At 46.8% G+C, this 70,979-nt stretch overlaps 2 protein-coding genes across 2 annotated transcripts; both read left to right on the top strand.

Moving 5' to 3' along the window:
- The first annotated feature begins 17,982 nt into the window (after positions 1–17,982).
- Positions 17,983–31,683, top strand: LOC130473467 (E3 ubiquitin-protein ligase TRIM39-like). The gene is made up of 6 exons (XM_056844996.1): positions 17,983–18,393; positions 22,915–22,998; positions 24,482–24,712; positions 26,689–26,711; positions 27,638–27,753; positions 31,145–31,683. Exons 1-6 carry the CDS (start codon positions 17,983–17,985, stop codon positions 31,681–31,683), a joined length of 1,404 nt encoding a protein of 467 aa, XP_056700974.1.
- A 3,377-nt stretch (positions 31,684–35,060) lies between these two features.
- LOC130486992 (zinc finger protein RFP-like) lies at positions 35,061–51,955 on the top strand. Its single transcript, XM_056860317.1, has 7 exons — positions 35,061–35,474; positions 37,546–37,641; positions 44,948–45,178; positions 45,339–45,361; positions 47,649–47,764; positions 48,831–48,857; positions 51,414–51,955. The coding sequence occupies exons 1-7, from the start codon at positions 35,061–35,063 to the stop codon at positions 51,953–51,955; spliced, it is 1,449 nt and encodes a 482-aa protein (XP_056716295.1).
- Positions 51,956–70,979: the final 19,024 nt, after the last annotated feature.

Below are 70,979 nucleotides of genomic sequence, written 5' to 3'. Positions count from 1 at the left end.
ATAGAGTCCAAACAGATGGCTTTTACTGATCAAATAGGCATACAGTGCAAACGAATAAAATGACAGCTATGAAAGGCTCACTAGCTGGGAGATATTATAAGGCAGGAAAGGCGGGAGATTACACGCAGGAATACAGTTTCCCAGGAGCTGAGTTCCCAGGCTTAGGCATGCGACCTTGGGGGGCAGACAATACAGCACAGAGACAGAGGCAATAACGAAACCGAGATAGCAGCCTGACACCAAGGCTGTTTTTCTTGATTGATTGTGTTTTCTTTACCATTCAGGGGATGTCGCTGTATCGGGGGATCAAGACGCCTTGCCCGAAGGACACGCGGTGTGGCCCTCCACTCCCACTCCTGAAGAGCAAGGTGTAGTGCATGCTAGGTGTCCTTGTCATGATGTGCTGGGAAATCTGAGGGGCTCCCTTTTCAATTAACATCTTGGTATCTGTAATTCAGCCCAGTGTACCCAGGTTTCCGGGTACCCTCTGGTCAGCAGAGAGGGTACTGCTTTTTGGAGCTCTTTTGGAGAGCCAGCGTGGTGCAGTGGTTAAGAGCGGTGGTTTGGAGCGTTGGAGTCTGATCTGGTGAACTGGGTTTGTTTCCCCACTCCTACACACGAAGCCAGCTGGGTGACCTTGGGCAAGTTACAGCTCTCTTAGAGTTCTCTCGGCCCCACCTAACTTACAGGGTGTCTGTTGTGGGGAGGGGAAGGGAAGGTGACTGTAAGCCGGTTTGATTCTCCCTTCAGTGGCAAAGAAAGTCGGCATATAAAAACCAACTCTTCTTCTTCTTGTGGGCTTGGAGGTGATGGCAGATGAGGTACCTCATGCTGAGGTAGTGGCCTGCAATGTAAAGATTTCCAGAAGTGGCATATGGCCAACCGTGGCGGTCATCAAACAGGAGACTGTTTTGGGAGTCTCCCACCAGCAATGACATTCACTGCTGCTGTGGGGGAGGGCTTTGTTCCTGTTTCCTGAGTTTCTTAAACAGCTTTCCTCTCAACCAGCCCTACACCAAACAGTGCTTTCTGCAGGACGGAGAAGAAGAAGAGTTGGTTTTTATATTAGCATCTGCCACTCATGTGGAGGAGTGGGGAATCAAACCCGGCTCTCCAGATCAGAGTCTACCACTCCAAACCCTCTCCCATAATACTAAAACACGGGGTCATCTGCTAAAGCTGGAGGGCGAGAGATTCAAAACAGATAAAAGGAAGTATTTTTTCACAGAACGCATAGTTAAATTGTGGAACTCCCTGCCCCAGGATGTGGTGATGGCTGCCAGCTTGGAGGGCTTTAAGAGGCGAGTGGACATATTCATGGAGGAGAGGGGTATTCATGGCTATTAGTTAGAATGGATACTAGTCATGCTGCATACCTATTATCTGTGGAACTCCCTGCCCCAGGATGTGGTGATGGCTGCCAGCTTGGAGGGCTTTAAGAGGGGAGTGGACATATTCATGGAGGAAAGGGGTATTCATGGCTATTAGTTAGAATGGATACTAGTCATGCTGCATACGTATTCTCTCTAGTATCAGAGGAGCATGCCTATTATTTTGGGTGCGGTTGAACACAGGCAGGATGGTGCTGCTGCAGTCGTCTTGTTTGTGGCTTCCTAGAGGCAGCTGGTTGGCCACTGTGTGAACAGACTGCTGGACTTGATGGGCCTTGGTCTGATCCAGCAGGGCCTTTCTTATGTTCTTAAACCACCGCTCTTAACCACTGGCTCACGAAAGCTCATACCCTGCCAGAAACCACTGCTCTTTATCACTACACCAAGCTGGCTTTCTTACTTAAACAACCACTTTTGGCGATTAAACAGGAAACAATATTTTTTTGTTTAGGTGAACCCTCAGACGCCCACTGGGAAAGGCCTAGGGCAGAGTTGTCGCCTGCTACAATGTTGGCCAACGCGAGGAACCGTAAGCGGAAAGTTTCCTCACTGAACAATATGGCTCAGCAGCTTCTGCGCCAGTGCGCGACCGAAGAAGCGAACGCGAAGAAACGCCACGAGGAGATGATGGCCGAAGATAGGCGCCGCCACAACCAGATGGTGGAGGAATCGAGGCTGGACCGCAAGGCGTTCCAGGACGCCATGCGGATGAACATGGACGTCATTCTTTCGGCGGTCAGTGCCCTCAAGACGATTGGCGACGTAATGTTGGCGAGGCGACAAGGAGTTCTAGCGCAAGACAGAGGCCAACGCAGTGATCCACTGAATTCGCACACCAACCAGGCTACACAGACCACCACCCCTGACAACAGCACTGAAACACAGGACAATGTGCCCGGGGCCACTCCAAATAAGCGTGCATGTGCTGGCCTTGAGAGGGCTCCCACGGACCCATAGTTTGCATGTACATGGCTTGTTGCACATGCTCAGAAATGGTTCTATGAGCCTTTCTGGTCAATAAACTCTACTTTCTCCTTTTACAGCTTCCCTAGCATTGTGGAGGGCTTGCATAGGGTTCTGGGGGGAAGTTTCAGAGAACAAAACGGCAGTGTTGTGTTCAGTTTGGGGCACTGCAATTTAAGAAGGATGTAGACAAGCTGGAACGTGTCCAGAGGAGGGCAACAAAGATGGTGAGGGGTCTAGAGACCAAGTCCTATGAGGAAAGGTTGAAGGATCTGGGTATGTTTAGCCTGAAAAGGAGAAGACAGAGAGGATATGATAACCATCTTCAAGTACTTGAAGAGCTGTCATATAGAGGATGGCGCCGAGTTGTTTTCTGTGGTCCCAGAAGGTCAGACCAGAAACAATGGGTTGAAATTAAATCAAAAGAGTTTCCATGTAGCCATTAGGAAGAATTTTCTAACACAACGGTTCCTCAGTGGAACAGGCTTCCTCGGGATGTGGTAAGTGCTCCTTCCCTGGAGGTTTTTAAGCAGAGGCTAGATGGCCATCTGTCAGCAATGCTGATTCTATGGCCTTAGGCAGATCATGAGAGGGAGGGCATCTTGGCCATCTTCTGGGCATGGAGTATGGGTGGGGGGAGGTAATTGTAAAATTCCTGCATTGTGCAGGGGGTTGGACTATGACCCTGGTGGTCCCTTCCAACTCTGTGATTCTATGAGTAGGCAAAGAACGGCATGGTTTATTAATAAATGCATAGTAACTCCAGTGGTACAATCCCTGTCATCCACTTTACAACCCCCTCAGAACCGGCTCCTCTGGTGCCCAGTGATAATTTATGCTGTCCAGTTCAACCTGGCAACCTCCCTTCCAAGCTTCCTGAGCCTCTTGTTAGTGGAGGTCTGGCGTTCCGCGGATTTCACTGTGGTTACGTGAATAGCGGTTAGGTCTGTGTACGGCAAATGTCTTCAGTGCAAAGATGCCTTTTATTTTATTTTTTTGCTCACCTGTATCCTTGCGGTGTTTCTTGAGGGACTGGATTGCTGCCAGGAAAACTGGCTTCCATCCTGATCGCAGGTTCCTTCCTGGCCCTGGGTAGGGATGGTAAAAGGCTCAGATGGTGGGGCTTCTTCTGGTGTGTGTGTGTGGGGGGGGGGGGTTTCCCACTGTTTCCTTAGGCACTGTATGGGGAAAAGACAATGGTGGGTTTTCACAGCAACGGAATGGGTGGGATGGAAGATCAGGGCTTGTGGTGCCTTCTGCCACATTAGCTGTGAGTTTCGTGCCACTCTTTCATTTGGGAGGAGTGCTGGTGCTGCTGTATCTGGTACAGGGGAAAACACGCTTTGGATGGGAGAATATGCCCTAGAACCAGGTGGCATCTCTTCTCTCTGCTGTCCTTCATCCCACTCCACCAGTGGTGCCTCCAGAGCCAGCACAGTTAAGAGCAGCAGACTCTAATCGGGAGAACTGGGTTTGATTCCCCACTCCCTCCACATGAAGCCTGCTCGGTGACCTTGAGCCAGTCAGTTCTCTCCGAACTCTCTCAGCCCCACCTACCTCACAAGGTGTCTGTTGTGGGGAGCGGAAGGGAAGGTGATTGTAAGCCGCTTTGAGAGGGAGGGGCCGTGGCACAGTGGTAGAGCATATGCTTAGCATGCAGAAGGTCCCAGGTTCAATCCCTGGCATCTCCAGTTAATGCAGTGGTTCTCAACCTGTAGGTCGTGACCACCTAGGGGGTCGCGACGTGTTTTCTAGGGGGTCGCCACCACTGTCCTGGGACAGCCCCCATCCCGGCGAGGAACCGGCCGACCGACAGCCGGAAGGAGAGAGGCGAGGAACTGGCCGACCGACAGAGAGGCGAGGCACCGGAGAGAGAGAGAGAGAGGCGAGGAACCAGCCAACCAACAGCCGTAAGGAGCCGGGCTGCAGAGACGCGCCGCCGCACACCAGCTGTAGCCCGCTGCCCAGGGCGGGGGCGGGCCCGCCCGCCTCTCAGCTGGGCGGCGGGGCTACAGCTGGTGTGCGGCGGCGCACCGCCGCGTCTCTGCAGCCCGGCTCCTTCCGGCTGTTGGTCGGCTGGTTCCTCACCTCTCTCCTTGCCTCTCTCTCCGGTTCCTTGCCTCGCCTCTCTGTCGGTCGGATGACGTAGCGGGATGTGTGGGAGGCCGAGGAAGCTCCCCTGGCTCGGCCCGTTCAGGTCTTGGAGGAGAAGAGGGCGGTCCCCCTTGAGGCCGCCTGAGGGTCCCCCCCAGCCCTCCCCGTGTACGTGGGTGTGTGTGCTCGAGATCCCCAGGCCGCTGGCGTGTGTGTGTGGGGGGGAGCCTCCCTCTCTTTCCTTCCTTCCTTTTTTTCCTGCTTCCTTCCTTCCTTTACTTCCTTTCCTGCCTTTCTTTTTCTTCCTTTCTTCTCCTTTCTTCCTTTCTCCTTCCTTTCCTTCTTTCTTTCCTTCTTTCTTCCTTTCTTCCTTTCTCCTTCCTTTCCTTTTTTCCTTTCCTTTCTTCCTCCCTCCCTTCCTTCCTTCCCTTCCTTCCCTCCCTTTCTTCCTTCCTTTCCTTCCTTCCTTTCCTTCTTTCCTTTTTTTCCTTCATTTCTTTCCTTCTTTTCCTTCTTTCCTTCCTTCCTTCCCTTCTTTCCTTCCTTCCTTTCCTTCTCTCCCTCCCCTGCATAGCCTCTGCTAGGTTTGCAAACCTCCAGGTGGTGGCTGGAGGCCTGGCAACCCTAGCCTCTTCCAGGAAAAAGGTTCCCCACCCCTGCCCTAATGTAATCAGGTAAAACCAGCCCAAAGCATAAAAATGTCACCATGCTCGCCTTTCGAGTTTTAATTCCATTTGCCTCTACATATCTCTGCGAGAGTGGATTTTCAACGCTTCTTCATATCAAAACACTCTTCTATACCATCCCTGCCTGCTTCTCTCCTGCTCTGAGCTTGCCTTTTTCTTTCCATACCCTGATCCCTAGGGTTGCCAATTCCAGGTTGAGGAATTCTTGCATATTTTGGGGGGTGGAGCCTAGGGAGGGCAGGGTTTGGGGAGGGGAAGGAGCCCAGTGGGGTATAATACCATAGAGTACACTCTCCAGGGGAGCTGATCTACGGCGTCTGGAAATCCGTTGTAATTCTGGACAATCTCCCCACCAGGAGGTTGGCAATACTACATATTTATTTGCTCAAAGACAAGAAACAGACTAAATGTTGAGGATGACATAAGGTTGGCTTTCACAAACACTCAGCCACGAATTTTGAAGCTGGTTACCCAGATGCAAGCACAACCATCCCATTAAATATTAATTAATTATTTAATGAAATTAGTTAATTAAATATTACGTTGGCATTATATTCTGAAAAATCTATTTGTATCGTGTTTTCTTTATCCTATTGAAAATGTCATTTATGGCTTTATTATGCAAATGTCATTTATGACTTTGTTATGCAAATGTGGCGGGGGTCGCAGGTTACTTGGCAATTGGAAAAGGGGGTCACGACTCGAAAAGGGTTGGGAACCGCTGAGTTAATGGGACTAGGCAGGTAGGTGATGTGAAAGACCTCTGTCCGAGAGCCGCTGCTGGTCTGAGTAGGCAATACTGACTTTGATGGACCAAGGTGTCTGATTCAGTATGAGGCAGCTTCGTGTGGCCACGTGAGACCCTTTAAGATAGAGAAAAGCGGGGTATAGAAACCTGCTCCTCTGCTGGCACTCGGTGGGAAGTTGCTGTGGAGGGAATAAATGAAAGCGTCCTCAATAACTTGGCTCACTCGAGCAAGGTTTCAGTCAAAACCTTCAAACAGAGTTCATTACAGAGTTAGCCACATAACACAAAGTGAAAGGAAACCTGGTTGGGCCACTGGGCCAACAGCCTGCTGGACTTGATGGGCCTGGGTCTGATCCAGCAGGGCCTTTCCCTTATGTTCTGATAATTCACACCTTAAAAGACTTATTTCTGTTAAGTCTTTAAGGTGCTACTGGACCCTTGCTCTTTTCTACTTATGTGCTGATGACAGGGAAAGGTGCTGGGACTGTAAGCCCTTCTAGCCGGGAGCTCCAGGGCCCTGCCGGAGAAACGCTGCACCCACTTTCAACCCGCTCTCGCCCGCCTGCCGGCCGGCCATCAACTATTCTTCAGCCGGAGGGGGAGGGGAAGGAGAGAGGCGCTTCCGTTCCTGCGCGCCGCGCGGCACAACGGTTTAAACCTCTCGCGCCGCTGAGGGCGGGGGGAAGAGGAGGAAAAAGCCAGCCCCTCCCTCCCGGCGGCGGAGCATGCGCGTGGGAGCCGATCAGGTGGAGGACTTTTGTGGACGGTGGTGAAGGCTGAAGCCCGGTCGCAGGGAGCCAGGTGTGTGTGTGAAGGCTTTTCTCTCTTTTCTTCCTTTTTCTGTCACTCTCCTTTCTGTCCTCTTTTTCTGTCTCTTTCTTTCTCCCCCCTCTATTTTTTCTCTCCTTCCCTTTTCTTTCTTTCTTTCTTTCTTTCTTTCTTTCTTTCTTTCTTTCTTTCTTTCTTTCTTTCTTTCTTTCTCTTTCTATCTTTTTCTTTCTTCCCTTCCTTCTTTCCTTCTTCCCTTCCTTCTTTCCTTCTTTCCTTCCTTCTTTCCCTGCTTCCTTCCTTCTTTCCTTCCTTCCATCTTTCCTTCCTTGCTTCTTTTCTTTCTTTGCTTCTTTCCTTGCTTCCTTCCTTTCGTTCCTTCTTTCTTCCCTTCCTTCTTTCTTCCCTTCCTTTCCTTTCTTTCCTTCTTTCTTCCCTTCCTTCTTTCCTTTCTTTCTTTGCTTCTTTCCTTGCTTCCTTCCTTCTTTGTTCCTTCTTTCTTCCCTTCCTTCTTTCCTTTCTTTCCTTCCTTCCTTCCCTGCTTCCTTCCTTCTTTCCCTGCTTCCTTCCTTCTTTCCCTGCTTCCTTCCTTCTTTCCCTGTTTCCTTCCTTCTTTCCCTGCTTCCTTCCTTCTTTCCCTGCTTCCTTCCTTCTTTCCCTGCTTCCTTCCTTCTTTCCTTCCTTCCTTCTTTCCTTCCTTGCTTCTTTTCTTTCTTTGCTTCTTTTCTTTCTTTGCTTCTTTCCTTGCTTCCTTCCTTCTTTCGTTCCTTCTTTCTTTCCTTCCTTCTTTCCCTGCTTCCTTCCTTCTTTCCTTCCTTCCGTCTTTCCTTCCTTGCTTCTTTTCTTTCTTTGCTTCTTTCCTTGCTTCCTTCCTTCTTTTCGTTCCTTCTTTCTTCCCTTCCTTCCTTCTTTTCTTTCCTTCCTTCTTTCCCTTCCTTCTTTTCTTTCCTTCCTTCTTTCCCTGCTTCCTTCCTTCTTTCTGTCCTTCATTCTTTCTTTCCTTCTTTCCTTCCCTGCAGATCGACCGCAATCGCCGAAACAGAAAGATCACCGGGTTTCTGTTGAGAACAACTGTACTACTGAATTACTACTCTCAAGAAGCATATCTGTGGAAGAAAGAGAGGTTGGCACCCCCTTTCATGGACTTACCTATAATGTTGTTATTTGTTTGTAACAAGGCATAGTCCTCTTTTCGGCATTACTTTTAAGGCAATAATTAACAACACATGTTTTTGCCTACACACTATCAGTGGTGGATATGTTATTAAATACCACTACTATATAATCATTGTGTCTAGCTTCGTGAAGTGCTGTTTTTAGTTTGCTGAACCTCCAGGTAGTGGCTGGAGATCTCCTGCTTTTACAACTGATCTCTAGCCAATAGAGATCAGTTCCCCTGGAGAAAATGGCCACTTTGGCCATTGGGCTCTATGGCTATGCAGTCTTCCTCCCCAAACCCTGCCCTCCTCAGGCTCCACCCCCAAAACCTCCCGCCAGTGGTGAAGAGGACCTGGCAACCCTAGTTTCTCCCCCACACACACACCAGGAGATCTACGCCAGGTATGGCCCCCGAACAATGTTATAAATATGCAAATGGCCCTTGGCAGAAAAAAGGTTCCCCACCCCTGCCTTATAGTGTTGTCATCCTTTATAGCCACTTCACAGGTGGGAGGCGTTTGTAGTGGGCCTGGCCAAGAACAATATAGCCCACCAAGTTGTGTTTGGATGGGTGAGGGGACACATCCAGTTAGAAGGCCATGGTGGCTGCTTTGGGAAGCATGGATTTCCCCGCCCAAAAGCTGAACTCTGTTGTGAATGTCAAATCTGGGAGCTCCACGGCACCTCACAGACTGGGCCTAAAACACTTTTTTTCTGTGTGTGAACAAAGCACACTTTCACAGTCCCGTCTTTTCCCCACCTGCAGAGGTTGCTGTGAACACGGGTGCAGCTGTGGTGCATGGAAACAGTATTGGGGTTCCCACTTGGATAGAAAAGGAACTTGTAATGATTGTTGGAAAACACTACAGTGTTGGGCTTGCTTGGAAACTTCAGGAAAAGGCCTTCCCGACCGTTTAATGAGCTCCTAGTCAAAATGCACCTATAGCCGCCCACTTCAGGGTCCCGCACGACCTCCATATAGATGCTCTGGTTTTCAAAGTGGCTGCCAGCCACCTGGCCCATTCAGTCAATGAATTTGATTATGTGTTTTACTTCCTCCCACTACCAAATCATCCATCTTATGTGTTGAAGTAGCGTTTTCCGTGGAATAACTAACCCTGCACATGACCAGGGTCTTATAAAGGAAAGCTGAGAGGTATACGTGTGAACTAGCCTATGATATCCCTTTACCCAAGACGGTTGTTTTTTGATACAAGCCTGCAGAGCTCCAAGGCATGGCAGGAACTGATATTGAAACATGGGCTGTTGCATCAATCTTGAGGTGCTGCAATAATGTGCTATTCAAAGCAAATGTCGAGACCGAAGTCTGTGTTTACAAACATGCAACCCTTCCATGTCTTCTCTGCAGGGCCCGTTGCAGCCCACAGGTGGTGGAGGGTTATGCAGATCATTGCACAAGAGCAGCATTCTTATTTGGTTCCCCCAACCCACCCATAAACCCATCCACGACAATGCAGATGTCCCTGCAAGACCAAAGGGCCTCCCCAACACTCGATTCAAAAAATGTACTACCCCCACTGAAAAAGAGATTGTAATATTGGAGTTGTCTTCCCCTCCACCCTGCACTACGTCTTTAAAAAAAACTGAACTAAAGATCTAGCAATGGGCTCTCCTTTGGTGGTTTTTAAACAAAGGCTTTTTAAACAAAGGTTTTTAAACAAAGGCTTTTATACAAAGATAGCCATCTGACAGCAATGCTGATTCTGTGAATATGGGCAGATCGTGACAGGGAGGGTTGTGCCCTTGTGGCCCTTTCTCACATTCCCAGGGAAATGCCAATCACCACTTTGGGGTCAGGAAGCAAGTTTCCTCCAAGCCAGATTGGCCAGGGATCCTGGAGGGTATTTTTCCCCCCATCTTCTGCACATCGAGTATGGGTCACTGAGGGTGTGGGGGAGTACTTGAGAATTTCCTGCATTATGTGGGGGAAGGGTTGGACTAGATGAGCCTGGTGGTCCCTTCCAACTCTATGACTCTATGTTCCAAGCCACGCTCCATTGCTGGCTGCTCCCTCTACTCCTACTCTATCTCCTTCCCCCTCAAATCCTACAGAACCCTGATTACCATCCCCTACCACCCTTCCCTTGGCGACTGCCCAGGGAGGTCCTATGCAGGTTGAGTTCAAGCCCCTTCCCCCCCACAAACCTGGACAGTTATTAAATGGTCTATAGACTTGGTCTCCCATGGAATGTAAACTTTTTATTTGGGTGAAGTGCAGACGGAAGTCAAAAGACAAAAGATCCACCCCGGCCGAAAGCAGCGCAGGCTTGCAATCCTGAAGTTGGCTATGACCTCTCTTACAGCCTTTCCTTTGGCTAAAAGCTGCCTGTCATTCAGGTCATAACCCACAGCATCCTGAGTGTGTACCACAATTGCTCTAGGGTCGCAGCAGTCTGGCAGGGTAGAGCCCTGCTCAGAGTGCTCCTCCAATAATGCGTGTCTCTTTTTCTCGCAAATAATGTGCAGAATGACACAGGCTGTGACCGTGGATGTCTTCAACTACACCTTGTGCCAGGCACGAAATGTGGTGGAGTGTGCCTTTGAACATAAGAAAGGCCATTCTGGATCAGACCAAGCTCCATCAGGTTCAGCAGTCTGTTCACACAGTGGCCAATCAGGTATCTCTAGGAAGCCCACAAACAAGACAACTGCAGCAGACGACTGAGTAGCCCTCTCCTCCATGAACATGCCCACTTCCCTCTTAAGAACATAAGAAAAGCCATGCTGGATCAGACCAAGGCCCATCAAGTCCAACAGTCTGTTCACACAGTGGCCAACCAGGTGCCTCTAGGAAGCCCACAAACAAGACCACTGCAGCAGCACCATCCTGCCTGTGTCCCATAGCACCTAATAGAATAGGAATGCTCCTCTGAGACTGGAAAGAATAGGTATGCATCATTACTAGTAGCCATTTTGACTAGTAGCCATGGATACCCCTCTCCTCCATGCACATGTCCACTTTGGAGGTCCCTTTGGACGGCTCAAGGCTCGTAAGAGGTGCCTCTTTGTGTGCCTCACCATGTTTGAGCAGAACGGGACATCCAGAGGGTATACCCCTCTCACTCTCGCTGAGCCTCGATGTGTGGGGTGATCAGAGATGCAAGAGGGAATCCAAACATGTGACTGCAAAGCGCGTCTCCCTGAAAATTCCTTTCCAAGGTGGCTGTGCACTTGACCAGCGGATCCCCCGGGACAGCAACGAAGAAAACTAATTTGCGAGGGTTTTTCTATTCTCTTATGCAGTGATCAACAATGTACCTGCTTCTTTTAAAGGCGTTTGAATCAAGTTTGGCAAATGCTGTCCGCACAACATCCCTGTGTGGTAGGCTAGGCTGAAAGAGAATTACTGGTTTGAGGCCACCCAGCATGACAAGGGGGGCATTTGAACCTTGGTCTCCCTAGTCCATTGCTCTAACAACTATACGACACTGGTAAGTAGCTGTGATTGTGTCAGTTTATCCATTCAGCTTTTATATATTTTAAATAATGAAGAACTTGCAGTTTTTGAGAGCTTTAAGTGTTGGTGTGAGGTTTTCACTTTAATCAGACCCCCACCCATCCTGCCCTGATGTCTCTAAAGTTACGTTTATGTAATGAGGGGATTAGGTTGGGTGTATATTTAGATGCTTAGTTTTTATTTGAATGCGAAAATGAAGACTTTATGGGCATTTTACTCTGTTTTTCATTTCATGGAGGTGGGTGCATGTATCTACACATTGGGGGCACCAATAACAAACACAAAGGAAAACCCATTAGAGTTTTTTAAAATGCACAAAGAAGGTTAGGTGGATAATTCAAACTATATACAATAGATCTTATTTTAACATCCCATGCACTCATCCGTTTCTGCAAACACAGGAAGTAGTGACAAACCACAGCAATGTGTGGGGAAAAAGAGGTAGAACCATGGACTTCATTGCAAAAAAAGAAAAATGCTAACTGAGGTGGAATGTCAGCAACCCTGGAATACTTCAAACAACCGTGGTACTCTGCAATAAAGCACTTTTGCTCACATTTTGAATAAACTTCCCCATGTTTCCCTGGAGGAAGGCTACTTGTCTGTATTTATCCATAGTCTACCCTGCTAACCTAACCTGCAAACCTAACCTGCCAAGTTAAAGTTGCCAACTTCCAGGTGGGAACTGACATTCTCCTGGAATTACAACTCATCTCCAGACTACAGAGACAAGAAAATAGCTGTCTTAGAGGGTGGACTATATGGTATACCATAGAGTCTAAGTAAAATCCCTCCCTAGAGTGATCCCTTCACAGACACTGTCACCAAATCTCCAGGAATTTCCTAAGCTGGTAACACTACCCCCAGTACATAACTAGACTAAGCCTTTGCACAAATTAAACTGTCTGAAGATGCAATGCTTTGCATGATTACCTGAGAGGAATCTGCCACTTAATAGCAAACATTAAAAGTGCAAAGAATAGAGCAAATATGGAAAACAAAACAATGGCCCACAGACTGGAAATGGTCAATTTACATTTCAGTTCCCAAAAAAAGAGACATCAAAGATTGCAGCAACTATGGGTCTATTGCATTAATTTCTTATGTGACTAAAGGGACACTCAAAATCTTACGAGAAAGACTGTTACCATATGTGGAACAAGAAATGCCAGATGTTCAAGCTGGATTCAGAAAAGTAGTGTTGAACTCTGAGCGTGGCTTGCTGGGAATGAGGGCGGGCTATAAATATAATAAATAAATAAAACTAGGATCTTGGAGGCCCAGGTTCGAATTCCATTTGTCATGGAACCTTGTCAAGTGACCTTGGGCCAGTCACACACTCTTAGCTTAACCTATCTCAGGATTATTGTGAGGATAAAATGGAGGAGAGGAGAATGATGAAAGCAGCTTTGAGTCCACATTGTGGAGAATGATGGGGTACAATTCAAGTAAATAAATAAAATAAATGTCACCTGATAGTTACTTGTGAGTCAACTTGATATTATAGGGATAACTGGAGGGACCACAGAATCATAGAGTTGGAAGGAGCTATACAGGCCATCTAGTCCAACCTCCTGCTCCATGCAGGAGGTTGGAGCCTAGGACATCCCTGACAAGTGCTTGTCCAGCCTCTGCTTAAAGGCTGCCAGTGAGGGGGAGTTCAACACCTCATAAGAACATAAGAAAGGCCCTACTGGATCAGACCAAGGCCCATCAAGTCCAGCAGTCTGTTCACACAGTGGCCAACCAGGTGCCTCTAGGAAGCCCACAAACACAAGGACTGCAGCAGCACAATCCTGCCTTTGTTCCACAGCACCTAAGATAATAGGCATGCTCCTCTGATCCTGGAGAGAATAGGTATGCATCATGACTAGTATCCATTTTAACTAATAGCCATGAATAACCCTTTTCTCCATGAACATCTCCACTCCCCTCTTAAAGCCTTCCAAGCTGGCAGCCATCACCACATCCTGGGGCAGGAAGTTCCACAATTTAACTATGCGTTGTGTGAAAAAAATACTTCCTTTTATCAGTTTTGAATCTCTCACCCTCCAGCTTCAACAGATGACCTCGAGTTCTAGTATTATGGGAGAGGGAGAAAAGCTTCTCCCTGTCCACTCTCTCCAAACCATGCATAATTTTATAGACCTCTATCATGTCACCCCTTAGCCGCCTTCTTTCCAAGCTAAACAGCCCAGCCTCCCTAGGTAGCTGATTCCACTGTCAAACAACTCTTACTGTAAAAATAAAATAAAATAATCCTATTATCCAGCCTGTATCATTCCCCCCATAATTTAAATCCGCTTTAAAAGCTGGCAATGGTAGCTCAAGCCTTCTCCCGTGAAAGGCTCTTCTTGCTGGTTCTTAAGCCAGCAGAAAAGTCCTTTCACTGGAAGAGGCGTTAAAAATGTGACTCCGCTTACATACACTCTGAAGCGATACATTACCACCACCTCTTGAGGCATCTGTTGACAGGACTTTTTCCTTCAAGTTTTGCTTTATGTGATTGGTGTTTTGGCTAGTTTGTTCAGGAAAACCTGGCATTTCTACAACTGTTGCTGCAAAGGAGTCCAACAGACATCCTTGCCATTTAGAGTTGCCAGGCAGTAACAGAAGTTCACTCTCTTCCTCCACAGCTTAAGGATAAAATGTAGTCCCAAAAAATCGAAACAAAACAGGTTTAGGAAAACCTGGATAAAGACTTCTTTAGCTGAAGGAGGACAGCATTTGATCCTTAAGGTGTGTGAAACTTCAGAATGAATCTGTTTGCCTTCAGAAGCTCATGTGTGTTAAAAAGCACGTATGAAAGTGAGCCTCATGGGGCTGTGGGGATTTGAACCCAGGTCTCTCTTTCCTAGAACACTAAACTACCCCAGATTCATCAGTATCTTTTCTTTTAGGTATCTGTTCTTTTAAGAGCTGGATGGACTGGGAGAAAGAACCTTGTTCAGTACTGATTTAATCTAATAATTACTTACAGTTCTTACACATGGATATGAACAAATGTTTACTCTAGCCTCGCCCTAGCCTAGCCTGACACCAATTTGATGTTATTGGAATTTTACAATTCATACAGCCTTGGGCGTCATACCTTTATAGCTATTCCAGGAAGAAAAGGAAAAAGAATGCCTAGCAGATAAAAGCTTATTGCTGACTAACTTGTTCGCTAACATGCATGTGACTCTGCAGTGATATTCAGAAACAGGACTTTCCAGCTCACCCAACACCCAAAGGAGCTGTGAGGTGCCGGGGGACCTCAAGGCTACTGCAACCCTGTGAATGCACAGTCCTCGAGCAAGGGAGAAAGTGTGTTACGCACCCCACCACCAGAGCCCCTTCTTGATTTCTGCTTTGGAATCCGGGCAGGTAATTCTGGCAGCTTTGGGTGCCCTGGCAGCTGGAGGAGAAAGGCAATTCATAGCAGCCTCCTGTAAGAACTGATTTGGGCAGCTTCAGGATTGCAAAGGTTCAAGGCTATGCTTGAATGGCCCAGAGTCTGGAAAGGAAGGTTAGTGGGACAGGGTCTTAGGAAAAGAGCAAGAAGGGAGAGGTTTAGCACCCCTTCCCTGCCAATCTCAGTAGCTCTTCCTTCCTGTTGAGCCCTGGTCTGTCACAGGAGAGCGGTTTCATGGGCTTGATCTGCAAATAAGAGGGAATGTTTGCATCTCTCCAAAGTTCAGTTCTGGGCAGAGGGAAACAGACCTGTAATGCAGAGCTGAAGAGAACAGATGTTCATCATGTGGTGGTTAAAGCGTAGGACTAGATCTGACGCGCCTTTAAACTTGGCACTTAGTTTTTGTAGTACTTAAGAAATGTGAGAGCTATTTAAAAACCTTTGGTATCCCAAAATATAGGGGAGCCTCGACGTTAACACCTTGTAATGTTTAACCATCAGCAGTTCTCAAGGGTTGTTATAAGCACATCCCTTTAAACCATCCATTATGTCCTTGTGGTGGTGCAGGGATGATACCATCTGCATCCCATTGCGCTGTTCTCTTGCAATTATTATTAAAAAGTTAGAGGGGAATTAATTGCTCTCCTTTTGGCTAATGTACTAGGCTGTTTAGTAGAACAGCAAACCACCCTTCTTGCTGGGGAAAATACCCACATCACTGAAAAAGTGGCACTGCTTTTCACTGTAGTGATTGAGATAAGATCCTAGATGATGAAAGAACTCTGGTAATAAAATCTTAATAATGGCTGCGTTCTGTTTTAATGATTGTATTTTTAAGGTCTGTTGACTGTATAATAAACTTGCTGTTGTGCAGGACTAGCATCTGGGACACCTGAGTTCAAATCCCCCCTCACTTCTGCCACAAAAATGTTCTGGTGACCTTGAACTACCGTAGTAACTCTTGGTCTAACCTGCCTCACAGGGTTGTTGTTTTGAGGGTACAATAGGAAGGGAGAACAGCATTGTAAGGTGCTTGAGTCCCCACTGGGGCAAAAAGCAGGTTATAAATATGGAAATAAATAAGAAAGTGAACGGATAGCTTCCATGGAGTATGGTCGCAGGCAAACTGACCGGAAGTTGGTTTCAGGTAGCCGGCTCAAGGTTGACTCAGCCTTCCATCCTTCCGAGGTCGGTAAAATGCGCACCCAGCTTTCTGGGGGTAAAGGGAAGATGACTGGGGAAGGCACTGGCAAACCACCCAGTAAACAAAGTCTGCCTAGTAAGCGTCGGGATGTGACGTTACCCCCATGATCAGGAATGACCCGGTGCTTGCACAGTGGATGTGGGTTTATTTATAGCATTTGTTAGCTATTTTTTTTCTTTTTCAAGTAGTCCTTGCAGCTTACAACATTATAATCACAACCAACGTAAGAAAGAACATAAGAAAGGCCCAGCTGGATCAGACCAAGGCCCATCAAGTCCAGCAGTCTGTTCACACAGTGGTCAACCAGGTGCCTCTAGGAAGCCACTAACAAGACGAGTGCAGCAGCACCATCCTGCCTGTGACCCACAGCACCCAAAATAATAGGCATGCTCCTCTGATACTAGAGAGAACAGGTATGCAGCATGACCAGTATCCATTCTAACTAATAGCCATAAATACCCCTCTCCTCCATGAATATGTCCACTCCCCTCTTAAAGCCCTCCAAGCTGGCAGCCATCACCACATCCTGGGGCAGGAAGTTCCACAATTTAACTACGGTATGCGTTGTGTGAAAAAATATTTCCTTTTATCTGTTTTGAATCTCTCGCCCTCCAGCTTTAGCAGATGACCCCGTGTTCTAGTATTATGGGAGAGGGAGAAAAACTTCTCCCTGTCCACTCTCTCCAAACCATGCATAATTTTATAGACCTCTATCATGTCTCCCCTTAGCCACCTTCTTTCCAAGTTAAACAGCCCTAAGCGTCCTAACCGCTCCCCAGAGGACAGTTGCTCTAGTCCCCTAATCATTTTGGTTGCTCTTTTCTGCACCTTCTCAAGCTCTGTAATATCCTTTTTTAGGTGTGGTGACCAGAACTGTACACAGTATTCCAAGTGTGGTCTCACCATCGATTTGTACAAGGGCAGTATGATATCAGCAGTTTTATTCTCTATTCCTCGTCTAATTATGGCCAGCATGGAATTTGCCTTTTTTACAGCAGCCGCACACTGGGTTGACATCTTCATTGAGCTATCCACTACCACCCCAAGATCCCTTTCTTGGTCTGTCGCTGCCAGCACAGATCCCATCAGTGTATATGTGAAGTTGGGATTTTTTGCCTCAATATGCATCACTTTACACTTGCTCACATTGAATCTCATTTGCCATTTTAATGCCCATTCTTCCAGTTTGTAGAGATACTTTTGGAGCTCTTCACAGTCCGATTTTGTTTTAACCACCCTAAATAATTTGGTGTCATCTGCAAACTTGGCTACTTCCCTGTTTAACCCCAACTCCAGGTCATTGATGAACAGGTTGAAAAGCACCGGTCCCAACACAGATCCCTGAGGCACCCCACTGCTCACATCCCGCCATTGGGAGAACTGACCATTGATTCCTACTCTCTGCTTCCTATTTTTCAGCCAGCTCTCAATCCATAAGAGGACTTGTCCTCTTATCCCGTGAATATGAAGTTTGCTTAGCAGTCTTTGGTGGGGGACTTAGTCAAAAGCTTTTTGGAAATCCAAATACACAATATCCACAGGCTTATTCCTGTCCACATGCTTATTGACGCTATCAAAAAACTCTAATAGGTTAGTGAGACAGGACCTACCCTTACAGAAGCCATGTTGGGTTTTGCCCAGCAGACCTTGCCCTTCTATATATATCCATAGATTCAATTAAAATAGGACAATACAAATTAAATTGATTAATGTACCATGATGTACTGCAACCACAGAAGAAAAAATATTCTGAAATACCACTATAGCTAACTGCAGCCATTCCTGTTTTCCTACAAAATGTTCCAAGCAATCATCAAACAATACAAAAGTTCTTGCGGTACAGGAAGGTCTTTACTTGCAAATGAAAGTTAGGAAAGTGACTGGGCATTCCGAAAGCGCATTCCTTCCCAAAAAGCAGGTATCACCATATAGAATATAATCCATCAAAATTTCTTTGAAGGCGATCCATTCCCACTGAAGAGATGATGAAATAGTGATTACTCAACAGGCATTTCTTTTTTTCCTGTCTGCTGCCTTCCTGCAGGTCACACAAGCTGCATCATCTAACAGCAAAGCTGCAGAGACACCATAACCCGCCATGGCCTCGGCCATATCATCTGTAGCTATAGAAGAGGAAGCCAGGTGCCCCATCTGCTTGGAGTATCTAGCTGACCCCATGACCCTGGAATGCGGGCACAACTTCTGTCGGGCCTGCATCACTGACTACTGTGAAAAGTGGGAAAAACTGGGGGACTTGGAGTGTCCCTTCTGCAGGTTCCCGATCCAGAAAGGAAAATTCCAGCCAAATTGTCAGTTGGCCAATATAGTTGAAAAGCTCAAACTCCTTCCCATAAAACTCAAAAAAGAAACCCTGTGTGCGAAACATAAGAAGGAGCTCAACCTGTACTGCCAAGAGGATGGAGAATTAGTTTGTGTGGCCTGTGAGAGGTCCCCAGAGCACAGATCACATACTGTGCTTCTCCTGGAAGAGGCCGTCCATGAATACAAGGTAGGAGATCATCTAGATCTTTGGTAGGGGATTCCGTTCCTCCTAATATGTGCAGGGTTTAATTTATAATCTGCCTCTGTGATTTGGTGTAGTGTAGTGGTTAGGAGCGGTGGACTCTAATCTGGAGAACAGGGTTTGATTCCCCACTACTCCACATGAAGCCAGCTGGGTGACCTTAGGCTAGTCACAGTTCTCTCCAAACTCTCTCAGCCCCATTTAGGGTTGCCAGGTCCCTCTTCTCAACCGGCAGGAGATTTGGGGGGGGCGGAGCCTGAAGAGGGCGGGGTTTGGGAGGGGGAGGGACTTCAATGGCATAGAGTTCAATTGCCAAAGCGACCATTTTCCTCCAGGTGATCTGATCTATATCGGCTGGAGATCAGTTGAATTAGCAGGAGATCTCCTGCTACTATCTGGCAGTTGTGCAAAGAAATAGTAACCGGATCTTGCAATATATGCAAATAAGTGATGTTATTATATACAAGTACAAAAACATATACAAGGTTACAATATCACGACGGATGATACACTTATCAATATTCTTAACTGCAAAAAAGAAAAGACATTATAAAGCAACAGGTTTTTGTTATTACCTCTTAAGGTTACTGTCAACTGATATTGACTTCCTTTGGTAGCCTTCAGCTATCATATGTATATACCGTATTTTTCGCTTCATAAGACGCACTTTTTTCCTCCTCAAAAGTGAGGGGAAATGTCGGTGCGTCTTATGAAGCGAATGTGCGGACCCCCGCCCCTCCCCCCAGCCAGCTGGGCGCACCCGAACACAAGCCGGCGTTCCGCCGGGACAGCCAGCTGGGAGGTGGGGTGTTTAAACTGCTCTGCGCTGCCTGCCTAGGCAGCGCAGAGTAGTTTAACCTCCCCCGCTTCCCGTTCCTGAGTAGACCGAGGGGGGGGGGTCTAATTGAGCATAAGGCAACTTAACAAGGAGGGGCCCGTGGCTCAGTGGCAGAGCCTGTGCTTGGCATAGCAGGAGGCCCCCGGTTCAGTCCCCGCGGGGCGCCTACGCTCCCACCCGCCCCCACCCGCCCCCACCCACCCCTGGCCCCCGGCGAGCTCGGCGCTGCCCGGCCTCTGCCTCCCCCCCACCCCCACTCACTGCACGGAGGCCGGGCGGAGAGCGAGGCCGGGTCCCGCCACCGGGACGATCCACGGGCCCTCCCTCCTTCCCTTCCGCTCGCCCGGCCTCCGTGCAGTGGGGATCGCCGAGGGGGAAGTGGGAGAGGGAAGAAAGGAAGGCCGGGGGGTCGGGGCGAGCGGAAAGGAAGGAGGGAGGGCCCACGGATCGTCCCGGCGGCGGGGCCCGGCCTCGCTCTTTGCCCGCCCCGCCTGGTCTCCATGCAGCGAGTGGGGGGGGGGAAGGCAGAGGGCGGGCAGCGCCGAGCTCGCCGGGGCCAGGGGCGGGAGGGAGCGGAGCCGCCCCACGGGGACTGAACCGGGGCTCTCCAGGGTCTCAGGCAGGGGTCTTTCCCATCACCTACTTGCCTGTTCCCTTTAACTGGAGATGCCGCTGGGGATTGAACCTGGGACCTCCTGCATGCCCAGCAGAGGCTCCACCACTGAGCTCACAGCCCCCTCCAAAATACACATGAACACATGAAGCTGCTTTCTAATGAATCAGACCCCCCCAATTCAGTATTGTCTACTCAAACTGGCAGCAGCTCTCCAGGGTCTCAGGCAGGGGCTCTTTCACATCACCTACCTGCCCGGGCTCTTTAACTGGAGATGCCGGAGATTGATCCTGGGGCCTTTCAAGACCCCCCCCCCCCGCCCGGCTTCCAGGGAGTCCCTAGAAGCTGGGCGGGTCCCTGCCCAACAGCTGAGCCTCGGACCAGGAAGGGGGGGGAGGTAAAACTGTTCTGCGCTGCCTAGGCAGGCAGCGCAGAGCAGTTTAAAGACCCCCGCCCGGCTTCTAGGGACTCCCTGGAAACCAGACGGGGGTCTTTATTCGGCAGAATATTTTTTCTTGTTTTCCTACTCTAAAAACTAGGTGCGTCTTATGGTCAGGTGCGTCTTATGGAGCGAAAAATACGGTAAGTGTATCATCCATCGTGATATTGTAACTTTGTATATGTTTTTGTACTTGTGTATAATAACATCACTTATTTGCATATATTGCAAGAGCCGGTTACTATTTCTTTGCAGCTTGACTAGTTAGTTAGGGTGACTTCTTTTTGCTAAGTAAACTACCTGGCAGTTGGTAACCCTACCCACCTACCTCACAAGGTGTCTGTTGTGGGGAGAGGAAGAGAAGGAGATTGTAAACCAGTGTGATTCTCCTTAAAAGCTAGAGAAAGTCGGCATATAAAAACCAGCTCTTCTTCTTCTTCCCCTAATCCTTGATTTCCATATCCTCTTTATTCTGTGGTGAAGAAAGTGAAATACCTCCGACCTCAAGACAATGTTCATCCCTTCATATTTTCCAGGGTTAAATCCTGGCACAATCCTCCCCACATCTACACAGAGTTCTGTAGAGCTCTGTCTAAATATCAACACTTCTGTGCTCTGTATGCCCTGCCTCTCATGTACTGCATCCAGACAGACGCTGCGGATGACAATGGAGGGAATGGCCGTCACTTAAAACAGGGCAACGGGTTAAAAACAAGTATTTATTTATTTATAGTCTTGTCTTTTCCCACTGAGTCCCAAGGCCAGTTGCAAAATATTTTTTTAAAACGATGCAGCAAAAGAGTAATGCGATAAACAATACAAGACTGAATTACAAAAATATTTTAGATGCAAAAAAGCATAAGATGTGACGGAGCATAAAAGCAAAAACTGGATTTAAAAATTAGAAAACAGTGCAGTTAAAAACAAGATAGTATATGGGATAAACTACAACCCTATTCCCTTTGTAACAGCACGCCACTGAACAATTCCATTTTATTGCCCCCCTGTTCCCTTTATAAAAATGCCCTCCTGAGACATTCTAAAAGTTTTACCTGCATCATGGATAGTCCCCAGCCCCAAGACTAAACTCATCTATTCTATGGGGGTGAGAAAGTGAACTACGGGTACTGCATCAAAGTCAGGAGCCTCTGTGGTGCAGCGGCTAGAATGTTGGACTTGCACCTGGGAGATCCGGGTTCAAATTCCTACCTGGCCATGGGTGAACTTGGGCCAGTCTCTCAGCCTAACCTGCCTCATGGGGACATTCTGAGGACAACATGGGAAAGGGGAGAGGGCCATGTCGGTCGCCCTGAGTACCTTGAAAGAAGGGTGGGATAAAAATGAATAAACACGATTACACCTAACAGCACTGAGGCAAAACTTCAGCATATGGGAAGGCCCTGGTTTTTTTTAGGAGTCTGAAGTTGGTTCCCAGTTCATCCCCTATTCCCAGTTCCTTATTCACATTTCCTAGCTCCTGAATGATATTGAGGACAATTTAAAAGCTCTGCACCCCAAAATGGAACCAACTTCCTCCTCCTTTTTTAATAGATTGAAGACCACAGTATTTAGATAGACAGAGACCCTGATTTCTCCCCTTCAAAGGTGCTTGATCTATCTAATATCCCATTTTTTCAATATATCTTGATGACTGAGTACTGTGAAAGGAATACTTCTATAGGAGCCTAATATTATAAAGGCAACTCTGGATGAAATATATATAAACAAATTTTAGACTTTACAATTTACAAATGTCAGCTTACTCAGTCTAAGAATTGCAATTTTCTTATACATTCATGCACTTTCAAAATGGCATAGAATTGTATTATTCGGACCACTGAAGAAGGCTTCACAGCCAAAATGTGTATGGTCTGAGCTGTGATATTGTTTGGGTATATTGTCACACTGTTGTAATTTTGTGTTTTTATGTTTATTTGATTCATGATCAGATCACATATGTGTGTTAAGTGCTGTCAAGTCGCTTCCAACTCATGGTGACCCTGTGAATGAAAGTCCTCCAAAATGTCCTATCTTTGATGGTCTTGCTCAGATCTTGCAAATTGAGAGTTGTGGCTTCCTTTATTGAGTCAGTCCATCTCTTGTTGGGTCTTCCTCTTTTCTTGCTGCCCTCAACTTTTCCTAGCATGACTGTCTTTTCTAGTGGCTCTTGCCTTCTCATAATGCGACCAAAATACGATAGCCTCAGTTTAGTCATTTTAGCTTCTAGGGTCAGTTCAGGCTTGATTTGATCTATAACCCACTGATTTGTTTGTTTTTGGCAGTCCACGGTATCCCTAACACTGTCCTCCTGCACCACGTTTCAAAGGAATCTACTTTCTTCTAGCAGCTTTCTTCATTGTCCAGCTCTCACACCCATACATAGTAATAGGGAATACGATGGCATGAACTAACTTGGTCTTGGTTGCCAGTGTCACATCCTTACACTTAAGAATCTTTTCTAGCTCCTTCATGGCTGCCCTTCCCAATCTCAATCTCCTTCTGATTTCTTGGCTGCAGTCTCTCTCTAGTACAGATCAAGTACAGTTTTCTAATAAATTGTACAGTAGTATCAGATGAACTGAGATTCTTTTCCCAAAGCCTTCGATGTTTGTGCAGGAAAGAATCAAGGCCCACCTGAAGTCTCTGGAGGAAAAGAAAGAAAACCTAGCAGCTGAAGAGCAGGGAAGCCAGGAATGTCTGGTAGGTGTTACCATATTGGGGTTTGATGTTGACTGGAAAACTTACCAAGCTTTCTACGAGCAGGGCAACAGAACTTCTGGATGACTGTACATCAGAACATTAGATGACTGTAGCATCAAGTGGTGGCAGGCACGGTTGAATGTGCTATCCCATATTTAGCTGTCACAACAACAAAGTGAAATTTCATCTCGCCAACCTCACATTCAAATCTTTAAAAGTGTTTTTCCACATGGGGACAGGGTTGTGTGGTTTCCCCTTGCCTGTTGTGGCTGCAGATACAGCACAATGCTAACAGGGCTTCCACATGTCAGGTTTCCCTTTATTTTCCCTGCCCCAGTCCCCTGGGGCAGAAAACCCCCCACTGAAGATTCAGGCTTTCCCATTCACATGGGGGCCCACCCTGGCTTTACCACAGCAAAGCAGATTTGGGAATGAACTCACAATCTGTCACAGATTCAGAACAATGGATCCCCTGGGGCTGCACAGGAACACAGGGTTCTTGTCTCACTATAGATGCTAATTTTCTGCCACTAAGTGTTTCTTTCCTGTTCTGATCAAGCTGATTACATTTTGCATTCTGCCTTTGCATCCTGACTCACTTCTTTGTAACACCCCTCTCACACCTTCTGACTGGGATGCATGGGCTCAAGGATCGCCATACATACTTGTATTTGATGAAGGAAGTTTTGACTCTTGAACACTTATACCCTGACAACTGTAAATTTCTCAAACAGAAGAATAATTTGCACTATAATCCAGTCTGCACATCCCACTCAAAAGAGATGGTTGCACAGGCTTTTGAGGCAAGTACCCTTGTTTAGATCCTACACTATATAAACAAGAATAATGTATAAAAGTTGTACTAGAGATTATTAAAGTTGTACTAGAGATTATTAAGATTACAACAGAGATAATTGAGATTATCATGACCAGAAATCTTTTGTATCAGTTGTTAAGTAACAGATGTTATGGCTTGTCACAGAAACTCATATTATTTTGTGCCTTGCCCCTTCCCCTTCCTTTCCCATTTTATTTTGTACCCTAAAAACCTAATAAAAAAAATGGTTGCTTCATAATTATCTAAAATTAGTAAACTGATGATAGTTTGTGTACATTTAATAAAATAGTTATGTTTAAGGGGAGAAAAATAAAAAAGGGGAAAAAAGAATGATGTATAAAATCCCTTTTACTATTGAGGTAACAACCCCCTAATCGCTTTCTTTTAATCGATCTTCAGTCCTGTGCATATGTTACTGTGAATTTATGCATGTGCGTGAATGTATGTGGGTGCATACATCTGTTTAAAAAGTCAATGTGCACCCACCTTGCTAGTAAAACCAAGGACCAGTTCCTAGAGAAATACAGAGTTTAAAGCATGCATTTCAACAATACCCACCTTGCATTAATACATATTAATTGTAATGTGAATAGGGCTCTCCTGTCTCCCCTCTGATATTCATCCATTTCTGTATGTCTTATCCAGGCACAGTTAGAATTGGAGAAGCAGAAAACCAGATCTGCATTTAAGCAAACGCATAGCTTCCTTGAGCAAAAAGAACACCTTCACCTAGCCCAGTTGGAAGATTTGGAGGAAAAATTCAAGAGCAGGCTGGAAGAAAATGTCACTAGAATTACTGAAGAGATTTCTCGTCTTAGTGACCTGATTGCCAAGGCGGAGGGGAAGTTGGAGCTACCGGACAGTGAATTGCTTCAGGTAAGATTTAAAGATAAATATATGTTAGACCTCAACCTGTTCTTAAATGCAATTCATGTGCATCAGGGTTTTTTTAGGGTTCCTAGGCTGTTACCGCACTTGTATTCCCAGCGATGTATTAAGAGTTTGAAAATGTTATAAAAAATACTGTTCGCACTTTGTTTGGCCCCTTTAGCTGTGAAGACGTCTTCCAACCATTTATAAGCCGTGGTATCCAAAAACCCTTTTAAAGCGATGTTTTTTACAACATTTTCAAACTCTTAATACATCGCTGGGAATACAAAGTGCGGTAACCCCCCTAGTTGTACCAAGACAACCACATGCACGGCTAGTTAGATTTACAAAGCCAATTGGTTTATTAAGCATAATATGTCAACAGTAAAGGTAAAGGTCCCGGTGCAAGCACCGGGTCATTCCTGACCCATGGGGTGACGTCACATCCTGACATTTCCTAGGCAGACTTTGTTTGCGGGGTGGTTGGCCAGTGCCTTCCCCAGTCATCTTCCCTTTACCCCCAGCAAGCAAGCTGGGTACTCATTTCACCGACCTCGGAAGGCTGGAAGGCTGAGTCAACCTTGAGCCAGCTACCTGAAACCAACTTCCATCAGGATTGAACTCAGGTCAGCAGTAGCAAACAGTAAAGGATACATACTTTGCCTCATCCACAATCATGAACATGGCTCTCAGGGTCTACTTAGTGGCCAGTTAATCAGTTGGTGGACCAAGGTTTTGATTCAATATAAGGCAGCTTCATGTGTGTTCATGTGGGTACCCATGGTCATACCTCGTATCTATTCCCACAGCACTAGAGAGAATAGTGTCAGGGACCCAGCTGCGCTTTTACAAGGATTTTCTCTCTCTCTGAGCTTCCTCACTTCTAACTAGTCAGAGATCTGATGGCTGAGGTCTAATGACCTCCATTCTTTACCATAAAAAATTCTGTTGGCTCTGATGTGAGCTAAGTGTTACTTGTAATGGAGATCGAGACTTCTGCCTGTGGACAGTCTGTACCTTTTTCAAGCCGTGAACCACAAACGGTCAGCATAGACCCCACCACAGTTCTGTGGTACCTATTTCCCCTCAGTGTGACCCATTAGCACATCTTGTTAGCACATCTCAGGGTGACTTATTAGGGACAGTCCATATGTAAACTGGCCTCCCTCCCCTTTTTCCTTTACCTCCTTTCTTTCTCTCCTTTCCCCCTTCTCATTCCTCTTTTTTCTTTTTGGACCCACAAACAAACATGGCCCCAGGTCTCCCATCTTTGTCCCTATCTGCAATCTACATTGGACAATATTAGGGGTGCCATACTTTTATGGAAGAAGGAATTCTAGAATTTTCATTGAACTTATTTATTTTAACTAAAAGTGGTTCTATTATTATTGTATTATGGGTTGTTGTATGGTGGAAGCCTCCCTGAGCCTGGCTTTGCTGTGGGAGGGCAGGGTAAAAACTGAATAAAATAAAATAAAATCTTTTGCTCCTATGCAAGTGGCTTAGCCCATAGCAAAACATTGACTTATTTAACAGATTAACCGATACTCACATTTTTAAAACTGTTTATGCAGAGAGTCCCAAAATTAATAATCCTTGGGATCTGACCACTAACTCTCATCCCTGCTCTTACAGACAGGCCAATAACGAGACATGGAAACTCTCCATCCCTAGTATGCCCCTCTTTCAGGGTCTCTTTCAAATCTAATCATCCTTCCACACTTGGGGAGGGAGGATCTCTCTCGGAACTTTGGTTCTGAAGATCCCATCATTGCATGTGGGCGAATATGCATGGATAGAAGTCTACCATGAATACTGTTGATCAAGGGATTCAAGAAGGCATGACCTTGGGAACAGCAGTCTCCCAGATGAGGAAACAGCCGTTCAAATCCCCGTTAGGAAAGGATACACAAACAGAGCATTCCTGGTATATGTTTTCCTTCTGTGTAGCTGAGGCACACTTTTCTCTTTCTCTCTTTCAGGAGATCAGAAGTACCCTCAGCAGGTGAGCGGCTCTTTTGCACACCCATATTGCTTGGCCTTTCATGGAAGGACTTCATTCTGTGCAGAATAGGTTTGGTCACGTCATGAGATGACAAGAGTCACTGGAAAAGACAGTCATGCTAGGAAAAGTTGAGGGCAGCAGGAAAAGAGGAAGGCCCAACAGGAGATGGGTTGACTCAATAAAGGAAGCCACAGCCTTCAATTTGCAAGATCTGAGCAAGGCTGTCAAGGATAGGACATTTTGGAGGACTTTCATTCATAGGGTCGCCATGAGTCGGAGGCGACTTGACAGCACTTAACACACACACACAGAGAATAGGTTCACAAATTCTAATGGGCACAATCAGACATTTAAAACAGCCTTCCGGGGGGGGGGACAGTGGGTTGAATCCAGCAATCTGATAGCAGAAGGCACTGACATTCATGGATGCCCCCTGCTTTCCCCTCCCTTCATCAGCCATTTCCAGGACCATGAAAGGGGATTTCTGGAATCACAGGGCCTGTGAGCAGTAATTGCCCCAGAGCTTGGTGGGCTCCAGTGAGGAGGGGGAAGGGAACAAAGTCACCATGCCTGCCCATCTCCCACTTCCATCAGCAGAGCTGCTCCAATGAAAGAGGGAACAATTTTTACCCTCTTCCCTATCCTCATTGCTGCTATGGTTGCAATCTCTGGGTTCCTGGAAATTTGGGGATGGAGCCTGGGGAGGGTTGGGTTTGGCGAGAAAAGTGCCTTCGGTGGGGTGTAATACCACAGAGTCCAGACTTTCAAAGGAGCTGTTTTCCACATACAGTAGAGGAGAGGAGGTTTGTGTGGGATCCTGGGGTGTTTAATCCCCCCTTAGAGCAGATTCCCCCCCTCCACTAAACGCTCAACCAGTCTCTACATGCAGTGTTCTTCTCCTGTTACTTTAACCATCTTTCCTGCAGCTATGAGAAGAAACAAGAGAGACAGCTGGTAAAATTTTCTCCAGAGGTGGAAGAGCGACTCAGACATTTTTCTCAGGTCAACTGTATTCTAAAGAAGGTGATGGAAACTTGTGAAGGTACGGGGCATAGGAATGATACAGTTATTATCACATCCTGTTTCCGAGTGGGTTAAAGGGAAAATCAATTACTCATTAAATAACTGGATTTCTTCATACTGTTACTTCAGACGTCTGAGGAGGCGGCCTCTTGCCCTGCTTCTCCCAAGGCCCTATCAGTTTATAAGGAGGGTGGGCAACTATGGATCTATTGTTCAACTTCTGTCTATCGTTCCTTCAGTGTCATCAACAATGGGGGATATTCCTAGCCCAGGGAGGATATCCCTTTCATTTTCCTTCTTCACCCGTGCCAGCAGATTCATGGAATTCTTACACACAAGTAATGGTGCACACCTGCCAAGAATTACTTGTGAATAACGTGGACAAAGCACAGCCAAACGTGCAAAGTAGAAAATAACTAACTGGAACGAGGCGAGACAGTATTAGTAAAGTACCAGTGTGGAATCTGATCTGGAGAACTGGGTTTGATTCCTCACTCTGGCATATGAGCTGCGGAGGCTAATCTGGTGAACTGGATTTGTTTCCCCACTCCTACACATGAAGCCAGCTGGGTGACCTTGGGCCAGTCACAGCAGTCTTGGAGCTCTCTCAGCCCCACCTACCTCACAGGGTGACTGTTGTGGGGAGGGGAAGAGAAGGTGATTGTAAGCTGGTTTGATTCTCCCTTAAATGGTAGAGAAAGTCAGCATATAAAAACCAATTCTTATTCTTCTTCTTCTTCTACTACTACTACTACTACTAATACCACCACCATCAAGTCACAGAAAATTTATGGCCACCCCATAGGGTTTTCAAGGCAAGAGGCATCCAGAGGTGGTTTGCCATTGCCTGGCTCCACGTAGAGACCCTAGACTTCCTTGGTGGTCTGCTATCCAAATACTAATCAGGGCCAACCCTGCTTAGCTTCCAGGATCTGATGAGATCAGGCTAACCTGGGCTATCCAGTCAGGGCAAGACAGTGTTAGAAGCCCCAAAAGAATTGTGTCACTGCTTTTAGCCAGAAGTCACCCTCTGCCTTGGAGAGAAGCACAGATACATTTATTACTGATATTGTTTGAAAGCACATTAGGCCTCCATTAGGACAACAGAACGAAGATCTAGGATTGCACTCCCAGAGCATCTCTCTCTTCACCAGCGAGAGATAAGCCAGGACCCACACTCCACCTACTTGGATGAGAAGCCCCACCCACTTGAAAGAGTTTTGACCAGTGAACCTCCTAGAGTGGCTCTTACTCCTTGGGCTTACTGTTGGTCCCACAAGGAAACCAGGGAGGTGGTGGAGTCTTGAACACCATGTCCCCTTCTTCCATGTATCTCTCAACTCTACTCCACCACCAAGAGATGAGCCAAGAGTTCCGCTATGTAGTTTTAATCCACAACAGTTGTAGATACATTGGTGTTACGGGTTGATTGGACACATCTTAAGATGGCATCCCAGGTAGTTCTCCAGCACCCTTTAAATTTTTTTGCATGTATAAAATGGATGTCCTTCCTTCAGTTCTGAGTTAGAGAAAAGACTATTCCCTCACCCATTCACCCCTTTTTTCTGCTTGCCCCTGTATTGGAAGGATTTATCCTAGTGACCCGCATAGAATCATAGGGTTGGAAGGGACCACCAGGGTCATCTAGGCCAACCCCCTGCACAATGCAGGAAATTGACAACTACCTCCCCCCCACACCCCCAATGACCCCTACTCCATGCCCAGAAGATGGCCAAGATGCCCTCCCTCTCATGATTTGCCTAAGGTCATAGAATCAGCATTGCTGACAGATGGCCATCTAGCCTCTCCTTAAAAACCTCCATGAACAAGAAAGTGAAGTAATATAAATTGTCTTGCGAGGAAGGGGACTCCCATTCCTGATCCCACAACCTCCTGCCGCTGTATTTATTTTTATTTATTTATTGTACTTCTAACCCGCCCTCCCCCGGCCAAGCCGGGCTCAGGGCAGGCGTCAACATTAAAATTTACAAGATAACAATAAAACATAATAACCATAAAACGATTCCTCAATTATTAAAAAGATGGTTGCCATATATATACAGTGACTACTGCGGCAAAAGATGCCAAACCCAAGACAAATCAGCTCAAAACCAGGTCGGCTAGCCACCCCCGGTACTTCCCTACCACCTCATGGCCCTTTATCCTTAATGCAGGTTCCTGATTTAAACACAAGCCAGGGATCCATCAAACTTGCTTCTAATTTAAAGGCCTAGCTTACTGAGGAGCCCTGTGGCGCAGAGTGTTAAGCTGCAGTACTGCAGTCAAAAGCTCTGCTCATGACCTGAGTTCGATCCCGACGGAAGTCGGTTTCAGGTAGCCGGCTCAAGGTTGACTCAGCCTTCCATCCTTCCGAGGTCGGTCAAATGAGGACCCAGCTTGCTGGGGGTAAAGGGAAGATGACTGGGGAAGGCACTGGCAAACCACCTCGTAAACATAGTCTGCCTAGGAAACGCAAACCACCCCGTAAACAAAGTCTGCCTAGGAAACGTCGGGATGTGACGTTACCCCATGGGTCAGGAATGACCCGGTGCTTGCACAGGGGATCTTTACCTTTTTTTTTTTTTTTTTTACTGAGGAGTATATGAGATGGATCTTATTTTGGTTCTCTTTCACATGAAATTTCATTGCTGTGTGTCACTAAATGTATGTATTTCATTTGCTGTATGTGACTCTTTCCTTTCCATAATAGAGTCCCTGGAGCAAGCACTGAAAAAGCTTAAGTGTTACTCAGAAAAAGAAGGGCTCTTTCCTCTAAGTCTTGGGGACCACGTTCAACACCCCCAAAAGGCCCCGAAGAAAGGTAACAATCTGAAAGGAACTAAAGGAGAGGAGTGACTGTTTTTTTTTGGGGGGGGGGAGGGATTGGAGGCTGAACAGCAGCTCTCTTGATCAAATGTTGACTCAGGGCCAAACTAAACATAGCGGCACCCTTGTGGCTGCCACGAGGATGCCGTTGCCATTTTAAAATATTTAAAAATAACCCGAGGGCCTGATTGTGATCAGGCATGCAGCGCAGTGGTGTAAAAAAAAAAATACCCCGTGCCTTTTCAAGTGTCAAAATAGGGGGCGGGGGACTGCAGCCATTTCAGCGGTATACTAGGATTAATTGTAGTGTGGTCTTTGTTAGAGTTGTGGAAGTTTTACAGTGTCCCGACAACTGGGCCCCGGATGCCTTCAACAGCTGGGGCTTTCACTCTGTCCTCTTTATGTGTCCCCGTTTGATAAGTTGACCTCGGCTGCTCTGTTTCAGACCGCTTGACCAGACTGTGGTAACAGGTAAAGCCTAGAAAAGGGAGCTTTTGTGAATCACCCAAAAGCTAGCAGCTGAGAGACTGATCTTTTTCCATCCGCTCTCCGGTCCCCTCTTTCTTTCTCTCTTGGTCTTTTAGTGAATGTAATTCTGGATCCAGACACAGCCCACCCCCGCCTTATCCTGTCCGAGGATCTCAGGAGCGTGAAATGGGAAAGCGCATATCGGACGGACCTGCCTGACAACCCTGAGAGATTTGATCTTATGCCTGGCGTGCTGGGCTGCGAGGTGTTCACTTCAGGCAGTCATTGGTGGGAAGTGGAAGTGGATTTGAAAGGGGAAATGTGGGCAGTCGGGGTAGTCCGCGAGTCTGCCAGGAGAAAGGGGGAGATCAAGCATTCTCCCAATGAGGGGATTTGGGCTATGGGGAAAACAGTTGACCCGTATCCCACTTCCAGGTACTATGCTTTTACTTCCCCTCAGTGGACCATTTTGCACCTGTGGCCTGAGCCCAGGAAGATCCTGGTGAGCCTGGATTATGAAAAGGGTACTGTGGAATTTTTTGATGCCGGTACCAACAAATCAATCTTCACTTTCCATTCGGCCTCATTCATTGGGGAGAGGATCCGACCCTCTTTCTTTTTGTGGAGAAAGGCCAGACTGACCTGTGGAATCTAGAGGAGAATCCCCGCCTTCATCTGTGCATCCATCACCCTGAAATGAAGCATCACTCCAGCGCTTTCTCTGCATTACATGATAGCCAGGCAAAAGATTTATATGACCTGAAGAGAACCCAGAGATCTGAAGAGAAGGTGTCTCTCCTTATGACCACCCAGGACCCCATAAAAATTGAATCGGTGGCAAGATTCCTACAGTTTGCAATTCAAGAACGTGAGCGCTTGTGTACCAAATGAGCTGGCCTAGTACTGTTAAATTACCTAATGCACTTAAATTGATTTTACTGTAAAAACTATGGAGATCTTGTATGGATTCTATGTATTTGCTTTTGTACATTTTATCTTATGCCAATAAAGGCTTTGTTGTTGTACGATAGCCAGGCAAGGGGCTAGAATTGTGCTGGTTTTCGAAAACGACTTCTGTTCCCATCTGCATGAGAAAAGTGAAGGAAGAATCAATGTAAAAACTCAAATAAAACAATTTCCTTAAGAAAGAGCTGGGCTTTTTTCGTGTGTAGGTGCAGGCCAAGTTTCTTGTGTGATTTTCTTAATCTCTCACAATCTCTTTTTTGAGTGGCAACAGTGACCGCTGCTACTAGGAGTATACGTCGAAAATAAAACTAGGGCTTTACTGTTGCCATGTGGTTTGGCAGTCCCCTCCCACACAACTATTTTTCTTTATTTCTTCTATGGGAAAAATATGAGGGGGTAGTTTGTTAAAAAAGAATTCAAAACTATCTTGCATGAGCTTCTTGCATTAGGAGCAAAGTTATAAATTGTGGAATATTTTCCCTGTACTGCAGATGGGGGAGGTGGTGTCTGAAAAGATTATGCTCATATTGCTAAGGATAGGAGGCTGGATGGTCTACAGCAAACCTGCTGTATAGTCCACTGTTATCCTCATATTGCGTTTACGAGGGGAAAATTGAGACAGGCAGAGCAATCCTAAGGGAGGGATAGTTGTGGCGGGCCTGAGGACAGCGCAGCCATGCTGCCTCCCGAGCGGCTTGCTGGCCTGGTGCGGTAAGCCAAAAGTGAAATTTCCCCCCAATCCCATGAAACTGCTTTATGTAGTTTCACAGGGCTGCGCCACCATTTTCCCAGCCACCAGTTCATGCCGACAAAAGGGGGCGTTCCCGTGGCAAAAGGGCTCAGGGAGCTGACTAAAGGCAGCCCCGCCTCTTTGGCACCAGCATGAGCCCTTGCACTGGAGACACACTGCCATGGCGGTTGAGCTGGCACCCATGCATGGCACTGCCACGCAGATCCCCAGTGCCAGCGTAAGTGGCCCAGCACTGGCGTTAGCGCCCATTTCCCCGGTTCAAGTGGCGCTAACACCAGTGCAGGGGTCAAACTAGCTCCTAAGGGCATATAATATTCCTATAATTTAGCAGCATTGTAATACAATGCAGTAGAACAACAGAATCATAGAGTTGGAAGGAACCACCAGGGTCATCTAGTCTAACCCCCTGCACAATGCAGGAATTTAACAACTACCTCCCCCCCACACTCCCAATGACCCCTACTCCATGCCCAGAAGATGGCCAAGATGCAGTACTCAGAAGGTCCCCTTATTATTGTTGTTATTTTTATTGTTACAAAACTAACAGCTTTATTTGTAAAACACAACTCAATTTGTCAGTGATGGTCATATACAGGTTATGGAGATGTAGGGGTTCCTATGTATGAGTTTGGCTTAACACATGCCACTGAATTAGGTGGTAGAATGGGGCATACCACTGGTGAATGCTAGCCCATGAAACAAGTAGAAAACTCAGCATGGATAAAGCTTCTACACGCTCCTCCTCCTGCAGAACTACGTGAAACTTAAAGGGCACTTTTAACATAGAGAATTATTTATTTGTTTTCAACACCCAGCTCAATAAAGAGTTCTGCAGAACCTGAAAGCTTTTCTGCAGCACCTGAAAGGGTTTAATGACATAACTCTGACTTAAAAGCCCTTCCCCTCACTCCCGATACGCAAGAGCTAGCTAAGATTCAGCTGTAGTGTGGAGAGACACCTCTGTAATCTCAGAGGTATTCTGGTGAGTCAACGGTTATTGTTAATATATATATTATTGCTTGGGGGGGATTAAAATTGGGTTGTCTGCGATCCACTGAGTGAACCCCACTGGGTTAAATCACAATGGGTCGCCATGTTAGTTTGTCACTAGCAGTAGAAAAGAGCAAAAGTCCAGTAGCACCTTCAAGACTAACAAAATTTCTGGCAGGGTAGGAGCTTTCGTGAGCCACAGCTCACTTCTTCAGATACACCTAGAATGGACAGATGCACTCACGTTCTAGCTGTAGCTGAAGAAGTGAGCTGTGGCTCACAAAAGCTCATACCCTGCCAGAAATTTTGTTAGTCTTTAAGGTGCTACTGGACTTTTGCTCTTTTCTCCCACAGGGTTAGATCGTCAGACGAGATCTGAGAGCTCCAGGCTCAGATCCCTGCTCTGCCATGGAAGCTTGCTGGGTAACCTTGGGCCAGACACATATTCTCAGCCTAACCTACCTCACAGGGTTGTTGCGAGGATAAAATGGAGAAGGGGAGAGCATACAAGCAGCTTTGGGTCCCCATTGGAGAGACTGGCATGGTATAAATGTTTGTTTGTTTACTGGGTGGCCCAGGCTAGTCTGATCTGGTTAGATCTCAGAAGCTAAGCAGGGTCAGCCCTGGTTAGTAGTTGGATGGGAGACCACCAAGGAAGTCCAGGGCTGCTGTGCAGAGGAAGGCACTGGCAAACCACCTCTGTTAGTCTCTTGCCATGAAAACCCCAAAAGGGGTCGCCAAAAGTTGGCTGCGACTTGACGGCACTTTACACACACACACACACACACACAGTCAATCAGACCAGTAAAAACATGGTATAAATGAAGGAATTAAATTGTTCTGCTGTGCTGAGACAAACTATCTTTAGTTACTCCGAATGCCCATGAGGGAGCGCCACGTGGGTATGTAAATCTGGTGAAAGGGAAAGACCAGACTCTCTGATGTTCTCCGTTAGTGACTAAGTACAAGAATCTGAAGAAGTGAACTGTGGCTCACAAAAGCTCATATCCTGCCAGAAACTTTGTTAGTCTTGAAGGTGCTACTGGACTCTTGCTCTTTTCTACTGCTAGTGACACACTAACACATCTACCCATTGTGATCTACGTACAAGAATATTGAGTATATGTGCTGCCGAGGACAAGAATATTTGCAAGATATTCCTAAAGGCAAGGATTTTTATTTATTTTTTTGCAAAGTGAGGGACTTCTTCAAAACAACTGCCAGTGATGCAACGCTGGGCTGGTTCCAGGAAAGGAAACACCCAGTCACGGTTTGAAATCTGAAATGAAACGAAGGCTCTTCATACACTCCAGGGAGAGGCAGCCATGGCAGCCGGGGGTCTCGTCAAGGAGTTCCGCAGTCAAGCCAAATGCCCCGTCTGCCTCGAATACTTCAAAAACCCAGTCACCATTGACTGCGGGCACAATTTCTGCCAAGCCTGCCTCGCCCAGCGCTGGGGGGAATCGAACAAAGCCTCTTCCTGCCCTCAGTGCGGAGAAACGGTCCAGAGGAGGAACTTCAAGCCAAACCAGCCCCTGGCAAACCTTATAGAAATAATCAAGGAGCACCAGGAGGGAGAACGAACAGGAGGAAATCGGCCGATGTGCGAGAGGCATCGGGAACCCTTGAAGCTCTTCTGCAAGGACGATGAAGCCCCCATCTGCGTGGTGTGCGACAGGTCAAAGAGGCACCAAAATCACAGCGTGCTTCCTGTGGAGGAGGCTTCCGAAGAGTTCAAGGTAGGAAGGCACTGCCATGGATGGGGAATCTAGTTCTACGGAAGCCAGTTTTCCCATCATCCCAAAGTTGTATCATATTTTACAGTGACCAAGAAAGGAAGCTCAGAATGGGGCTATGCAGATAGCTTCAGGTCTCTCTCTTTAATTAATTATTTCATTCATTCATTCCTTTCTAATCCCCACCTTTCTCCCCAAGGGTGACCCAAAGTGGCTTACACCATTCTGCTCTCTTCCATTTTATCCTCACAACGACCCTGTGAGGTAGGTTAGGCTTAGAGAATGTGACTGCCCCAAGGTCACCCGACAAGCTTCCACGGCACGAGCGGGGATTTGAACCTGGGTCTCCCAGATACTAGTCTGACACTCTTAGCCACAACATCACACTGGCTGTTAATGGATGAGACATGGGCTTAGTCCCTGCCCTGATGGTACCACTTGTTGCATCCCTTTGCTTTCCTGTACATAATTATTTACTTAGCTTTTTATTCTGCCTTTCTCAATGAATGGCTACAGACTAGGGAAAACCACAGAATATCTCACACAGATGGTGGTTTGTGTGGATGCAACACCGGAAATAGGGGAGAGATTAGATCCAAACTGTTCCATAGCTCAGGGCCTCCTTATCTTTCTAGTGGTTCGGTAAAAGCAGGCTGGCAGTAATTTCAGAGTAGCAGCCATGTTAGTACATTGCAACAAAATTACACAGGAGTCAGGTAGCTGCTGAAAGACTAAATTTATTTCAGCATGAGCTTTGATGAGTCAGAGCTCACTTCCTCAGAAGCACAGAAATGTGGGCAACCCCAGACTAGAAGAACTGCCAACAGTTGCCAGCAATCAGCTGAGAATGCAAAGGCCAAGCTAACCATACTAATATCAGCACTCAAGAGGTAATACCCAAGTACCCGTTGCGGGGTTAGCAGCCTGAATAGCCCAGACTAGAGGAGGAGGAGGAGGAGGAGAAGAGGAGTAGTAGTAGTAGTAGTTGGTTTTTATATGCCAACTTTCTCTACCGCTTAAGGGAGACTCAAACCGGCTTACAATCACCTTCCCTTCCCCTCCCCACAACAGACACCTTGTGACGTAGAGAGCTCTAACAGAGCTGTAACTTGCCCAAGGGCACCCAGCTGGCTTTGTGTGTAGGAGTGGGGAAACAAATCCAGTTCACCAGATTAGCGTCCCCCGCTCATGTGGAGGAGTGGGGAATCAAACCCGGTTCTCCAGATCAGACTCCACCACTCCAAACCACCGCTCTTAACTACTACACCATGCTGGTGTAAGCTTGTTAATTTGGAAGGTAAGCAGGGTGGGCCATGGTCAGTATTTGGATGGGAGACCACCAAGGAAGACCAGGGTTGCTATGCAGAGGAAAGCAATGGCAAACCACTTCTCTTGCCCTGAAAACCACCTGAGGGGTTGCCATATGTCGTGACTTGATGGGACTCAGTTGTTATGACTGTATACAATAACATTGCTCTGTCCTGTCATTTCTCTTGGGCATTCATTCACATGCAGATTGTAAGCTTAAGAACAAGATGTAAATGATTACTTTCCAAAGTTGGCCATTAGTCCTGTCTATAGTTAAGCATGCATGATACCAAATGTTTGGCTTTCTGATGAAGTTCTTGCTAATGTCCCCCAACATCTCTATGAAAGCAGGGAAGGTGAGTCATGGAGAAAATCCTAATGTTTCTCAGCCAATTGTAGGAAATCCTGAAATTTATTTATTACTTATTTGCATCATTTATACCCTGCTTCTCTCCCCCGTAGGGCCCTAAAGCAGCTTACATCATTCTCCACTCCTCCATTTTATCCTCACAACATCTCTGTGAGATAGGTTTGGCTGAGAAGGTGTGACTGGCCCAAGGTCGTCTAGTGATCTTCCAGAGCAGAGTGGGGATTCGAACCTTGGGTGTCCAAGATACTAGTTTGACACTCTAACCACTACACCACACTGGAAATCACTTTTGTCCATTACCAAATACTGTATTATTTTCTAAGAAAATCCCTGGTGGGTATCAGATGGATTAATGGGCTGATCTCCCCCGGGCAACGACTTTTTCTGTTTCTTTAGGAGAAGATCCAGGCCCAGCTACTATCTCTGGAGAAAGAGAGAGAGAAGCTCAAGGAACAGAAAATAACTGAAGAGCAAAGAAGCCAGAAGTGCCTGGTAGGTTTTTTCTGTTACCACAAGAACAGTGATGCTCAGTGACAAACTGTAGATTCCTGGGGCATCTTATTCCCTTAGATCAGTGATGGCGAACCTTTTAGAGACCGAGTGCCCAAACTGCAACCCAAAACCCACTTATTTATCGCCGAGTGCCAATGCGACAATTTAACCTGAATACTGAGGTTTTAGTTTAGGCATTCCCACACATTTGGAATCATGCATAGTTTGGTTCAAGTCCTGCAGCACCTTAGAGACCAAAAAGATTTGCGTGGGGTGGGGTGGGAGAGAGATCTAGCCATTTATGCATGGGAGGTTTTGGCTTGGATTTGCCGCTCTCTAGATGCACATTTTCCCCATCCAAATTCTCAAAACTCAACTATAAGCTTCCATGTAGTTTTGAGAATTCAGATGGGGGAAATGTGCACCTAGAAAGAGGCAAATCCAAGGCAAAACCTCCCAACAAGAAAGAGCCTCTCTCTTTGGAGAGCCAGAGGACTGTTCCTCAGATACAAGCAGGAGCGGAGACCCCGAGCCCCTCTATCCCAGTCAGAAGGCGGGGAGGGGTATTGCAAAGAAGGGATGCGGGGTGGGGGGACAATGCAAAATTGCCAGCAGCTTGGTTAGAGCTGGGGAGGGGGGTGGAGAGGGAGCAAGAGAGAGGGCGAGAAGAAAAGGAAAGGCCATTTACGCATGGGAGGTTTTGCCTTGGGATTTGCCGCTTTCTAGATGCACATTTTCTCCATCTGAATTCTCAAAACTCTGCTCCCCAAACGCACATTTGTCCCAGCCAAATTCTCAGAACTCAACAATAAGCCCCCGTGCAGTTTTGAGAATTCAGATGGGGAAAAATGTGCACCTTGAGAGCGGCAAATCCAAGGCAAAACCTCCTGTGCGTTTTCGCCCAGAAAGAAACGAGGAGCTTCTTCTTCCAAGGGCAAACCCCCCCTCCCAATGCATAAATATCCAAGAAGAAGTCCCAGAGAAACCCTGCAATGGAAGGAATCTCCTGGAGGGGGGGAAGCAGATGGGCTGGAAGGCTCCTCTCTCCAGAGAAGGTGGGCCCCCTGATGCAAAGGAAGGGAAGGGGGCGGGAAACGAGCCCGGGAGAGACAGTTGCGGCCTCAGTGCGAGGCGCGCGAGGCGCCCGGAGTGAGTCACAGGGGTGTCGGGAACAAAAGTAAAGCGGGATGGAGCAGAAGGGCCCCTCCCCCCCGAGGGTCCCAAGCCGCACCTTTGGGGATGGGGGGAAGGGGGGCAGCCCTCAGGCCCAAAGGTGTCCCCACCCCCCACTGCTTCCAGCGGGGATCCTTTGCCCCTCCCCCCCGCCTCTCCCGGGCGCTCCTCCCGGTGGGGCAGGGGGAGACCCCCCTCTGCGGCGGCGGCGCCTCCAGGTTCCCCAGCCCACATCTCCACAGAGGGGGGGGGCGCGCAGGCGGCCAGACCCCCCCCAGGAGCACCCCGCCACCCGCAGCCAGCGCCAGCAGGCCCCCCCCTCAACACGCCCCCCCCTCAACACGCCCCTCCACGCTTGGGGGTCGCAGATGGAGGGGCAGAAAAACCCTCCCTCCCGCCCTCGTTTTCTCAGCCCACTCTGGGCTTTTAGACGCTCCTCCCCCGGCCCGCCCGGGACGAGGAGGCGGCGAGTGTGGCGTGGGGAAGCCGGCAGCCCAGAGGCCCCAGCCGCCCGACGGCGGCGGCAGAAGATGAGTGGGGCTGCCCGGCCGCTCCCCCGGGGCCGCTCTGGATGGAGAGGCGCAGGGCGCGCCGGAGAGGTCCCCTGGGCGCAAGGGCGGCGGCGGTCCCTTTCCTCTCCTGTAGCGCCGGCGCAGCGGTCGGGTCCCTCCTCCTGCCTGCCTGCCTGGGCGGCGGAGCGAGTGAATGGCCGGGGTGGGGGGCGCCGGAGGGGGGGGGGCGGCGCTGCCGGCTGGCTCCGGCCCCTGCGCGTGCCCACAGAGAGGGCTCCGCGTGCCGGAGTCGGCACGCGTGCCATAGGTTCGCCAACACGGCCTTAGATAGTGAAGAATTAGGGTTAAGCAACCAATACCTCAATGTTTGGCATTAAGTATGGTTAGTAGAGTATCTGTAGGACACTTCACACATGCAAATTTATCCTTTGTTTTTGCAGCATCAAGTAGTGATTTGAATATGAAATGAATTTATTTTATTTAGCCCGGAGGCCAAAACACTCATTTAAGAGAGAGAGAGAGAGAGAGAGAGAGAAGAAAATGCCATACATTACACTGCAGCAGATATAATCCAGAAAACGCAGATGGCCAAGAAGACTTCTACCTGTAAAAGTCACACACATGAGGAGGACGGACTGTGGCTCAGTGGTAGAGCATCTGCGTGGCATGCAAAAGGTCCCAGGTTCAATCCCCGGCATCTCCAGTTAAAGAGACTAGGCGAGTAGGCGATGTGAAAGACCTCTGCCTGAGACCCTGGAGAGCTGCTGCTGGTCTGAGTAGACAATACTGACTTTGATGGACCAAGGGTCTGATTCAGTATAAGGCAGCTTCATGTGTGTTCATGTGAATAACAGTGGGAAATATTGTCGAAGGCTTTCACGGTCAGAGTTCATTGGTTCTTGTAGGTTATCCGGGCTGTGTAACCGTGGTCTTGGAATTTTCTTTCCTGACGTTTCGCCAGCAGCTGTGGCCGGCATCTTCAGAGGAGTAACACTGAAGGACAGTGTCTTCCTACACACTTGACACTGAGAGACACTGTCCTTCAGTGTTACTACTCTGAAGATGCCTGCCACAGTTGCTGGCGAAACGTCAGGAAAGAAAATTCCAAGACCACGGTTACACAGCCCGGATAACCTACAAGAACCAACAGTGGGAAATGCTCGGGCTAGTTAAGCATATTTTATAGTCAGAGAAAAATCACCTATTTTATCTGTCAAATATATTTAATATCTCTACAGTGGGAATAGTTGTCTAGCTTTGAAATTAGGTTATAGATGCCATTGATATTTTGCTTTTGCTTTTTTTAAATTCTATTTTGCTAATATTAGTCCTCAACCTATTTATAAAATAATTTCCATTTCTTGTGGAACTGATCTTAATTCATTTCATTATTTATTTTTATCATATTGGTCATTTTTGCCATAGTGTCATATTCCATTAGCTTATCTTTCCATTCTTCAATATCTGGGAGAAGTGGTTGTTTCCATTTCCTCGCTAAAACTACTCTGGTGGCAGGTCAGTGCTTTGAATTGCTAAGTGTTCTTATTATTTATAGGCAGCGGAACTATTAAATATGGTCCTTCTGCCACTCGGCTGGATTTACACATATGGTCATCAACTCTTACCTCATCCCATCAATTACACAAACTCCTCAGACTATGGTAGTAATAACTCATTGCACGTTTCTTCTTAGTTGCATCAGTCAAGAGCAATTGGCAGAGTCAGAGGTTAATTGCACAACTTCTCACCAGTTTACAGATTACTTAATTGCTGATCTCTGGTTGATTGCATCCAGCTCGGATTATTACATAGGCTCTAAGTAAAATGGTACAATAGCCCAAGTCTACACAGATCAACCCGTTGTACCTTTCCCACTTTTCAAAACAAAATGGAATGAATTGTCCATGTCCCTTTAATTGTTCCAGCTACAACTATACAGTCTGCCTCGCCCCTGACAAATGGCATTCCCGGTTACAGAAGAAGCAGCAGCAATATCTGCCTTATTCTTCCTCCCACTTTCAGTCATTCCCTTGGCTCCCTATGGTGTTGGGGGAGGGAGTCTCTGACCTCCAGGACCAAAGTTTCTAAATGCTCAAAAGGCTTCAGCAGGAGGGGAGAGTGGGAAAGTCCTTCTCTGCAAAGTCTGCAGATGGTTGGATGCACACCAGTTTCAACAACTCAAACTTCATTATATTGCACCTCAGATCCATACAATAATAGCTCACCTGTACAGGATGGATCCAGATTAATCACCTGGTTCCCAACAAAGGCAAAAGGCACAGCTCTGTAAATCTGATTTTGCGGCACCACAAATCCAGATAAGGCATTCATCTCAGTAATTACACTATAGCTAATTCCCAATTGCCATTAGCATCTTGTTCATCAACAGGATAAGGTAGAGGCAATGTCAGATAATGGAGTCTCTTATTTATTTTAGTAATGTAGGTATTTGAGCTAGATCTGAACAGTCAGACTGACTAGACCTGAATTCCAGACCCAAACAATAACCTCTGGAACTGGAAGCCACCCTCAGACAACCAAATCATATGTGAGAGGCCAAGAGGGGAAATAAGACCAAGGATTCTACCAAATTTTGCAATGCCATCATTTTGACTCCAGAATCTTGTTGCAATTTTGCTTCTCCTTTATGTAAATCGAATCCACGAGTCTCTACTTTTGCTCCATTTTCTCTTTCCTTGCAGCAGTTTTCCCCCTTGCATTTACATAATGTTACTTTTGTGCTAGTTGCATACCAATGCTGTATAATGTATTGGTGGTGTAAAATGCTGTAACAGCAGCATAATAGAGGGGGTTCCCACATAAGGGTTACCGCATTATGTATTCCCAGCGATGTATTAAGAGTCTGAAACTGTTATAAAAAATACTGTTTGCACTTTGTTTGGCCCCTTTAGTTTGAAGACGTCTTCCAACCATTTTTTAGCCGCGGCATCCAAAAACCCTTTTAAAGTGATGTTTTTTATAACATTTTCAAACTCTTAATACATTGCTGGGAATACATAATGTGGTAACCATATTCCCAGCGATGTATTAAGAGTTTAAAAATGTTATAAAAAACATCACTTAAAAAGGGTTTTTGGATGCCATGGCTAAAAAATGGGTTCAAACAAAGTGCGAACAGTATTTTTTATAACATTTTCAAACTCTTAATACATCACTGGGAATACATAATGCGGTAACCCCCTATAGCAAACAAATCAGGAACACCCCAGAGATAGACATGGACAGGCTTATGTGTCAACAATAACATAAGATTACTGTAAATCGCTCTACATAGGGCTGCCCCCGAGACTGATCAGGAAACTCCATCTGGAGCAGAATGCCGCAGCGAGGGTCCTTACGGGGCCTCCGTTGAAGGCCCCTATTCAGCCAGTGCTCCGTCAACTGTACTGGCTCCAGGTGGAGCACCAGATCAGGTTCAAGGTGCCGGTTTTAACCTTTAAAGCCTTTCATGGTCTGGGACCATCGTATCTGCAGGATGGTCTCTCCTGGCATGCCCCCCCAGAGAGCATTGCACTCTGCTAACAATTTACTGGTGGTCCCCAGCCCAAAGATTGTCTGGCTGTCCTCAACTAGAGCCAGGTCTTTTTCTGCCCTGTCCTCAGCCTGGTGGAACTCCCTCTCTAGTAGGGTTGCCAATTGCCAGGTACTAGCTGCAGATCTCCTGCTATTACAACTGATCTCTAGCTGAAGTGCCTATAAACTTCATTTATAGGAAAACATATATTCTTTCATATGTATAAACATTCATAGGTTCATGAGGTGCTATGCTCAAGAATAGAGCATAGCATCAGGCAGATATATTCTACCCACACATGGAAACTTTGGGAACGTTGGCATCCATAACTACAAGAGGCCAACAGAACACATTGCCTGGTACAGGCTTTCCCCTGTAGAGAAACACAGTGTCTTACCTTCACTGTTAGGAATGTGAATCACAAGACCAAGTGCTTGCTTAGAGACAGCTTCTACCAATCTCTATATACTATGTTAATTAAAGAAAGGCAGACAACCAATGTTTAGTAAGTCGACGTAATTGGAACATCCCTAACCAGAAGTTATAACTGGGGTAGCAATCCTTTGTTCTGTATGAAGACTGTCCTGCGCATTAGGGCAGTTTTATCCGGTATGTATTATTGAGCTCAATAAACTACTGCTTTGAACTATCAACCTCCCACTGTGTTATATTAATTCGAAATTAATACTATAACACAGGCTTTACATAGCCGATAGAGATCAGTTCACCTGGAGAAAATGGCTGCTTTGGCAATTGGATTCTATGGCATTGAAGTCCCTCCCTCCCCAAACCCCGCCCTCCTCAGGCTCCGCCCCAAAAACCTCCCGCTGGTGGCAAAGAGGGACCTGGCAACCCTACTCTCTAGTGAGACCAGGGCCCTTTGGGACCTTAAAGAATTCTGCGGGTCCTGTAAGATGGAGATATTCCGCCAGGCCTATAGTTGAGGGCAGCAACGGTTTATCATCAGAGCTGGCTTCCTTACCCCCCATGTTGTGCCTACTTAAATTGGTGGGCCCTGACTGCTTTTCCAGGCCAAGCGCTGCCTTATGCTCCTATGGTGACCACCTCTTGTTTTAATTATTCAACTGATTAAAGATTGGAACTGTTTTAATAAATTTTTAAGGTTGATTGTATTTTATAGTTTTATTATATTGTATTTGATATTGTTAGCTGCCCTGAGCCTGGCCTTAGCCAGGGATAGAGGGTGGGGTGTAAATGGAAAAATAAATTAGATAAATAAAGATAACAAAAAGAAACAAAAAAAATAGGTATATTTGTGCATCCATAGAAGAGACCCAAACAGAGCCAACTATAGAGGTATCTAAATCAGGCATGGCTAATAAAAGTACTGGAATTCTCTGCCTGTCCTGCTACAGGCTAGGGTTAGGGGGCTTAACCAACCTACAAATAGAATCAGGTGGAGGTCTCAGACAGAGAAACCTTGATCCCACCAGGGGCTAACTGAACCTTTAGCTTACCGGGGAAATTGCTGGTGGGCTACTACCTTGGAGAGTCACTGGCCACCAGAAGCAGGTAGCGCTGGATGGACTACTAAGCTCAGACGTAGCCAGCAACATAGGGCAGATGCTTACCCACTGCATCCCCCTACGGTCACCAATATGCTGTCCCTTTAATGGAAGCTTTATGTATGGAAGTAGGCAGCTGAAGCTTTTTATGGCATGGGGATCAATAACATCCTTTAAAAGGGACAGACAGGCCTGACCTAGATGGCCCCAGGCTAGCCTGATCTCAGCTAAGCATGGTTGACCCTGGCAAGTATTTGGATGGAAGACCTCCAAGGAATACCAGGGGTGTGATGAGGAAGCAGGCATTGACAAGCCACCTCTGAATGTCTCTTGCCTTGAAAACTCTACTGGGGTCGCCTTAAGTCATCTGTGACTTGATGGCAAAACAAAGGACAGGCCATTTCTCCAGCCAGTTGGCAACCCTACCTCTTCCTGTGCCATTTAACATTCCAAGCCACCCCAGCTCCCACGGAGATCACAATCCCCCCCCCAAAAAAATTTGATTGATCTATAATATCAAGGGATCTGACTCTTCCCCAATTTCGGTATGTCTTTCCCAGACACAGTTAGAAGTGGAGAAGCAGAAGATCCTGGCAACCTTTGAGCAAATGCGCAAGTTTCTTGAGGAAAAGGAAAACCTTCTGCTAGCCCAGATAACAGATCTGGAGAAAGAGATCAGGAAAAAACAGGAAGAAAATCTCACCAGACTCTGTGAGGAGATCCCACGTCTCAGCAAACTGCTCATGGAGATGGAAGAGAAGTGCCAGCAGCCAGAGAGTCAATTCCTGCAGGTAAGATTTAAAAAACGAGATTACTTCCTAGGACCCTGGGAAACAGTGTTGCCCTCCAACATTATGAAGGAGCAAGTGAATCCCTTTGAGAACAAGAAGTTATCAAATGGACGTTCCTGTCTTTAGAGCTGAATCTAATTTATTTCATTCTCTTTTGCAGAACATCGGAAGTACCGTGAGCAGGTATGGCTCCTTCTCTTTCTCCTTCTGTAAAAAAGAGGGGTTGGTTCCTTTTTTAAAAACACAGAGATGTTGCCAAAAATAAACATAAACACAGAAGCTCTTTTGAGTATGATCAACCTTCAGAAACAACCTTTTGGATGGAAATATTAAAGAGCTTAAAATTATATTTCCTTCTGACAGCAGGGAAGGGAGAGGGCCCCTTTGCCACAGGAGCTCGGTTACAATTGTAGATTTCATCTGAAAACAAGCACTTTTTATTCTGTATAGGGTTGCCAACAGGCTTGGAGGAAAAATGTCCTGTCCCCTTATAAGAGGATCGATGGGATGTTATTTATCTCCATGCCGTGAAAAGCTACACTGCCCGTTTTCATACATTAAACCTCTGTTAAAGGAACAGGACATTTTTCTCTGGGTCTTGTGGCAACCCTAGTTCTGAAGAGTGTGAAATCAGAAGTTGCCTCATAGTGAATCACAGCAAGTACACCCATATTGTCTGTCCTAAGGGGCAGTGGCTCTCCAGGGTCTCAGGTATTTCTCAGCCTAGCTGCCTGAAATCTTTTCAGGCTACAGATATCAGAGACTGAAGCTGTAACCTTCTTTCGTTGAATAGTTAAAACCTCAGATGTAGATGTTTGCTACAACCACCTCTGCTGAAATCGAGTCACGCTGCCATTTTATGCACTGGAGGTTTTGCCTCGGCTTTGTGCTCTCTAGATGCACATTTTCCCCATCTGAATTCTCAGAACTCTGCATGGGGGCTTATTGTTGAGTTTTGAGAATTCGGATGGGGAAAATGTGCATCTAGAGAGCGGCAAGTCCAAGGCAAATCCTCCTGTACATAAATGGCCAAAGTTTCATCACTCTCTCCTGAGCTTAGTAGAATGTGGAAATTCAGCCAAATGGTGTTGTTTACTTCCCAGATTGCAGTTATTTGTATTTGTCTCTGATTGCTCTGCAGTGAAGCTCAGAGTCAGCCTTCTTGAATCAATGGGCGCAAACGCATGGTCGCTTTAGCCTCCTTTATTCCCTGTTTCAGCCAGGATACAGCCAGGATCAAATGCATGCATTTTGCCGAATGTGCGTCCGATCCTGGCTGAATCCTGGCTGAAACAGGAAATAAAGGAGGCTAAAGCGACCGTGTGTTTTCGCCCAATGTGTCCTGAATTGGTGTTTGGCGAAAACGCATGTGTTTGATCCTGGCTGAATCCTGGCTGAAACGGAATAAAGGAGGCTAAAGCGACCATGCATTTTCGCCCTTCTAAAACAAGGACAGACATGTACAACCTTCTAGTTGCAAAGCATACACCCCACCAGTGAGCGATCAGCCTGGCATCTGCCCCAGCACATCTCTTATTTCTTCTATTTGTTCCTTATAAGGGGTCACAGCTCAGTGGTAGAGTATCTGTTTTGCATGTAGAAGGCCACAGGTTCAACCCCCAGGATCTCCAGTTAAAAAGATCAAGTAATAGGTGATGCAAATTACCTCTGCTTAAGACCGTGGAGTTCTGCTGCAGTCGGAGTGGGCAATACTGACCTTGATAGATCATCACTGGTTTTTCAAGTTCTCCAGAATTATTTATCAGGATGAATTTTAAAAACAAAAGGTGATGGCGGAGAAAGATGGGGACCCTGATAGGAGTGGGATCCTGTATCAGTTGTAGAGCATCTGCTTGGCATGCTGAAGGTCCAGGTTCAGTCCCCAACATTCCCAGTTAAAACGATCAGATGGTAGGTGATGGAAAGAGACCTCCCCCTTTGACCAGTCAAAGAAGAAAATGCAGACCCTGAAAGACCAATGGTTTGAATCAGAATAAGGCAGCTTGAAGTGTTCGACAACAGCAAAGGAATTACTGGGGAAACTATAGTTATATCACAGGAAGAGCTGCCTGGTGTTTGATAAAGCCAGACTGTGCTCCTAATCACCACATTTCAACTCTAATCAATTTCAGTCATAAGTAACATTATGCCCAGGGAAATGCCGATTGCCACCTTGGGGTCAGGAAGCAATTTTCCTCCAGGCCAGGGATCCTGGAGGTTTTTTTGCTATCTTCTCAGCATGGAACAGGTATCACTGGGGTGTGTGGAGGAGGTAGTTGTGAATTCCCTGCATTGTGCAGGGGATGGGTCTAGATGACCCTGGTGGTCTCTTCCAACTCTACGATTCTAATATTGAAAGCTTTTTTTAAAAAGTGACTGGCCAAACAGCAATTACAACCTACAAGCTTGTAGGTGAAGGCAGCACAATGCTTTTTAACTTTTTGATAAATGCAATTATCTTCTCTTCCAGGTTTGAGAAGGAACGAGTCGGGAATGTGGTGGACCTTTGTCCTTGGCTAGAAGAGATCCCTGGAATTTACTCACAAAAGAATTCTGCTTTAGAAAAGACTATGGAAAAATATAAAGGTATTGAGGACAGTTCAGGAAGGGGAATGGATACAGATCTGTGAGGTTAATCCACTTCCAGGTTTCCCTTGAAGGCAAGCTCCTTGAAGACAATTTGCCCTTCAAGGTTTTCTCCCCTGTAATTTCGATGCCCTTACTCCTAAAACAGGACCACATTAGGCAATGTGAAAATATCCATGATTAGAATCTTTTGTGGATTATGTAAAAACTAAATAGCAGGCTCAGGGAGTGGTCTGAACATTAGAGAATAATCATTGGGTGAGCATTTGAAAGGAAAAGGTGCCCTGAGCTAGACAGCCCAGGCTAGCTCAATCTCATCAGATTTTATAAACTAAACAGTGTTAGCCCTGGCTAGTATTTGGATAGCAAACCTCCAAGGAATACCGGGGTCATGACACGGAGGCAGGCAAAGGCAAAATACCTCTGAATGCCACTTGAAAACCCTATGTAGTTGCCATAAGTCAGCTGTGACCTGATGGCAAAAAAAGGGAGAATAGTTCTATCCTTTTACCTAGCACACTGCCCTGATCTTCAGAGCATTCAACTGCACTGCTAATTTGCTTTTCAAAGATCCTTAGGACAAATCTTCCATATTGTATCTAGGTTGGCCAACAGACTCCAGATTTGAAAGCTAATTCTTCAAACTGGTCCCTGCAGCTCTCCCTTGGATATCAGTTTGACCTGCAGCAAGTATTAGCTGTTGCTACTTACCTCCATGCCTTGAAAGGCTTCAGTTGCCCATTTCCACATAGCAGGCCTCTTTACAGGACATTTTTCTCCTGGCCAGATGGCAGCCCTAATGGTCACTCTTTCATCTTGGCCAAGGTTTCAGAAAACTGAGGGGTTTGGTATTTAGACTGATATTTTTGGCAGGTATTGGGGGTTAAAGTTTGGACGTGTTTTCTCTGTCTTTGCTGCCTTCGTAGTACATATGGATTAGACAGTTTTTGATACCAGTTTGACCCTAGTGTTGCATGGCAGCTTATTTTAATTTTTGTGAGCCACTTTGGGGGTGACTGGACAACAACCATCTGATTAAATTTTCACCTTTTCCTCCACATAATAGGGTCCCTGGAACAAGTGCTGAACAAAGGTAATTATCTGCATAGAACTAAAGAAGAATGGACTATTTTGGTGGGGGATGGAGATTCAAGTACCACCCCTTTCCAGACCATTAGCTAGATCTCTTTTCCCCTCACATAGGATCCAAGCAATAAATAGGCTAACCAGGGAGTCAGGATGCCAGAGCTGCCACAGGCCCACAGACAAATATTCTGTTTGAGCCCCCTTCACATTCAGAAGAACATGCACAATAAACTTTATTAGAGCAGTTATACTGGTATTATTCTCCAGCACCCTGTGTGCTTAGAATTTTGTATAATTAGCCCCCTTCCCCCATCAGTGGCGTTTAAAGGATGGTCAAACAAGTAATGAGTAGATGGACAAATGAATAAAACCCAGTGTAGTGTCTGTAGTAGGGTTGCCAGCCCGCCAGTGGCATTCCCCACTGCTGTTCTGAGTGGAAGCAATGTCTGTCCTCTCTAGGAATCACTGAAAACTCTGTGGTTTTACCATAGAATTTTGGCCAATTCCTAGAGAGGCATGACATCACTTCTGGGTTTCCCAAAAGTGCCATCACAGAGTTGCTCGAAGGCCACCCCCATATGGCCACCCCCCGGTATCCCACTGGTTGCCATTGCAGGCCTGGCAACCCTAGTCTAAGGGTGCTACCACAGAAACTTTTAGTTCCATATTCTCCTTCCCCAAACTGCAGTGTGTGTGTGTGCGGGACAGTTGCTTTCTCACAGCCTAGTCGACATTCCACATTTTCTCCTGCCTCACAGACTTTTCCCCCAAAAAACTTGCTTTGGTGTGATCTTTTTGGAAAGGTCATACTCAAACCAGATATTACAGAGCTTGAGAAGGTGCAGAAAAGAGCAACCAAAATGATTAGGGGACTAGAGCAACTGTCCTATGGGGAGCGGTTAAGACGCTTAGGGCTGTTTAGCTTGGAAAGAAGGCGGCTGAGGGGAGTCATGATAGAGGTCTATAAAATTATGCATGGTTTGGAGCGAGTGGACAGGGAGAAGTTTTTCTCCCTCTCCCATAATACTAGAACACGGGGTCATCTGCTAAAGCTGGAGGGTGAGAGATTCAAAACAGATAAAAGGAAGTATTTTTTCACACAACGCATTGTTCAATTGTGGAACTCCCTGCCCCAGGATGTGGTGATGGCTGCCAGCTTGGAGGGCTTTAAGAGGAGAGTGGACATATTCATGGAGGAGAGGGGTATTCATGGCTGTTAGTTAGAATGGATACTAGTCATGCTGCATACCTATTCTCTCTAGTATCAGAGGAGCATGCCTATTATATTAGGTGCTGTGGACCACAGGCAGGATGGTGCTGCTGCAGTCGTCTTGTTAGTGGCTTCCTAGAGGCACCTGGTTGGCCGCTGTGTAAACAGACTGCTGGACTTGATGGGCCTTGGCCTGATCCAGCAGGGCCTTTCTTATGTTCTTATGTCACCGCGTAGACAGGAAGGTGCTGATTTCCATACCTTCCAGCCCCCATCTGCGCCATTTTCTTTTAATTTCCCTGCCACTGATGGGTTTTTTGCTTTTTAAAACTGATAGTAGGTATACAGGTCTCAACACTCGAGCAAAATACCTCCTGCCAATTACTTGGTAGTACTACCAGCATAAACAATCTGGTGGCCAGAGGGGAGGGAAATGGTGGACACTACAGGATAACACAGAATATCCCTTATGGACCATCCGCTGTTACTCTGCCCTCTGTCCTCACAGCAGCAATGAGGAGTCATCCCCTCCCAAGAGCAGCCTTTGAGCACTAGCCCTGTTCCACTTATAATTCTGTTGTCAACTTAGTTGCCCCAGACAAGCCATCATTCTCTCAGACTCACATACACCCCTGTAATGGAGATGCCACGGGCTATTATTGACATAATGGATCTGAAATACTTACAACTCTCTTTAAAAGAGTTATATAAACACTTAATACTATTGTCTCTCTTCAGGTGTGGAGTTAGACTACATATGGTGTTTTGCCCCATCCAATTCTAGGATTAAGTTTAAAGGTAAAGGTCCCCTGTGCAAGCACCGGGTCATTCCTGACCCATGGGGTGACGTCACATCCCAACGTTTCCAAGGCAGACTTTGTTTGCGGGGTGGTTTTCCAGTGCCTTCCCCAGTCATCTTCCCTTTACCCCCAGCAAGCTGGGTACTCATTTGACCGACTTCGGCAGGATGGAAGGCTGAGTCAACCTTGAGCCGGCTACCTGAAACCGACTTCCGTCGGGATCGAATTCAGGTCGCGAGCAGAGCTTTTGACTGCAGTTTAACACTCTGCGCCACGGGGCTCCTGGGATTAAGTTTAGTGTCTGCTTTTTTACGAGTATGGGAATTTAAAGCTATCCCAGTAACTAGGCGTCAGAGTACTGCCTCAGCCAGTGGTTTCTCTCTGTCCGTTATCTGCCTCTGCTCAGGGAAGTGGCTTTTCTTGTTTTTGCCAGGTCTCCCAACCAGATGTTAGTGAAACCGGGGGGGGGGGGGAGGATTTGATGAGTCACCCTCTGACAGCTGATCATTTCCTCAATTTTATCTACCACCCGTCCCCTCTCTCTGCCCTGCAGTGAATATGACCCTGGATCCAGGCACAGCCAATCCCTACCTCGTCATATCTGAGGACCTGAAGAGTGTGAGGTGGGAAGGCAAAGAACAGGACCTGCCCGAGACCCCAGAGAGATTTGACAAAGAGCGCTGTGTGTTGGGCCATGAGGGATTCTCTTCAGGACAACATTGGTGGGAAGTGGAGGTGGTGGAGGAGGAAGAAGAAGGGGCGCTATGGGCAGTAGGGGTCACACGAGAGTCTATCCGGAGGAAAGGATATTTCAGCCTCAATCCTAGTGAAGGGATCTGGGCTGTGGGCAAGCCATTCTTTTACTCCCTCTCTCTTCGGCAACTGGCCGCTTTTACTTCCCCTAAGCGGACGCCTTTGGACTTGAGACCTGAGCCTAGGAAAATCCTGGTGTGCCTGGACTATGAAGAAGGCTCTGTGAGATTCTTTGATGCAGAGACAGACCACTCGATCTTCACTTTTTCTTCAGCTGTGTTCTCTGGGGAGAAGATCTACCCCTATTTTTGGGTGGGGAAGGGAGTCACGCTGAAATGCTGAATACCGAGGCAAATTCCCTACCTACTCCCAACTTCCACACCATCAGAAGAATACCAGCAAAAGATGTTGACTTTCTAGATCTGTACAACTGCATGAGAACCAGGCAAAGGGTTGTACTCTTAAATATTCCATTTCTCAAGAGTGGATGCATAGACTCTTCCATCTGCAAGTCAAATGTGGCAGCAGTAAATTGGCTCAACTGGGTGGGGATACGGCTGAGGTTGCCAGCCCTGCACTGGCAAGCCCTGGTAGTGTTTGGGGGCACAGGCTGGGGTGGGTAATGTCACTGACACCATCCTATCACTTCTGGACTAGTGCCCAGAAGTGATGTCATGGCATCTGTGATGTTCTAGGAATTCCCACAGTCTCTATGGTTAAGTGTCACAGGCACTGTGATGTCACTTCCAGGCGAGCACCCAGAAGTGATATCGTGGCATCAGAGCTATTGTTTTCCCTGCTCATGTTTTCTGCTGCTGCTCCATTGGGTGAGTGCAGGAGAAGGAACATGGGGGCAGGAGGTTTCCCACCATGGGTGGGGAACTAGTAAGGCTAGCTGTGACTTCTATTTTCCTTTTTTGCTAGTTGATGCAATTGTTTCAAAATACGGCAGTGAAAGGAGGATTGTAACCTCATGTTCAGTCACTATGCAGATTCCATCCCCCACATATGGAGGACTGTAGGGCATGCAGATGAGAATGGAAGTAACAGCTGTGTTACTTCCTAGAATCATAGAGTTGGAAGGGACCACCAGGGCCATCAAGTCCAACCCCCTGCACAATGCAGGAAATTCACAACTACCTCCCCCCACACCCCTAGTGACCAGAAGATGGCCAAGATGCCCTCCCTCTCATCATCTGCCTAAGGTCACAGAATCAGCATTGTTGACAGATGGCCATCTAACCTCTTCTTTAAAACCTCCAGGGAAGGAGAGCTTACCACCTTCCGAGGAAGCCTGTTCCACCGAGGAATTCCTGTTGCAATGAAAGAAGGTGGGGTGGGGTGAGGTGGGGAGAAAGACCTGGCCCAAAACCAAATGATGTGGAGTGTCAGGCAAACACGTCAGCCCTTCCAGGAGGAATGGAAAGAAATTCCCATGTGTGAAATCTTCTTGTTCCAGTTTCACATAACTTGCATTTCACTGTATACTGAAATGGTGGTATTTGCCACTTTGTAGTTCTGATATACTAGGAGCTCTGTGGCGCAGAGTGGTAAACTGCAGTACTGCGGTCCAAGCTCTGCTCACGACCTGAGTTCGATCCCAGCGGAAGTCGGTTTCAGGTAGCCGGCTCAAGGTCGACTCAGCCTTCCATCCTTCCGAGGTCGGTCAAATGAATACCCAGCTTGCTGGGGGTAAAAGGAAGATGACTGGGGAAGGCACTGGCAAACCTCCCCATCATGAACAAAGTCTGCCTAGTAAACGTCGGGATGTGACATCACCCCAAGGGTCAGGAATGACCCAGTGCTTGCACAGGGGACCTTTACCTTTTAGTTCTGATATAATTATACTGAATCTAAAGCAGAGACATCTTTTATGAATTCAGGAGGAGAACATGCATTGGTCTGTTGTGTGAAAGTTGGAACATTGGCTGAAATTTTAAAGCAAATAAATAAATAAATAAAGATCACGCTACCTGCAGCAAATTTTACTTAAGCGGCTGTTAAATATCAGCAGTTTTCTAACTCCCTGCCTAGTGGCCTCCAGTTTTGGGATCTGAGGTCAATTGTTTACATGCTCTTACAGAGTTCTGAAAAACTTGTTTTCATTGTTTTGCTGTTCTTACCTGAATTTGCAATTGTTTATTGTGTATTTTATAACCCCAAGTTTTGTAATGGCATATAGCCAGTTTGAACTTGAATTACTTAGGGTAGTTTCTGCAAACCATGTGTCTCGTGTTCCAGGATGTACTTGACTCTATGTGGAGATTCCACTTGGTTATCTTAATTAGTAGCCATTAATAGACATATTCTGCACAAATTTTCCTTAAAAAAACTATTTTAACCTTGGTCTAACTTCTCAGTTTTTTAAAAAAAGATGACTAAGTGGGGACGTGCCGAATGCTAGTCCAAGGAGGCCTGGGCTTCTCTTGCCCTATTTATTAGCCCTTCAGGGTAGCTGGTTGGAAGCCATGTGAAACAGTAAGGTGCACTAGATAGACCACTGGTCTGATCCAGCAAGGCCCTTCTTATATTTTTATGTCTGTACGGCTGCCATCCTCCAGGTACTAGCTGGAGACCTCCTGGAATTACAACTGATCTCCAGCTGATAGAGATCAGTTCACCTGGAGAAAATGGGTGCTTTGGCAATTGGACTCTATGGCATTGAAGTCCCTCCCCAAACCCCACCCTCCTTAGGCTCCGCCTTAAAAACCTCCAACTGGTGGCAAAAAGGAACCTGGCAACCCTATATGTGTGTGACTGAACTATGCAGGTAGAGTTGCCAACTCTGGGCTGGAAAATTCCTGGACACTTGGGGACAGAGCCTGGGAAAGGGAGGGAGCTCAGCAGGGATATGATACCATAGAGTCCATCCTCCAAAGCAGCCATTTTCTCCTGGGGAACTGATCTCTGTAGTCTGGACATCAGTTATAATTCCAAGAGAACTGCAGGCACCATCTGGAGGTTGGCAATCCTATATGCAGATGCAAAGGGGCATCGGCTCTTCAGGGTCTCAGGGTAGAGGTCTTTTGCATCACCTACTTGCCTAATTCCTTTAACTGGAGATGCTGGGGATTGAACCTGGGACCTTCTGCTTGCCAAGCAGATGCTCTACCACTGAGCTACGGCCCTTCCCCTAAACATTGGGTTCCTGAGCAGCTATGGGGTTGGGTTGAAGCTTGTTTCTGGCTCCTGGAATGTGCTTTAGTAGCACAAGGTCCTGGTGGGAAAGACTTCTGTTAATTTGGTATGTGTGAGTCTGCCATTGTCTAAGTGGGAGGGGTTTACACCACAGCTCATGGCTATACGCAGGAGTTAATGAAAGTTCCTACTCTTGAAGAAATCACAAAGGTTTCTTGTGCACGTGGAAACAATGTGCTAACTGGGGAGTTTAGTGGTGAAATTTGCAGGTGACTAGGAAAGAATCCCAGAGACAAACCATCAGGATGGGGAAGTCAGAGAACTGCATTTTCCTTCTTGGTACAAGAGTATGCATAGTTTCAAACAAGCGTCCGAATTTAAACCTTAACACTGAAACCAGCTATTAGAGTGCTAGGAAGGGAGTGGATGCTCTCTAGTACTTTGCAAAGTGTTCCACACGAAGGACCAAGGGGCAGCTATTGAGTGTGTGCTCAATGTGTGGAGAGAGCTCTTGGCTTTCAGGGAACAGCTTCATTCACTTGAGGCTAGCATTCCAACCTGGAGAAGCTGAGAAAGATAGAAACATAAGGAGGCGATGCCATTTAAATCTTTTCCATTCAGCAAAGGTTCTCCTCAACATGGCTTTACCAGTTGCTTGGGCCATTTATATGAAGCCCCGTGGCGCAGAGCGGTAAGCTGCAGTCAAAAGCTCTGCTCATGACCTGAGTTCAATCCCGATGGAAGTCGGTTTCAGGTAGCCGGCTCGAGGTTGACTCAGCCTTCCATCCTTCCGAGGTGGGTAAAATGAGTACCCAGCTTGCTGGGGGTAAAGGGAAGATGACTGGGGAAGGCACTGGCAAACCACCCCGTAAACAAAGTCTGCCTAGGAAACGTCGGGATAGGACGTCACCCCATGGGTCAGGAATGACTCAGTCCTTTCACAGGGGACCTTTACCTTAAATTTGGCCATTTATGCACGGGAGATATTGCCTTGGATGTGCTCCACTCGAGAGGCACATTTTGCCCATCCGAATTCTCAAAACTCTCCATGAGGAAGTAGAAAAGGGCAAGAGTCCAGTAGCACCTTAAAGACTAACAAACATATTTTCTGGTAGGGTATGAGCTTTCGTGAGCCACAGCTCGCTTCTTCAGTGAGATCCCCGTCGGGATCTTCAGAAGTGATCTGTGGCTCACGAAAGCTCATACCCTACCAGAAAATATGTTTGTTAGTCTTTAAGGTGCCACTGGACTCTTGCCCTTTTCTACTATCCCAGTTTCGGTTTCCTAAATAAACTTCTCTTTCCCCACCTCAATGCCCCCCTTCCAAAAGTTGGAGATGCCCATTTCCCAGTGTTTGCCAAGGTCTCGAAGAACATCAGTAACACCGCCACGACCCTGGATCTTAGGGAAATGGTCCAAATACCTAACAATGGCATTGTCCACAGTGGGTGTGTTCGACGTTAGCTAAGGAAACCAGCTCGGGTCTTCCCATGTCTCTCCCCAGCCCCCCCACTTTTAATCTGAATGGTATCAGTCAACAGCATCAATCAATAGATTAGGACAAAAGGGCAAGAGTCCAGTAGCCCCTCAAAGACTAACAAAAATATTTTCTGGTAGGGTATGAGCTTTCGTGAGCCACAGCTCACTTCTTCAGAAAGCTCATACCCTACCAGAAAATATTTTTGTTAGTCTTTAAGGGGCTACTGGACTCTTGCCCTTTCCTACTGCTGCAGACAGACTAACACGGCTACCCACTGGGAATTATCTGCATGGGGGCTTCTTTTTGAGTTCTGAGAATTGGGATGGGGAAAACAGGCGCCTAAAGAGTGGCAAATCCAAGGGAAAACATCCCACGCATCAAGGCCCTTGTACTTTTCAAACTGCTGCGGGTCAGCTAGGGGCGGGGCCGAGCGAATGCTGAAACCCCGCCTGCCTCTTCCTGATTGGCTGCGGGGCGTTCCTCTTGGAGGTACAATCGAACTTTCGTCGCCGCCGGGTTCCTTTTCCCTGTTTGCCTCGTGCGCGCCCAGCAAGGCGTTCCTTTGGCCGGCGGCGGGTTCCGGTTTCTTGCAGCAAGGTACTTTATAGTTGAATTTGGGGGAGGGGGAACAAACGCTGGCCCCCGTTATATCCGCGGCGTGCCGCGTGGGGTTCCTTGGAGGAGGTGCGAGCGGCCCACGGAAGCTTCGAAAATAACTTTGCAATGCTGTACTTCCGTGAACACTCCCCCCCCCACAAAAAAAGGGGCTTCCAGCATGGGTCAGAACAGGCGTTTTACAGTCCCCACCCTCTTTGCAAAGGTGGTAGAAAAGGGCCAGAGTCCAGTAGCCCCTTAAAGACTAACAAAAATATTTTCTGGTAGGGTATGAGTTTTCGTGAGCCACAGCTCACTTCTTCAGATCTGAAGAAGTGAGCTGTGGCTCGCGAAAGCTCATCCCCTACCAGAAAATATTTTTCTTCAGATCTGAAGAAGGGAGCTGTGGCTCACGAAAGCTCATACCCTACCAGAAAATATTTGTGTTAGTCTTTAAGGTGCTGCTGGACTCTTGCCCTTTTCTACTACTGCAGACAGACTAACACGGCGACCCACTGTGAATTTGCAGAGGTGGTGTGTGTGCATGTGTGTGGCTAATAGGAGATCTGCAGCTAGGTAGGAGAGGCCTATGGGTGGGGGACGTTATAGCTATATAGGGCAGAATAGTAAGATGGCACGGAGTTATTATTATTGAAGCTTTGGGAGGGGGCCGTGGCTCGGTGGTGGTAGAGCATCTGCTTGGCCTGCAGAAGGTCCCAGGTTCAGTCCCAGTGGTTCCCAACCTTTTTTTGACCATGGACCACTAGGACTTTTTTGTTCGGTGCAGGGACCCCAAGTTTCAAAATAAAAATTCCAAGAATTTGAAAATAAACTTCAATCATATCTGTTAGTTAAACATTAAACTGAGAATAATATTTGAATATGTATTTTTATAATAGAGAATTTTTAATTGAAAATATTAATTTATTATGGCTTTATAACTTTGTTTCGCGGACCTTAATTTAGTTCTCGCGGACCCCTGGGGGTCCATGGACCCCTGGTTGGGAACCAGTGAGCTAAAGGGACCAGGCAAGTGGGTGATGTGCAAGGCCCCTGCCTGAGACCCCGGAGAGCCGCTGCCGCTCTGAGTAGACAATACTGACTTGGATGGACCGAGGGTCTGATTCAATAGAAGGCACTTCACGTGTTCATGTGTGCAGGAAATAATAAGCTATGTCAGAGGCACAATTTGATTGGTTTAGCTGCTTTAGAACCTGCCAATGTCCTTTCGTTTTTGCTGAAGGCGAGTTTTGGTGGCGGAGGGGTTCGTGGTGATTCAAACGGCACTGTAATTGCTAGAATATTGTTTTTCTCTGCCTCTATTGTATTGCTTCCTGGGGCGGGGGGGGGGGAAGTGTGTAAACCACGCCTGTCCCGGGAAAGGTTGAATAAAAAAAGCGTGCGGTCGGGTTTTGATTTCTAAGCTCCTGCGGCCAGGAAAGCCCAGGTTCGAACTCCTCCCTTGCCATGAATGAGAATGCGTCGCTTTGTAACGTATCTGAAGAAGGGAGCTGTGGCTCGCGAAAGCTCCTACCCTGCCAGAAAATATTCTTGTTAGTCTTGAAGGTGCTGCTGGACTCTGGCCCGTTTCTACTACTGCAGACAGACTAACCCGGCGACCCACTGGGAATTCTCTTCTTGTTTGAAAGGTGGCGAGGCTGGCCCGGTTTGTTTCCCAGATTGCGCGTGGAAGGCTTTGCCTTGGATTGGCCGCCCTATCAATGCACATTCCCCCCCCCCAATCCGAATTCACAGAACTCTCCACGTGGGGGGGTTATTTTTGAGTTTTAAGCATTGGGATGGGGGAAAATGCTCATCCAGAGAGCAGCAAACCCAAGGCAGAACCTCCCCGTGCATCAATGGCTTCCGAGTGGCCGAACCCGCTGCTGTCCAAGACCGTCTCAGCTGTGCGCATCACGAGAGGGAAATGGAACCTCCATGTGCAGGAGCAGCATGCTTCGGAATGGGTGGTTGGGAATCTTCCTGGAAGGATCATTCTAGCTGTATCTGAAGAAGGGAGCTGTGGCTCACGAGAGCTCATACCCTACCAGAAAATATTGTTGTTAAGTCTTGAAGGTGCTGCTGGACTCTGGCCCTTTTCTACTACTGCAGACAGACCAACACGGCGACCCGCTGGGAATTAGCTTTGAGCTGAACGGCCTCTTCCTCCAAAGGCCGGAGAGGCCGGATCACCATGTCGCCCTGCACACTGTAAGATTTCCCCCCCCTCCCTTTATTGAGGACGTAAAGGCATAGAATCTGCACAGGGCCTTGTGTGCACCGCCTCGTGGGCCCTGCATGGGTGGAAAGACGGCATGTGAAATGTTTTAAATGCATCATATCCGAAGACTTGCCGGAGGCAGTGGATTTGCGCCAAGTTTTCGTTTCTGCTATTGCTGGGGGGGGGGTTCCTGCTCCGCCCCAAACTCTCGTTTTGATTGGACGGAGGAGTTGCTTCTCTTGCCGCCGGAGAGATCCCGCGGTCGGATCACGTGCGGGCGCCGCCCGGGCTCCTTTTCTTTTCCCAGCGCCGGTTTGCAAAAGCGCTCAGCGGTTCCGCGCCGGGCGTTAGCGGAAAGGATCTTTTGCAAGATCAGCTTTCGGGATCTAACTGAATTTCCGGCATCCAGCTAAGCTGGTGGGATTCAGTCTGCCGCGAACGCTTGACTGTTCATAAAAAATAGCATTGCATAAAGGTAATACTGTGTTGCAACGTTTAATTATGAATTGCTACAGAATTGATTCATTGTGACCGTGCTCTTTGAGAGTTTAAAAAACTTTTTTTTTTTTAAACACCGCTCGGTCGGGTACTTATTTCTTTTTTAATAGAGAGGGAGGGTGCGGTGGGGCTCAAGTGATGGGCAAACGGGGTGGAGGGAAAGGCGGCGGGCAAGGCTTTCCTCCTCTTTCATTCAAAGGAGGAGCCCAGCGTAGCAGCAAGTCTGGCAAAGGCGGGCCGGGGAGAAAATGTTCAGTGTGCTGCAACTTTAATATCTCCCCCCCTTGTCTTGTTTTTAAGTTGGTCGGAGGCTCCGCTGGGTAGTCTGAACCAGGAGTGCTGGAGGAAAGAGGGGAGGGTGAAAAGGGGTTTGCACGTGGTTTGCTATACCCGGCGCAGGTGGGGCTGTTCTTGGGGGGCTTCAAGGGGAGGGGCGGATAGACGAGCCTGCTCCAGAGCGGTTTAACTTTGGATAAAGAAAAACTGCAGAAATCTTAGGGGCGAAAACGGCCCGGGAGGTTTTGCCTTGGATTTGCCGCTGTCTAAATGCACCTTTCCCCCCCAGCCAGATTCTCAAAACTAAAAAATAAGCCCCCATGCAGAGTGGGGAAAATGTGCATCTAAAGGTAAAGGTCCCCTGTGCAAGCACCGGGTCATTCCTAACCCATGGGGTGACATCACATCCTGACGTTTCCAAGGCAGACTTTGTTTGTGGGGTGGTTTGCCAGTGCCTTCTCCAGCCATTCTCCCCTTTGCCCCCAGCAAGCTGGGTGCTCACTTCACTGACCTCTGCAGGATGGAAGGCTGAGTCAACGTTGAGCCGGCTATTGGGATCGAACTCAGGTCGTTAGCAGAGCTTGGACCGCAGGACTGCAACTTACCACTCTGCGCCATGGGGTTAGGTAACAATAAATTATTAAATCAGTGCTATTTGTCACGAGTCCATAGTGAGCCCGGGGGAAAGCCATCTGGGTTCCCAGTTGTAACGCATAGGTTTAAACTATAGAGACGTTGTTCATGGATCCTTTGGATAAGGATGGCTTCAAACCGTTTCAATAAGCTTCCCAGCAAGCTGGGTAATCATTTCACCGACCTCGGAAGGATGGAAGGCTGAGTCAACCTTGAGCCGGCTACCTGAAACCGACTTCCATCGGGATCGAACTCAGGTCACGAGCAGAGCTTTTGACTGCAGTACTGCAGCTTAACACTCTGCTCCACGGGGCTCCTAATGTGCATCTAGAGAGCCACACATCCAAGGCGAAACCTCCCGTGCGTTTTCGCCCCTCGATTGGCTTTTGCAAAGAGAAAGAGCGGGCTTAATTTGAACACATCAAGCGTTCTTACACCCAGTCAGACCTCGTATCCATCCATCTAGCCCGGGAGGACTAGCATATCCAGTCTGATTGGCAGCTTGGTTCCCCAGGCAAGGGGCTTTCTGTGTCTGTTTTTAGCTTTGAGACACAGTGGGCATTGAACCTAGCATCTGCAAGCAAGAAGGGGTACCCCCCCGTTGGCCAGGTGTGGCCTTTTCTGAGATGGGGCCATTAGAACCACACACAGTTATCTGAACACTTGATTGTACAGTGGATTTCCAGCCCTGTATTCCCGCTTAGGGTTCCCAACTCCAGCTTGGGAAATTGTTGGATATTTGGGGTGGTGCCTGGGGGAAGGAGGGATTTGGGAGAGGGGCTCAGTGGAGGGGGGAGTGTAGTGGGTGGACTAGGATGTAGGAGACCCAGGTGTAAATCCCCACGCCCCTACTGAAGCTTGCTGGCTGACCTTGTCAGCCTAACCTGCTTGTGAGGATAAAATGCAAGAGAGGAGAACAATGTGAGCTCGCCTTTGGGAGAAAGGCAGCATATTAATGAAGTAAATAAAATAAACGCTGAAGCTTTCAGGCGAACTGGCTTCTGTAGTCTGGAGGTCAGCTGTAATTCCAGAACTTCCAAGTTCCACCTTATAAAAATATAACAAGAGCCCTGCTGGATCAGACAAGTGGTCTGTCTAGTCCAGAATCCTGTCTTACCTTGTAGTCAACCACTTACTGTGGAGGGCTATTAAACAGGGCATTAGAGGCCAAAGCCTTCCCTTGATGCTGCTTCCTAGCGCTGGTATTTATGTGTTTGCTATTTCTGATTATCGAGGGTTCCCTTTACTCACCATTGACAGACTTAGCTTCTTACTCCTGCATAGTTAAACTGTGGAACTCGCTGTCCCAGGATGTGGTGATGGCTGCAAACTTGGAAGGCTTTAAGAGCGGAGTGGACATGTTCATGGAGGAGAGGGGTATTCATGGCTACTAGTAAAAATGGATGCTAGTCATGGTGCATACCTATTCTCTCCGGGATCACAGCAGCATGCTTAATATATTAGGTGCAAATTACCAATGAGGCTGTTTATTACTCCATCCTCCATTTAACTTGTCCTTTTCAACCACCCCCTTCCCATTTTTTTGTTGTTTAAGAGTATAATACTAGTGATAGAACACTGAGTCATGTTCAGTTGACCCCTGCATTACAAGGAATAAATGTTTTTTTGGGGATGCTTTGTTTGAACCCCCCTTCATCATTGTGTTCCAAGTTAGTGGTGAATTGTAGGCTTTTCATAATGCCCCTTGGGAGCCATGTGTGTCACATGTGATCGTTTACATTTCTCCTTTTGGTCATTTTTGGTGGGATCCCATCGTGATCACCATTCCCTGTTTAGCTTTCCCTTTTCAACTGCTCCCCTCAGCCCAGCTTGATTTTTGTTTTGTTTGCATGTACAAGGGTAGTGATGGAATGGTGAAATAGTATAAATGACCAAGCAAGTGTTCTTATGGGAGTTGAATGAGAGATAACACACCCATTGTTTAGATCGTCCGTTGTCTGGGTCAGACTTGCTGCAATAGCAAAAAAAAAGGCTGCAGTTAATTTCCTTGCGTTTAGATAGTGAGAAATTTTTGATCAAATGAATCATTGGTGTACTTTTCTCCTTTTGATCGTTTGGGGTGGAATCACAGTAAAGCCGGCATGTGGAATCGGACTCTCTCTTTCAATTCCATTCACACTTCCATCGCCCCAGATGATGGGTGATCTGGCCACTCTGGTCAATCACAGCTCAGAAAATCCCCTCATGACCACCACTGGCAAACGATTGCACAGATTGATCAAATCCAGCTGTGGGCAGCAACTTTGAGGGGCTATTGGGAATGCTTTCTGCTGCCTCGAAACTGAGCAGAGCTGCCCTTTCCCTAGTGCGATTCTCTAGCTTGCTTCAGTGCTTTCAAAATGGTCAGGATGAACAATTTTTGACTGTAAACCCAATCCCAACTCATTGACCCACTGTTCGAAAACAGGGAATGGCACCCTTTTTTTTTTGGTGAAATGAGGACATCCTATCTTATGACCGTACAAAACTCAAAAATAATTGAATCAGTGGCAAGGTTCCTACAGTTAGTAATCAGGTTTCGTGAATGGTGTATAACTTTTCTTAATGGCTGATTTGGAATGGTTTTATCCAATTTTATTTATTTGTACTCTGTTTTATCCAAATTTATGTTCTTCCTTTTTATATGCCAATAAGGGCCAGTAAAGGCTTGTGTTGATTGTAAACGTAAACCAATGCACTCCTCCAGGATCAGAGGAGCATGCCTATTCTATTAGGTGCTGTGGAACATGCAGGATGGTGCTGCTGCAGTTGTCTTGTTTGGGGGCTTCCTAGAGGCATCTGGTTGGCCACTGTGTGAACAGACTGCTGGACTTGATGGGCCATGGTCTGATCCAGTATGGCTTTTCTTAGGTTCTTATGTAACAAACCTAGTGGGGGATGTGGAGTGTCCTTGCAAGAGCATGAGACACTGGATTTTCTTTCCATCTGGGGCGAGAAAAAGGTGCAGCAGGCTTTGGGGTCTATGCACACAAAGGTATTTTTGAAAGGGTCGCTGTGCAAATGACTGAAAGGGGGCACAAGAGATCAGTGGTGGAGTGCCGCACAAAATCTAAGACGGGCAGCAAGATTACAAAAAAGTGGTTGCACATAACAGTAGATTGGATAATTCTCCTGCCACCTGCCCGTTCTACAGAGAGTTCCACCAAATTTTCTGTGGGGTCACCAGCATCTAGCCAAGACACCTGGTCAGGAACTCGAACCTCATAATGGTGACTGAAGACCAGAGACAAAGCGTGGAGGTGGCTGCGGGTTCAGAGGAGCTGTCTACACGTAATCTGCAGACAAGTGACCCTGAGGACATTCATTGCTCAACCCTGGTGAATGCAGGTGAGGTTCTTAGGATTATTTTTTCCATTGCCCTTGAACCTGTGTTTTCACCTTAACATCATGTTTGTTTTATGAGTTAGATTTTCGTTAGTCCTAATTTGCCTCCATCATCCATTGTACAGGTGCCAGGGTTGCGAATGCAGTCACTCCCCACCAAGTTGGCATCCCTCAAGGGGGCCTTGCTGAAACACGGCTTTCATGCCACGTTGAGCCTCGTGTGCCCGCGATACCAACTGAAGGTAAGACCTCCTTGTCCTACTTTGAGACCACCACCTTACATTAATTTAGTGATAGGTCGCTAATGGGCAAGCCATGTGGTGCGGTGGTTTGGAGCAGTAGACTGATCTGGAGAACCGGGTTTGATTCCCCACTCCTCCACATGAAGCCAGCTGGGTGACCTTGGGCTAGTCACAGTTCTATTAAGAGCTCTCTCAGCCCCACCTACCACCCAGGGTATCTGTTGTGGGAAGGAGATTGTAAGCCGGTTTGAGTCTCCCTTAAGTGGTCTTGAAAGTCGGCTTATAAAAACCAATTATTATTCTTCACCTCTTGCAATGTGCTCAGTGCACTACACGTGACCTGAAAATCTCATTTGTGTTTGGCGGTGGCCCTTTCATGAGCACCAAGCAGCGCCCTCCTCACCCAAGCTCGCTCTGTGCGATGCTGCTTCCCTGTGGCCAGCAACATGGCCACAAGCTCTACCATGTGCTTTTCCTGCTGAACCATGTCCCCCTCTGATTACATTTCAGCAAGTGATGTCCCAGAAGACGCAGGCCCAGAACATCCACTCACACCGTCGACCCCCTCTCCAAATAACAGTGGTAACAGTGCTACAATGTTTTTTCCCCTCTGCTCCGCTGAAGCCAAAGTTATCCCCTCTTCAGTGTACTGTGCGCATGTTTGCTGTGGCTGATGCTAGGTGGGACTGCAGGTGAAGCATGGGGCCCTCATGTATGGAAAGGCTTCCTCTTGCATGGCCTTCTTTGTGGCAGACTCCATGGCTTCATAATTTGCTGCATTATGAGATGTGGGTAATTGGCAACTTAATGGGTACAGGTATTTCTTTATTCCCTTTTTAATGTGAATCTACAAGTTCTCTTTTATAATTTGCATGGCAGTGGTTTGTTATGCTTTTTACGATCTGTGCTAGTGAGAAAGCTGTTGGATTCCGCAGGAAATAACAGCACTATGCTTGCAGGTGGTCAAGGCGGTGCGCAGCCAAAAGTATTGGCCGCAGAGGTGTTGCCGGCCAGACATTTGGCCAATACCAGGAGGAGAAAAACATGTGAGGAGATCCTGATTGATGCTGCCTATCAGATGTTGCGCCGGAGTGAACGAGCAGAGCGGAATGCGTCTCGGCGCCACAGGGAGAGGATGGCGGCCGAGAAGAGACGCTACGAGGCGATGGAGCGCTATCACGACCTCATGCTTGAGGAGACCAGGCTCTTCCGGCGTACGCTCAAGGATGCCATGGAGAAAAATACTGAACTGATGCTTGCCGCAGTAGAAGCCATGAAAACTGTTGGGCGGGCCTTTTCTCAGAGAGATCTGGCCGTGGTGGCCCCAGTACAACAGCCGGTTCTTACACAATCAAAGGAAAATGTTCAGGGCCCTGGGAAGCGTGCATGCGTAGGTCGAAAGAGGGCTCGCTAGGACCTCTAGGAAGCTGGCGGTCTCCTTCGGCACCTGCTTCACGATGTTCATGTGCAATTTATTAGGGTTTTTTTCTGTGAGGGTGACAGCAAAGCATGTCCTTGGCCATTTTTCATCAGCATTCATATCCTTCCTTTTCGCTCTCTGAATCTGGAAGTTGAATGAGAGTTAACGCACCCATTGTTTAGATTGTCCTTTGTCTGGGTCAGGCTTGCTGCAATAGCAAAAAAAGTCTTCAGTTAATTTCTCTTTGGGGCTTTTTTCCGTGGCCGATTAGCAGTTGTCACCCAAAGCAAGAGGTTATGTCAGCCGTTTTAAGTCAGATATTTTGGAGTAGTCATGGGAGAGTAGGAAACATAGGCGAATCTTGTCTTTAAATAAGCAATCCTGTGAAATGTGTGAGGTCTCTGACAGCAGAGATTCAGCTTCTTGTGGAAAAAGTGGTTGGTTTGTGTCTTATGTCTTCATGTTCTTTTGTCTTGCTCAATAAAGAGAACCTTTACTGTGTTTGATTAAGGATAACTAATTGTCCAGGTGTTCTGTTTTATGGCCAGTGGGGAGATTGCACCATGCTCTCCGCAGGGATCGATGTGTAGAATAGACACTGGATTCTCAAACAGTAAACATTTATAAAAAATATTGTCGAAGGCTTTCACGGTCAGAGTTCATTGGTTCTTGTAGGTTATCCGGGCTGTGTAACCGTGGTCTTGGAATTTTCTTTCCTGACGTTTCGCCAGCAACTGTGGCAGGCATCTTCAGAGTAGTAACACTGAAGGACAGTGTCTCTCAGTGTCAAGGGTGTAGAAAGAGTAATATATAGTCAGAAAGGGGTTGGGTTTGAGCTGAGTATTGTCCTGCAAAAGTATTGTCCTGTAAGTATCAAGATAATGTGCTAATGAGGGTATGGTATGTTAATATGGAACCATTGTATCCTGAAGTGATCTGTTAATGTGTGTAATCCAAACCTAATCTGTATGGCTATTGTTGAATGTTGTCTTTGTCTGGAGGTTTTTCAGGGCAGGAAGCCAAGCCTTATTCATTCTTAAACTCTCCTCTTTTCTGTTAAAGTTGTGCTGATGTTTGTGAATTTCAATGGCTTCTCTGTGCAATCTGACAAAATAGTTGGTAGAATTGTCCAGTCTTTCAGTGTCTTGGAATAAGACCCTGTGTCCTGTTTGTGTCAGTCCATGTTCAGCCACTGCTGATTTCTCAGGTTGGCCAAGTCTGCAGTATCTTTCATGTTCTTTTATCCTTGTTTGTATGCTGCGTTTTGTGGTCCCGATGTAAACTTCTCCACAGCTGCAAGGTATACGATATACTCCTGCAGAGGTGAGGGGGTCTCTTTTGTCTTTTGCTGATCGTAGCATTTGTTGTATTTTCTTGGTGGGTTTAAACACTGTTTGTAGGTTATGTTTTTTCAAAAGTTTCTCCATCCTATCAGTGACTCCTTTAATAAATGGCAAGAATACCTTTCCTATGGGAGACTGTTTTTCTTGAGTTTTCTGATTTTTGTTTGGTTCAATGGCCCTTCTGATTTCATTCTTGGAGTAGCCGTTTGCTAGCAGTGCGTGATTTAGATGGTTAGTTTCTTCCTTGAGAAACTGTGGTTCACAGATCCGTCTTGCACGGTCCATTAATGTTTTGATTATTCCTCTTTTCTGTCGGGGGTGGTGGTTGGAGTTTTTGTGTAAGTAGCGATCTGTGTGAGTTGGTTTCCGGTAGACCTTGTGACCTAACTGAAGGTTTGATTTACGGATGACAAGGGTATCAAGAAATGGGAGTTTACCCTCAATTTCCTTTTCCATGGTAAACTGAATGTTTGGATGGATATTATTAAGATGGTTTAGAAAGTCCATTAATTTTTCTTCACCATGGCTCCAAATGGTAAATGTATCATCTACGAACCTGAACCAGACTGTAGGTTTGTAAGGTGCTGATTCTAATGCTGTCTTTTCAAAATATTCCATGTAAAAGTTTGCTATTACTGGACTGAGTGGACTTCCCATAGCTACTCCATCAATCTGTTCATAAAATTCTTGATCCCATAGGAAATAACTTGTTGTCAAACAATGGTGAAATAAGGCTGTTATATCTTCTGGAAAAATCTGGTTAATCAATGAGATTGTGTCTTTAACTGGAACCTTGGTAAAGAGGGATACAACATCAAAACTGATTAATATATCCTTTGGATTGAGTCTTAACGGACTGATTTTGTTGATGAAGTGAGTTGAATCTTTGATGTAAGAAGTGGCTTTTCCAATGTGGTCCTGTAGGAGGGTGGTCAAATATTTAGCTAATTCATATGTTGGGGAACCAATGGCACTCACGATGGGTCGGAGTGGAACGGAATCCTTATGAATTTTAGGTAGTCCATATAATCGTGGTGGTTGTGCTTCAGTCTTGCATAGTTTTCTGTGTGTGTCGGGATGAAGAGTGGAATTCTTGATCAGAATGCTAGTTTTCCTGGTAATTTTGCAAGTTGGATCTCGTTTTAGTTTTTTGTATGTGGCAGGGTCCAGAAGTTCCTCAATCTTCTTTTTGTATTCTTCTGTTTTCATGATCACTGTGGCATTGCCTTTGTCAGCTGGTAGAATAATGATTTCTGGATCTGCATTGAGGGTCTTGATGGCGTTTCTCTCCTTGCGTGTTATATTGCTAGCAGGGGGCTTTGCTTTTCGTAGAATTCTTGCTGTCTCTCCTCTTATTTCCTCAGCATCTTCTTCAGGTAGATTACGAATGGCAGATTCTACATTTGCAATGATGTCTTCCACTGGAATTTGGGTGGGAGTGACTGCAAAGTTTCCTCCCTTAGCTAAGATGGAAGTTTCTTCAGGTGAGAGTTGTCGGTCTGTCAGATTGAAGATAATCCGTTTGTTGTCAAGTTTTGGACTGTTCTGTCTTCTTTCCTGTAATTTGTTAAACTTTTGCTTCTGTCTGGAAGTATGGCTGGTTAACCCCTGTTCCATTTTTCTGTAGGTGAGATTATCAATCTTGTCCCAATCATGGCTTCTCATTTTGTGGCTAGTATTGATATGTAAGGAAAACAACTCCTTGTCTGTGGCAGCAAGTTCTCTGCGGGTAGTGTGAATTCTCTCTCGTAAGAGAGCCCGTTCTAGATGGTCATAAATGCGGTTAGTCTTAATAATATCCATCCAAACATTCAGTTTACCATGGAAAAGGAAATTGAGGGTAAACTCCCATTTCTTGATACCCTTGTCATCCGTAAATCAAACCTTCAGTTAGGTCACAAGGTCTACCGGAAACCAACTCACACAGATCGCTACTTACACAAAAACTCCAACCACCACCCCCGACAGAAAAGAGGAATAATCAAAACATTAATGGACCGTGCAAGACGGATCTGTGAACCACAGTTTCTCAAGGAAGAAACTAACCATCTAAATCACGCACTGCTAGCAAACGGCTACTCCAAGAATGAAATCAGAAGGGCCATTGAACCAAACAAAAATCAGAAAACTCAAGAAAAACAGTCTCCCATAGGAAAGGTATTCTTGCCATTTATTAAAGGAGTCACTGATAGGATGGAGAAACTTTTGAAAAAACATAACCTACAAACAGTGTTTAAACCCACCAAGAAAATACAACAAATGCTACGATCAGCAAAAGACAAAAGAGACCCCCTCACCTCTGCAGGAGTATATCGTATACCTTGCAGCTGTGGAGAAGTTTACATCGGGACCACAAAACGCAGCATACAAACAAGGATAAAAGAACATGAAAGATACTGCAGACTTGGCCAACCTGAGAAATCAGCAGTGGCTGAACATGGACTGACACAAACAGGACACAGGGTCTTATTCCAAGACACTGAAAGACTGGACAATTCTACCAACTATTTTGTCAGATTGCACAGAGAAGCCATTGAAATTCACAAACATCAGCACAACTTTAACAGAAAAGAGGAGAGTTTAAGAATGAATAAGGCTTGGCTTCCTGCCCTGAAAAACCTCCAGACAAAGACAACATTCAACAATAGCCATACAGATTAGGTTTGGATTACACACATTAACAGATCACTTCAGGATACAATGGTTCCATATTAACATACCATACCCTCATTAGCACATTATCTTGATACTTACAGGACAATACTTTTGCAGGACAATACTCAGCTCAAACCCAACCCCTTTCTGACTATATATTACTCTTTCTACACCCTTGACACTGAGAGACACTGTCCTTCAGTGTTACTACTCTGAAGATGCCTGCCACAGTTGCTGGCGAAACGTCAGGAAAGAAAATTCCAAGACCACGGTTACACAGCCCGGATAACCTACAAGAACCAATTTATAAAAAAAGTAATAACAACAATAACACAATTTTTCCTGATTTAACAAACTTTTTCCTGATAGAACAAACTTCACCCCACCCTACCAAACGCCACCCACAAAGGCCATTTTACAATATTTACAATTAACAGGCAGCTACTGAAGTCCAAGCAGTTTTTTCTCAGTCTCTGGCCTTCTGAAGTGTTGGCTCACTATCTCCTGCTGTCTGTGCATAGAGTTCCCTGTTTGGAAAGGGGGGATGGTTAGGTTGCTTGGGTTGCAGGCATGCGCTGCCATAAATGCATGTAGAGGATGTGCGCCTTTTCACTCCCATGAGCCCAAGCAGTGTCTCTCCAGGCAAGCTATTGACAAGAGGACGGCTGTGGTCCCTTCCAGGCCACCTTCTTTGGTCAGTTTCTGCTGGGCCGTCTTAACAGGTGGCCACCTATTCATGGAGGGGGCCCCTCCAGTAGCCACAATGGTCTTGAAGGGAAATTGGAACACTCAGTGGTCCATCCAGAGCCAGCGTGGTGTAGTGGTTAAGAGGGTGGTTTGAAGAAGTGGACTCTGATGTGGAGAACCGGGTTTGATTCCCCACTCCTCCACATGAGCGGCGGAAGCTAATCTGGTGAACTGGGTTGGTTTCCCCACTCCTACGCACGAAGCCAGCTGGGTGACCTTGGGCTAGTCACAGCTGTTTCAGAGCTCTCAGCCCCACCTACCTCACAGTGTGTCTGTTGTAGGGAAAGGGAGGGAAGGTGATAGTAAGCTGGTTTGATTCTTAAGTGGTAGAGAAAGCCGGCATATAAAAACCAACTCTTCTTTTTCATCCTGTTAAATTTTGTAATGGAGGGAGCCTCCTGATGTGAACCCAACAAAAAGATTAATTTCATCTCATCTTTGGCAGCCTTGGGAAGGGGGGGGGGCGTTCCTAAGAAGAGAAACGGGCAGCCATGCCACAGATTTGGTGAGGCTTAACCTGCCTCACAGGACTGCCGTGAGCATAACCAGGGCCGGAGATTGGTGGGTGGTTGAGGGCAGAGGTTTATTTGGAGACTAGATCCAAATTGCCAGCCATACCGGTCACTGGCAAAGACCTGGCCATCTCCACAGCGGTCATCAGAGATTGCCCCTTGGTAGCCACCTCCACTTGCTGCCCTTCTGACTTCTCTGCTGGTCCACGCGGAGTTGCTGTGGGACAGACAAGCAGAGGCAAATGATATTAGCCGTCACTTC

Source organism: Euleptes europaea, chromosome 1 (genome assembly GCF_029931775.1).
Source record: "Euleptes europaea isolate rEulEur1 chromosome 1, rEulEur1.hap1, whole genome shotgun sequence".
NCBI lineage: Eukaryota > Metazoa > Chordata > Lepidosauria > Squamata > Sphaerodactylidae > Euleptes > Euleptes europaea.
The sequence above is the reverse complement of the archived record's forward strand: the minus strand, read 5'-3'. Positions and strand labels throughout refer to the sequence as shown.

What these genes read in the sequence shown, in the direction of transcription:
- LOC130486992 (XM_056860317.1), top strand. Translation starts at nt 35,061, where the DNA reads ATGGCAGCCGGGGGTCTCGTCAAGGAGTTCCGCAGTCAAGCCAAATGC. An exon ending in AAAGAAGCCAGAAGTGCCTG is followed by an intron (nt 37,642 to 44,947) that starts GTAGGTTTTTTC and finishes TGTCTTTCCCAG; the next exon opens with ACACAGTTAGAAGTGGAGAA. An exon ending in CAGAGAGTCAATTCCTGCAG is followed by an intron (nt 45,179 to 45,338) that starts GTAAGATTTAAA and finishes TCTCTTTTGCAG; the next exon opens with AACATCGGAAGTACCGTGAG.
- LOC130473467 (XM_056844996.1), top strand. Translation starts at nt 17,983, where the DNA reads ATGGCCTCGGCCATATCATCTGTAGCTATAGAAGAGGAAGCCAGGTGC. An exon ending in ATCAGAAGTACCCTCAGCAG is followed by an intron (nt 26,712 to 27,637) that starts GTGAGCGGCTCT and finishes TCTTTCCTGCAG; the next exon opens with CTATGAGAAGAAACAAGAGA. An exon ending in GGTGATGGAAACTTGTGAAG is followed by an intron (nt 27,754 to 31,144) that starts GTACGGGGCATA and finishes TTGGTCTTTTAG; the next exon opens with TGAATGTAATTCTGGATCCA.